Here is a 72089-nt window from a genome sequence, read left to right as displayed (position 1 = left end):
CGCATTTATCTGCCATGCTTCTGAACAAAATACTGCACCAATGCCACAGCAATGTGCACCTGCTAATACAGCAGAAAATGCACCACACTGATGTCTGTCAGACTCTATTAGGGTGACAATATACTTCAGGTAATTCATCCATTCTCTTGTCAGTGGTATAAAGCAAGATTTGAAGCAAGAAGCATTAAAACATAGACACCGCTACTGCAAAGCATAGATACTGTAATGTATATTCATCTAGCAATGCTAAATGAAGTCTCCATGGGGAATCAATGACAATATTTGTTCATTTATGTGGATATTTTCATAGCTCAGAGATGCTGTCAAAGGCCACGGGAATGACATGATCAGCAGTCACGGCATGTTTGTTTATTCTTGGTGTCCTGCCTTTGCCAAGAGCAACAAAGTGAGGCACATCACTAACATTAAGTGACCAAAGTGAACAAGAGTGGAATTTAACCAGCTCCAAATTAAAATTAATTCAGACCCTTGAATGGTGCTTTTCAGATAATTTAGTGACTCCATACATAGTATCTGATTAATTTACTGGCAGTGGAAACAATGTGGCTGGCAGAAAGGATATACACATTCACATTGACTAGACCTTGTGTACTGTTTAATGAAATGTAATAAAGCTGTCATATTCTGATTCAGGTTCAATAATAAATGCTTTATTATTAATTAATCAAGCATTATTAAAGAAACTCAAGGGTTCTCAACCCTGCTCCTGGTGAGCCAGCCGGAGTGTCCACTGGTTTTTGTTTTCATCTTAAAATCATGAACCAATGCAGACTCAAGGAACCAGGTCAGGTGAATTCATTGTGTACGCTGCTTTAATTTAACCAATGCAATGCAATGACAGCACATCCCTTCCTTTGATAGACACACTTATTGCAAGTATAACTTTTTTCGAAGCTAAAAAGTAGCATAACATTGCATTGAATCTACTTTCCTCATTCCAGCTTCCCCGGAGCAGTGTTGATTAACATTCACACACAATAAAAGCCCCTCTCCCTGAGAGTAGACGAGGGTCAGACCAAACAGATGCTGTGCATCATTATTTGCGGAGAGAATGCCTGTGGCTGCGGCCTCCTGACGGTGATGAGAACGGGAAGGAGCTGACACGGCTCTGACCTTGATTGGCTCCCCCGCGGGGGTCCTGACCCTGTCGGAGTGCTCCATCATCTTCAGGGCCATCAGAGCGATCTGCGTGGCGTGAGTCTGGCTCTCCTTGTGCAGCCCGCCGGCCACGCAGTAAGCGTCCCCGATCGTCTCCACCTGGAACACGGACGTCACGTCACCCGCCGGCCGCCACGGCCCCTGTTTATTTCTCTGTGTTTGTTTTCCCTTCTCTCTCTTCCACAAGGACAAGAGGCCTGAGGGGTCTTACATCTGAAGCGAGCGCGTCATTTACAGGCAGTTTGAGATGGAGGTAAGGTTGGCAACAGTCCCGTAATAACCAGGACTTCCCGTACCCTAGATCTAAATGGTTTGTACTGCAGTTCCTGTATATAGTGCTATGCAGCCCCAAATTAAATTCAATTGATAAATCATCAGCATTAGTGTGAAATAAACGGCCTTATAACACCTGACCTCAATAAACAGTATTGAAGCTGGTCTTCTCGGTCCTCACATTGTGTTACTTATTCAACCAAGGGAATGCTGGTAACCACCACAGGTGGAGGGGGACATTTCTCTTATAATTCGGAGGAGGGCTTCAGCATATAATAATACATAGACAAGACTGCAGCTGCAAGTCATCTGGCTGAAGTATAAGAGCCTATTTTTAGACCCAGCTGCGAATGTTCAGCCAGGGTCCTAATCTGACCCCTTGCATGCTCTGAATTCATCAGCACTGGCTGAAAGGCTGATCATACAGGATGGGTAAGATCCTAATCTGTAGGGACATGCTGATTATGTTTGTGAGGCTCCAATCAGATTGGCACAGCGCGCTGTGATAATGCCAGTTTAGTCAGGGCCTGTGATGCAGGTACCATCTGCACATTTCTAAGATAAACTGAAATCAAAAATGACATTTTTCACAAATCACCAAACGCCAGGCCAGGAATGTTCTCTTCATCTTCAAACAACAAATCCCTCCAAATAAAACAAAACGCAACAGCTTATACTGTAACAGAACTCCCCCTTAAACACACAAACATACCACACACACACTAACACACGCATGCACTGGCACACACTTACACACAGCTACGCACGCGCACACACACATACACACATTTTTAGCATTGTTTTCACACTTAAAATAACACTGGTTGTAATGCAGACAATAGGGCAGATGGTTGGTTCTATTTATAATGGGCAAACTTAATAATAATTACTCATATTAATCCTACAAAGCAATCAAAAACATTAATGTCAGTAATGTTTATATTATCTCTATACAACATGCATTGTGTCTTGATCTATGTAGTACTTACAGTGATACATACGTACTGTATATGAAACAATGTTAAATGAGTCCAGTGCCTGATTGAGCAAACAAAGGATGCTAAACTAGTTTGAGAACTATATAAGTCAACAACCTGTGCATTTTTAGGATGCTCCAGAATTATCAGCACCCTTGATAAATCTGTGCAGAAAGTGCTATACACTAAAAAATAATAGTTATTGACATAAGCTTTATTTTCCAGCATGTGTAAAGTAGCGCACTTTATTAATCCAAAGTCCTAAATATTTCAAATAAAAAATTTCCCCCAAAAAACAGCTTCCAAAATTATTGGCACCTACTGTACGGTTTAAAACTTTCTGGAAACACACATGGCAAAGATGACACCCATGAGTCTTTTCCTATAATTGGTGATATGGTTAGAGAACACATTTGGAGGGCATTTTGACCATTGACCAACTTTTCAGAATCATTGATAGCCTTGGGATACTCCCCTCTTCAGTTCAGACCACAGGTTTTTCAGGTTGAGATGGCAATTTCAGAACAGGGTTGTTAATCATTTCTATGTGGATTTTGACAATCTACCTGAAACCGAGCAGAGGCAACCAAGATTTGCCGGTACTTTGTTGAATTCATTGTGCCATTGATCTTAGTTGTTCAACTGGCAGCAAAACATCTTGAAAACATCAATCACCCATCGCCATATTTGACAGTAGGTATGAGATGCTTCTCCTTGTATGCATTCCATTTTGTCGCCAAACATGTTATGTATGTGGTGTGTATGGCCAAAACGTTAAATTTTCATCTGACCATTTTCTTCCAGTCATAATTCCAATAAGGTTTGGCAAACTCAAGATGCTTGCTTTTGTTTATTGTGTGTCACGTTTCAGGTCTGTCTCGCCATGTTTTATGTTGATTTATGTTTATTTATGTTGTCTAGGTTCGTCATGTTGTTTAGTTATGTTTCGTTACGATTTATTTTCTTGTCATGTTTAGTTATGTCTCGTTACGATTTATTTTCTTGTCATATCTAGTTATGTTTTCGTACGATTTTATTACCTGGTTATGTTGAGTGATTATCGTCTTAGTTTCGCTTTGTGTTATGTTTTGATGCATGTTTATTGTTACGTTAACTGGTCGTTGTTATGCAGACACTTTTACATGTTTTTCCGCAAACCTTGCGTTCCGCCTTTTCTCTCTCTCTCTCTCTCTCTCGTTCTGTCATTCACTCCCCTAAGTGTTTCCATTTGTCTATTTACTAAAACTACTAACGCTAGATCAGGATTGGGTAGAGACTAACAAACTAATCATGTGTTCATGTTACCTTACGTTTCTCGTGCATGTCATTTACTAATTTTCTAATGCTAGGGCAGGATAGGTTTATTACTAACGATTACTAATCTCCTTGTTAAACTTGTCATCCATCGCACCTGTTTTCCATTTCCTTGCTACGCTCTAACTAATTGTCTACACCTGTCTACACCTGCATTTATAGCCCAGTCGCGCAACTGTTCACTGCGAAATTGTCTGCCTCTGTTTACCACGCAACTCTTGAGCATTTACCACTATTGATTACACGTTACGATCCAAGCCTGTTACCGACCATTGTTTATTGATTTCTGTTTTGTGACCATCGTTTGTTTTTTGACTCCGTCCTCGCCTACCGTTTTTGTACTTTTGCTTCGCTGATTGTTTCATGGTTTCGACTCCCGCTTCGTCCACGACTACGCCTCTGCCTGCCATCCGTCTGTTCATCTGCCCCGCTGACAGCTCTCCTGCTACCGGACCTCCCTGCACGTCTACCGACTACGAGTTTGCCTCTTCCCTCGGCACCGTGCTTTTTGTTTGTTTACTTTTTGTTTGGCTGGATCTACGTGTATGGACTTTGCTTGTGTTGACTACTCTCCTGGGATTCGTCCCGAATAAAGCCCTGAGGGGTCTTTATATTACTATTGTTTCTGAGTCGTGCATTTTGGGTCCAACCCCCACGCACCCGTCTCATTGTGCTCATTAAGGGCTGTCTTCATGCTGCCCTTCTAAAGAGTTTGCTGGCATGGAAGTGCCATTTTATGCTTTCCTTTTAGACTTGGTAACCCAAAGACACAACCAATCTCGTTACGATTTATGATTTATGCACTTATGATGACGACTATATGTTTAGAACAGCAGTCCAGGTGTATTTTCCTAGTTCTGGATGTGATGCTTTGACTTGTGGTAGAACCTATGCACTTGTAAGTCGCTTTGGATTAATAGCGTCTGCCAAATGACTAAAATGTAAATGTAAAATGTAAAATCTCTACAATTCTTAATCTATGATCCTTAGGTTACTTATCAGAAGTGATGGACTGACACAATATAGTTAATTTATACTGAGATTAACTAACTTAAAGTAAAGTTGTATTGCCAATTTAAATGTGCTGATTTTATTCACAATAATTGTTACGGGTGCCAATAATTTGACTAAATAAAAAACATTGAACCATGAGAGTAAATGTATTGAAATAAAAGTATATTTTGCTTTCCCGTACGTTTGAAAAGAAAATATACATCATTCTCAATGTTGTTTATAATATGCAGCCCTTTTTCTCCATTTTTATTAAGGGTGCCAATAATTCTGGAGCCCACTGTAAATGCAGATAATGTTAAACATTATGGGAGGGGGAAACACTGCACCTTGTATATGTCCAGCTCTCCACAGTGGTGGTCAAACCTGGTGTAGAGCTCACTCAGCATGGTGACCACCTGCATGGGGGTGCACAGGGAGCAGACGGCCGTGAAGCCCACGATGTCTGAGAACAGCATGGTCACGTTCTCAAACTTCTTCGCCCGGACGTGCTGCCCCTGCCAGAGCTGCCGGGCGACAGCCCCAGGGAAGATGGTGAAGAGCAGGTCCACGGTCTTCTGCTTCTCCTCCTCCAGGGCCTGGTGGGCCTGCTCCAGGGCGGCTTTAGCCTTTCCCAGCCTCTTCTTCAGCCCGTCCTGGGCCTTGGCCTGCTCGCCCACCAGGACCACGTCGCGCAGAGCGTTGTGGATGGGGATGTCGGAGAGGTACAGCCCCCGGCCGGTCAGCTCCTCCAGCTTGTCCACGCACGGCGAGCCCAGGAACAGGATGCTGTTTGACTCAGAAATGAAGATCATCTGGCCTTTCAGGTCCATGAGCTTGAGAGGGAAGGGAACCACACAACGATGGGAGGCAGCTAAGTTCATGGAGAAACTTCACATTTGTAGTTGTTTCCTTTATAGAAATTGAATATACTACAATATACTATAAATATATGGATTTTGTAAAAACATATTTCACAGCAACATAATGTATTGCAAAATATCTCTAAGATGCAGGAATAAGTCATAAGTGGTGAAGTTTATTATATATAATTAGAAATAAAATTTGGTAATAAGTATTTATGTTTATTCCCAAACCTCTGTTGTGCCCTATTCACCACTACTCCTAATGAGGAAGTGACTAGGGTGAGATGTAAATAAACTAAATAGCTGCATGTAACTGGCACACAGAATGTGCAGCTTGCACTCAATTCTATCTCAACAAAGCAATCTTTTGAGAATGCGGTTTCAACATTGTTTTAAAGCAGAAGAAAGATGAAATAAATTCATCCTTAGCACATATTCAATTCAACTGCAAAGTGATTGCAGCCTTATCTATCAGTAATAAAATGTTATGTTTTCATTTTTTACACAGTGATACAGTTAATTAAATTGTTGCTGAGAATATTGTATGGGAATAATACAATGTGTTGCTGGCATCGTCACAGGCTTCCAGGAAGAAATGTATGAAAGCATATTGTGAATTAGTTTATGTACCAAGGCCAAATTGAATCTATGTGTCATGCTACAATTACCCATAACACAACATACTAATGTCATACTGTGTACATTTCTATACATTTTGAAGATCATACAAATAACAAGTTAGGAGATTTAAAAAAAAATGCTTCGCTATATTAGCACAGAAAAGAAACACACTTGTCATAATGTAAAACTGGCAAAGTGAGTGGCAGACCATGAATGACAGCTGTATCATCACATATTTGTGAGAAGCAAAATGTTTTCCAAACCATGTGACACATATGGCAGCAAAAAAAAGACTTTGACCAATACGTGTGCCAAATAATCTATGAGCTACTCATATCTGTGTTATCTGTGCCTTACAACGTAAGCACACCCAATGTGGTAGTCAAATAGTGTATGTACTCCAGAATAAGAAGTTATAGTAAATAAACTAAATATCATAAATCTCTGGATGGTTACAAATATTCATTGTATATCATATCAAACAAATTAAGGATGGTTGTGGAAAACTGTAATTGGAAAGTAATGAAAAAGAAAAACCTTGGAAGAGCAACTGATTCTGCTTGAAAACCTAATACCCCTTTATGGTTACAGCTGGCCTTCAAAAGGCCTTACGGAAGCACACATGGCACTTTCATAAGTATGTCATTACCAACGATCATAAACAACTGTAGTGCTACATAATCTGCCATGTAAAAATTAAATCATAAACATGAAAATGAGTGGTTTTTGACTCTCATAAAGTTAGTGTGTATGATCAAGCCAGCTTAACTACACAGTAAAATGTTCAACGTTGAACTCTAGCTTCAGCACAGTTTATAATGAGCTGACAAAATTGATAAAAATGCACTCAATCCAAATAAAATCGAAAATAGATTTGATCTATTTTAACACAAATCATTTTGCATGTTATATGTTGTATGTTACTGAATATTGAGGACCTGTTCTGTTCTTTTAAATTTATATTTTTATATTTGTTAGTAAAAATGGAAGCAAATAAAGTGTGAGAGCAGTTCTCCTCCAACAGCTGCACTGTCTAAAGGTCTTCATTCCAAGTCCTGGACCACTTTATTCAACTAATCATTGGTCTGGTTTCGGTCAAAGCGCCACCAGAACTTTGAATATGAAATGCAATTTTTCTCTTTTTTTCTTCATAGCCACAGATAGACAAGTTCATTTTGGTGATTGCTGAACTTGGCAAACCATGAGGAAAGGGGAAAAAAACTCTTGCATGCATTTGTAAGCTGAAGTAAAGGACAAATTGTGATTGAATCCAGGCCAGTTGTCTTGATTGCACCAATGCAATTTCCCACCCTAGATCAGACAGTGAATTCTGGAAGCCCCGCTGTGCTACAGCGTTCCAGGACAGGAGTTGAGTGGCCCCATGTGAGCACTTTATGGGTGAACCTTTCTCATTGTTTTGACATTCGGATCTCCTCTCATCCGGGATAATGCCGCCTTCTTCCTGCAGAAGAGCACACTTCCAAGTGTTGGAAGTGGTGATTGATAGTGTGGTATGCAACTGTTTTAATTCAAGCTCTATTTTTAGTCAGACCATGAGACAATTATATACACACATTTTTCCTGTATTAGTCAGTGATCTGAATGAAAGAAAATTTCGGAAAATAAACAAAATGCTTTACCTTAGCAGTTCCATCGCCAGAATTAACCGCCTGCTTTATTCGTAAGATGAACTGAGTGTTCAGCATGGTTAAGATCCCTTGAAAGGTGCTGGCGATTTGTGGGGACAGGATCAGGAAGTGCTCCTCGAAGAGCGGTCGCCTCTGGACGTCCTTGCGGTTCAAGCGCCTCCGCAGGCCGTCGCCGATCTGCAGCAGGCTCATGTCCTGGTCCAGGAGCAGGTGGAAGGGGAAGGTGGTGTAAAAGAGGGACATGGGTATGTCCACCGCAGACTGGCTCTTCATGGGGCTGGGGGTCAGCCTCCGGGGATCCGCCACCTCCACCGAGTACAGCAGGTGGGGCTGGCCCCGGGCCTGCAGACCGCTGTCCTTGCTGCAAGATGGCTCCATCACCACCTCCACGTGCGTCTTGTACAGCACCAGGGCGGCCGCTTTGATTATTCCCGGGAAGAAGAGCTCGGTTGCCGGGTGAGGGTTGAAGTAGTAAACCGTCAGGAGGCCCGGGTCTTTGTCCAGGCACAGAACCGAAGCTTTGTTTACGTAACCGGCGCTGCTGCCCGGGCTCTGCGGCGCGCTCTGCTTCAGCAGCACGTTGAAGCTGTTGAGGAAGTCGTGCAGCGCTCCCCCCACTACGCCCAAAATATGTCCGTCCTCCTCGTAGCATGTTCCGAATACCTCAACCCCGAGTGACACTTTCAGGGCGTCCATCTGTATGCCTGGAATCGTTGAAAAGATCATTTTGTAAAAATTATCACATTATTTATGAAATAAACCATGTTTGAGACTAAACATGTCTTTACCTGATTTTTCTGAATAATTCTTCATGATCTCCATTAAGTCTTCTGCATTTCCAGAGCTCCAGTCTTGACAAAAGTCTGAATAAACTATTTCAGGACTGCAGACAAAAAGAACCAAATATACAAAACAAATGAATAATATACATGCAGCTACTGTACATATATTGTATATTGTATAATGATATATTGACATTTAATAATTACAATGCAAGTGCTCATTCAACAGAAAACTTTCTAAAAGGCACAATTAATTTGGCTTCTGTTGGGTAGTATAATAGGTACTGTAAGTGCCATGGCCACAGAGTTTAGCATCCAAGTTGCTCTTCACTGTAGATAAAGCCCTAGTTAGAGTATATTCAAAAAGTGCACATTTCCCTATGGGTGTTTCTGCTGCCTGTGGTCTAATACGACTGCTTGTGAAGTGCAGTTAAAAACTCACTGCAGTCCTTTGTAGTGAATACATCAGAGATTTTGCCAAGCTATTTCAAAAAGATAGCTTTTGTGAATAAGTTTTTAACATGGCATGCCATGCTTGTGTTTGAAAATACTGTGATCTTAAAATGCACAATGGGAAAAAATTATGAATGAATGGAATTTTACTTTTATTTACCTTGCTACTACTGTATTTTGATTGATGCAGTGTATTTTTTTTAAATGGAGACAACAGACAAAATAGGGTTTAAATGGGTCCAACTTCAAATGGAGCTAATTTAAATTCAGCTAATTTACATTTGATTTTTTAACTCATTTTTATTTGGTGGCCCTAAGCAAACCTAATTTTCTCAGAAAAAAATGCATAATGAAACAGAGGAGAGTAACACATTCTGAAAAGGTCGTATAACGCTGCATAATACCTTCATAATTACCTCACCAAACATTATATAACACTCTTTCTAACTGACATAGACTGTAACAGCTTGTGCTACCCCACCATTCACACTGTATAAATGGTATCATCCCAGTATCCATATATAAGAAATAATGATAATGTCATTGACATGTATAGTGCTATAGTACACAGTCTATGACAGTCTTACTTTGCATGATTGTACAATATATGAATCTTACAGTGCTTATGGAGGGTTAACATGGTTTCTACTGCATGCAGGGCTCTGCATATTAAATATAGCTAAAAAGCCAGACTAGATTCCTGTTATGGGTACAACTTTTGTTTATTTCTTACTTTGTCTGGCTTCACTCACCTTTTAATGGTTCACCACTCCCTTTTCAGATTTGTTTTGCTTCAAGGTTCTCTGACCATGTCATGTGTACATGAGCTACAGCAATGCATGCAATGTCAAAGGCAATTTAGAGTGGGTACCGAAAGTCAATATAAATAACTTTTCTTTTTTTACAATTTATCTTTGGGTAGGATTTACAAAAGGCTATTTACAATTAATTGACAAACAATCAATTTCCATAAATAGCTGAATTATGCTTTTTATTTAATGTTTAACATGGAATGAGTCAAATGTCATTCTTACTCATACATTTACTAAATATTTGAATTTTTCATGTAACCCTGAATACTGTGTGTGCTAAATTACATAAGAAAGTGCTTAAATGACATATATTAATAAACCGGATATGGCTCTTCAGTATATAAGTGTCTAATTAGCACAGTGAAAATGCTCTATGCAATCATAACTCATATTCTAAGTTTCTGAAATCACCTATTTTGTTGGTTAAAATTAATTATCAGTCATTCTCCAAAACACATGATATTAATGAATCTAACAAAATAATTATAATATCAAAACAACAACAAAACAGCAATATTCTGTCTAGTGGCCACACATGATGAACACATCTCTCTGTCCCTGGCACATGCCCTTGCTGCATGGGAGGGGGGGTGGGGGGTGATTTGAATATAATTTTAAGCTCCCAGCTGTAATATTCAGTACTGTATGATGAACCGTAAAACATAACAACCTGGTCATCTGATTTGTATTAATGCTTGAGATCATTGCAATAAGTAACTGCATTATCACTGCAAACAATAGTAGATATATATTTTTAAATGGTGTAAAGAGTTTTACAATATTCTTACCATATCATGTCTAATTTATGTTGTTTCATCATTCTTAGGAAAGCAGTGTGCAGCCGCTGAAACTGCAAATACCAAAGTATGCAAGTTAATTATAAATACTTAATTCAGTTGTTCATAGCAATTCTGGTCAAATAGGAAACTTGGTGAAAACCCGGTTTATTCTGTTTACGTCGCCATATGTCCATATAGCGTATCCAAAGGCAGAGACAGGACAGACAAAACACAGACATGGTGTATTTTAAATTCAGACAGCGCTTTACTCTCTTCATTCAAAATCCCGATGATTGACACAAGCCTTATAATACATTACCCCAAAAGTGTGGTCTATGTCCATAAAAACAATAACGTTCATTTACCTCCGGACATACTAATTTGCAGACGCTTTCTCCTAATGTATGTAGATTAACTTTGCTTCTGCTTGTCTTTCGCTGAGGTATGATCTCCGGTAGAGAACCACACACCTCATTTGATATTGGCAGTGTGTCCCGGGGTTTTGCACATTCCTCAGACTGTCTCGGTTCTTCATTTTGCAGCACCACAGAAAATGGACAGTCCCCGCTAATTTTTAGTTCCTTCAGTTTTGCGCAAAACATTGTGAGCGACCGACTTTTCTCCCTCTCAAACACAAATGTCTATTTTGTCCACCACGAACTCCAGAGTCCTGTCCCACTCCTGACAGACAGTATTCCCACACACGGAGATGTCCATTGAAAGTGCAAAACACTTGCATGAATCCAGTGTGCGCAATAATTGCTTACTTGCTCTTTCTAATATTACAATATATTTCAGGAGATCATAACCCCCATGCAAGCAACAAAATGCGGGGTTCATAGTAAATTCAAGGGCAAATGATGAGTGAAACGATGGTGCCACTGTCCAATGGTAGTCCACAGGAGATACTCGACGTGGCCAATAGATGTTGAAGGAGGTTGGGCTCTCTTAAATACATACAAAATGCCATGTATTCCACGAGCACTGAACCAAATAATTGCTGGAAGATAATATGTGCGGAGAGCAGTTACGCACGAAGGGTTTAGAGTAGGCTACACAGTACATGTTCTGGAAAACATCGCCTTTTTAGTATGTATTTGACAGTTTTATTTAATATACGCATACAGTGTATGTTTATTAGAGTGCTGCAATCGTTGATTAATACTAATCGATTTCTGATTGTCCTGGTCACGCTTTTCTACATAGATTTCCAAATATGGTAGCTGTTCGGACAATCAACGACTGTGAATTGGTTTGTTTTGGTGGTTAATGGTTCACAAAGTCAGACTTGGTATCGCTGCTCGGAGTCTTTTTTAACCTCCTGCGCGCTCACCCGCTAGATGAAACTCTTTTTAATTAGCTCATTGCACGATTTATGTCACGCTCCAATGAGTTGTGTCTAATATTGTCCATTCTCAAATTGATGTAAAGGCTAAGCTTCTGAAATATAGGCTATAATTAATATTCAGTCTTCCCCAAAATCAATATTACTGTTCTCTTCACAGATGCTCACAGTTATCCGCACATAAATATGGCAACACTGGCCGTAAATCACATAGGCTACTCACCTATTCATGTCACCTATAACTAGCGAAATCTTGTGCTTATGATAGCAATAAATCACGTCAGTGTATCACATTCGGATATGATCAATCAACTGCATGAATGCTAAAAACATGTAAGCAATATCCAAAATCTACACACAATTATAAGCAGCATTGATTTACAGCTTCTGAAAATATTATGTTTGTTATGATGATACTGACAGTAATATTTTGTTCCTACTTGTTTGCACCTTCAGCAAAGCTAAGATATTAACCCCTTAAGTATCACCCCCTTTCTTGATGAAAGCTTAAAGATTACATACCCAGAATAAAATTGTTACTATTCTTGAACCCTTTTGACTAAAGGTATAATCCTGGTCTCTTCTGAAAGGTAACCCTTTGGGGTTTGACCAAGAGTCAAAATTACTTCAAATATTACTGAGACAAGTTACAGGGGAAAGTGGAAGTTGTTTTTGACTGGATATAGATTAATATAGCTCTGGCTTGTGTGCTTGTATGGAGCTAAGTCACAGCACTGGACAAATCCAATTTCAAATTTGAGGACAATATCACCACAAATGGTGAAACGGGCTCTGCATTCCCCTGTTTAGCGTTTCCATTTTCCCTGTGTTGTCTTTGTTCCTCTTGCCCCGTCTCGCTTTCCATAGTCTTCATTTATTCTTTCACTCAGTGCACCTGTGGCTCGTTACTTGTTTCCCCCAATCACACCTGTTTGTCATTTCTTTCCATTCACTCTGTTCCTTTACCCTCCTTGTTTCCCTCAGTCTTTGATTGTAAATCCAGATTGTAATATGTGTTAACCGTTCTCCACTTTTAGGATTATCCTTCTGGTCCTGATTTTACTTTCTGTTACCGGCTTTTGATTGGACTTGCTATTTACGATTCTCAGATCACGTTTTGTACTGTTACCTTTACGGATTGTTCCTGCTACCTCACATAATCTGACATAGACATAGGCGGCTTTCCAAAAAGGACATTTGGAGACTCCAAAAAGACACATGGCCACAATTTCTCTTGCCATTTATAATTTAAAAGCAGACTGGCTCCTTATTTATAAGCATACTGAAAATATGTTTAGATGCTCACCAATATTAAATTGGCCCATGCTACTGAAAATACCCTCTATTGTGTTGTCAACGGTGTTTTCACTGTCTTCCTCAGAAATATTCACTGAGATGAGAGATTCCTTGGAACTCCTCAAAAGGAAGTCCTATTTAGTCGTAGGAATTATAAAATATTTTTTTTGTTGTAAAATGTCAACCTTTTTTGGCATAAAATCTCAAGAACTGTTTTTGTGCAACAGACTCCGCTTGCGTATTGCTACAGTTTCATTATGCAGGTGAAAAAAATGCTGTGTTGTTTAATGCAAGCCTAACAAATTATACGCCATTGGAAACGTAATGTCTTTAGCTAAAATTATTTTTAGTCATCACTTCAATAACATACCCGTAGTCAGTTCTTTGATGAGCTGAAGTTATACAGAATTTTTTTTACACACGGATGGGGGTAATGCATTTTGCAACTAAATTACAAATACTGTTCAGAGATGGTTGTACTTGGGCTCATCATGTTCGAAAGCCGATACAAAGTATAGATAATAGCATTTCTATGTACAATTACTTTTTAAGTATGCTACGGCAACAATGATAATTCCTCCAGAGAAATTCGAAATAAACAATGGACATTCTTTCAATGTTTCTCCGAGTTAACACATTTTTATTATGAGAAAGCATTTGGTCCACTGTACACTTGCTGTGAAAAAGACATTGACATTACGTTATTTCTTGTAGTATGTGGATTTCCAAAATGCAGAGAGGATGAGGTCCCCCCATACTTGTTTTACCACCCACATGTTACAAAATAAGAATCTGTTGTCGCTAAAGCAATTACATGTTAAAATAGGTCGCACAGATAGAACCATGAGTTTTATTGCTTTCAAACGATATGTCCTGTTACCATAGTAATTGAAAATTGCAGGCTGAATGCATAGAAACCCTCACTGGGCCAGGCCTGGGCCGGTGAGACTTAAGGGGTTAAAGCTATGTAATTTATTTGACCCATTTTCCTGTCATGCTGCCATTGTCCCAGATGAATCCAACCTCATAAGTACATAAATATGAAATTGGAAGCGAATCATTATTTATATTTAATCTAAAATACATCGAAAAATGTATAAACCTAGATGATTGAGTACTCGTGCCCAGTTCGGTTAAATATTTAAGATTTCTGACTGCAAGATTTCTGACATGCATGAATATAAGCAGATTATCCCAAATTAATACCCTTCTCGTCATCAAGGGAACAGAAGGTTTGAAAGAATTGTGTTCTCGTGGCAACAACAGAAATCTGGATTTTATCAAAGGGAATGAGAGTCTCAAAAGCAGAATGTCAGGAGGAGCTGCATGCCACTCCATTGATATTCATCATTCTGTGTTCCCTGAGCAGGTTGTTAAAGACTCCATTCCAGCCTGTCTCCATGTCACATTCACATGCTAAGCCAGGCTATATCCAATGAGTGCACATATCAGGCAGGCGGACTGGACTGAGACTTTAGAAGGATTTACCATGTGGTCTATCTTTCATCTTAGCTTGGCTGATTCCTGTAAAAATAGCCTGCATTTCAGATACATTCCAGGCTGTGTTCAAAAACAGTTTTCCCTCGATTGGTTTGGTTTCCATAAGAAACCACATCACTCACTGTTAAGCTGGGCTCCCAGCCATTCATTTGTCTGGTATATCAGATTGCCTCTGGAGTCTACCCTTTATTACTGCACAATTAACGAGGCCCATGTGTCACTTGGGGTTCATGGAGCTATGTTTATCAAAATGAAGGAAGCATCGTTTGCCTGTATCTTTCACAGAGCAAATTCCCACTGCCATCAAGCAGAATTTGAACAACAAGATAATATTTAACCCATGTTTACCAGTGTCAATTAAGTCTGCAATCATATAGCTAATTTTCCATTTGGTATTTTTACAGCATTGTTGGAGCAATGAATTGGAGCTGAATTCATGACGTTTTCTCAGAAATGTTGGTGTCCCCTTAAAAGGTGCATATTTTAATAATTTTGCAATCTTTTAGTCATGTTCTTGATCATTTGCTAACAGCTGTGCTTTTTGAACGAGGTCGTGACCAGAGTACAGTTATCACGGCTGTGGTTATGGTCTGTGTCATTAGCCCACCATGCAGCCTGTGATGAGACTCACCACCAGGATAATGATATCTGAGTGCATTTCCCTTTGGACGTCACTCCTCCCGCCCAATCCCGAAACAATTTCGCAGTTCTGATTATTGTGGCAGGAAGCGTGGGAAGAATAATGAGTAGGAAGGGAGGAGCCTTCTACACTACGTTATTATTTGAACTGCGTTTCATGCTGGGATGAGTGTCTGGGATTACCCACCAACACAGTTCATTAGCATGACTGCACAAGCCTACCCCTCCATTGTGCAATAGCATCCTGGCATTTCAGATCTTAATGACAGTATTTATGATTTATGTTTTACCTCATTTTGCTTTTGGACTGATTTTATCTATCTAGATCTCTACAGAGAAAAGCTCTGTGGGCAAGAGATGGTTTTCAAATAGTCCATCGGATTAAAGGAACGTTATTATGAAGTAATTCAATTAAAAATTTTATTGAACCAGGAAATGCACCTGCAATTGTTTTCATTAAATTTGAGCCATTTTTCATCTAATAGATGATCTGCCAAGTTTGCTCAGTAAAATGTTTCATGTTCACGCTGTCTATATCTGTGTCATATAATTAGCTGTTCCTTGATGTGTGAGCAACTACTGAGAATGTACAGGTATGACACCAACAAAAGTCTATCTGACACCAGTATAATCTTTTGTATTAAGTAGTTTTTTGATTGTATTGAATATGACCAAAGTGTGCTAATTCTGAGGTGAAATGTATTTTTCAAGATCTTACATAACATGTTTTCTTAGTTCTGATGATGACCAATTTATTGTGTTGCATAAGTGTCTAAAAAAGCAAAGGATACTTGTTTCAAGTTATCTTTAAAAAGATATTAGTTATACTGAATCAGAACCACATCCACATACAACATAAAATTAACAAAGCAGCTTGTAAGGGGGGGACTAAACATTTGGCAGAATTCACCGTTACATAATTTTTTGCACTTTGTTTATTATTGAGAAAACTTGAAGCTGAAATTGAGAACTCCCACCCCCCGTGTGGGAAAGGGATGTGTTGGATGTCTGCGGGTGGGGGGTGGGGGGTATGGGAGGTGTGGGGAGTCAGAAGATGTCCACGGCCCAGCTGGCTCGCCACAGTGAATACTGTGAGTGTTCGCACCACATAATGGGAAGTGAAGTGGCTTGTTCACGGGAACAGGTTTTCCTCCGATTTTAATAACATTCTCACCTAAAACGAGTTATTTTCCTGAACTATGACATTCTCTCTTTCTATGAACTGAATTACTCTTTTTATTCACTTAGAGTCCATAACCCAGTTACCAATATGTACTTGGTTTAAAGATCACCAGATTATTGCAGTGGGATAAGTTACAGTAAGGTATGTTCTTAGAACATACAATATCTTCTCCAGGATGTTCTTGTTCAATGAATTTCTGAAAGAAAATGTCTGAAATGTGCAGAATCGAATATTCTGCTTTGTTTTTGTAATAATATAGTATCTTAATTTGAAATTAAATTTGGAATATTCCCCATCACATGGTCATCAGGCTTCACCGCATGCTCAGGTTTACATCCTGTCCGACGTATCAAAAACCAAAAGGAAACACGTGTGTGTGTGCTGTGTTTGTGCATGCACGGTTGGAGGATTACCATGTTTTTTTCCAGGTCTATTTTTGGGTATGCTCAATGTCACAGCACTAGTGATGCAGTATAGGAAGAGTATGTGATTGGAATTGCTCATCATGAAATGCCATAGCAACAGACCTGAAAACAAGCGTTCCCCGGGGAAAAGCTCTCCCATTTCCTCTGTCCTGAAGACTGCAGCCCTGCTTATGAATGTTGATTAAAATGCTTCATCTCATCTACCCCCATAATTCTCAAACAGTTGTTTGTAAATTTTCACATACCTGCTGCTTATTTGGAATGGCTTCTCTGCAACAAGAAAGCTAATACGTTGAATTCAGAACATTGTGTCCAGATATATGCATGAAATATTTATAGCGTTCTCAAAACAGCTTTATGGGTGTACTTGTTTGATGGATATATAGATAGACAGACATACAAACAGACATAGACACAGACAGACAGATAGATTACAACATTGTTGTTTTTCACCTCATCCAACAAATTAAAAAGATAAAAAGGTTTTTGCTGCCTGTAAAAGATTTTGCTTTTACAGGCAGTAAAAACAGTACACTTGGAAGGGAGAATAGAAATATAAACAAAGACAATAAATTATATAAGAATGATATCCTACATTATACCCTTTTAAGACCTACTGTACACCATATTTTACCTTTCCTCCAAATTACGAATGCACAGCACTGTTCTGTGGGCCTGGTCCATTGTCGCAATATCCTTCAAGCTGGAAATAGTGTGCGTGCACTTTCTCAGGTCCTGCTTATTTTCACTCTGCAGCCTGCCACTGCAGTAATCCCATCAGTGGACCAAGCTACACATTTGGTCCTTAAATAATACCATTTCAACTTTCCAACAGCCTTTAAATAAATCAATTAATAAACATGTCTAACCTCCAGAGATCAAGTGAGGAACACACACACCATCATTATAAAACTCTATTTAAATGGGTCATTTAGGAAATATGCCCCTACTTACGGTAAATAGTAATGTGATCTTAAAAAATGTGAATTAAATGAGGCATGAATGCTGTGTTTGAGAACCTTTGTGTAACCTGGATAAGATCCATGGGGGGACTGATACATCTGAAAAGAAGCAGTTCAGTCTGCTGAAGACTTAGTGCCAAATGTTCAGTCTGAGACATCCATTCCTTTCTGTCAACCTCCAACCTGAACTAGCAGTTAACACACAGATTACACACTTTACTTTGAAGGTATTTACATATGTACATATTGGGCCTTTTTATACATAGTATCCCCATTTCATGGCAAAACATGCATTTTGACATTTGAACACCTTAAATAAAATCATCTTGACTTACAGTATGTGGACTGCAATCCTTAGTCAGTCGACTTGAATATATTTTCTGTACTTACAAAACATCTGTCACTTTATGGCAGAGAAAATGTTATCTGTGTCATCAACTTACCTGACCATCCTTTCATCATGATCTATGTGCTGTAGGGGCATATCCCTACAAATAAATGTAGGGATTTTATACTCTATGGTGCCTAACCACATAATCTGTACTTTCAGACAATTACAGTCATCCTGCATGATTTGCACTCCAAACTCCATCTCCAAAGTCATCATACCTGACCTCCCCATAGTCAGTCTGTCTGGTCAATGACTCCACACACTCATGAGAAGCTATTGTCGTTCCGTGACATTGTTTTGACTCACTCCATTAACAAAATGAATACGGTAAGTCACATTGAGTTACAGAACATGACCCTGCAAATAGAAAACTTAAAAAGCTTTAAATTACGGCCGTGTTTATTTCTCTCTTATCTTTCCTCTCCCAGTCCAAACAGGCTTCTTTTTTCTGATATTTTACGTGAGGCCTAAAAGCATTGTGCAGGGGACAGTAATCACTCTGTAACTTTGAGAAATCGAGGGGCATCTGGTTCTTCTTTGCCTGGAAACTTTTCTTGGTATTGAAACGAGATCTGAAATGATAATGAAAATAAGATAGATCATTCTGCTTAATGAGGTTTTAAAAAGGACAATGTTTCAGGCCAATGGCAGTTTGGATAAAAAATGCATCCTTATTTGTTCTGTGAACAGAACAAACGATCTTTACTCAGCATTCCTAATATGTACCACAATTATTCTCTGAATCCTGTGAGTGACCTATATAAGAACCAAACAATGTTTCCTTTATCAGTTTATACTTCTCAAACATGTAGCACTGAAACTATCCAACCATCCATTATCTTAACCTACTTATCCTGAAAAGGGTTGCAGGGGGGTTGGAGCCTATCCTAGCATACATTGGGCAAAAGGCATACACCCTGGACAGGTCACCAGTCCATCGCAGGGCACAAGCACAATTCCCTCACACACTCATACCCACAGGCAATTTAGACTCTCCAATCAGCCTAACCTGCATGTCTTTGGACTATGGGAGGAAACCAGAGTACCCGGAGGAAACCCACACAAACACGGGGAGAACATGCATACTCCACACAGAGAGGCCCCGGCCGACTGGGATTTGAACCCAGGACCTCCTTGCTGTGAGGTGGCAGTGCTACCCACTGCACCATCCGTGCCACCCCACACTGAAAATAATATTAAATTAAAATCATTTATACTGATATTACATTGATATGACTGTTGTGCTTGAAAATTACAGGAGGTCAGCCGTTTCTGAGATACTCAAACTGCCCTATCTGGCACCAACAATCATTTCATGGTCAAAGTCACTTGAATCACATTTCTTACCCATTCCGACAGCTGAACTTCTTGACCACGTCTGCATGCTTTTATGCATTTAGTTGCTGCCACATGATTGGCTGATAAAATATTTGCATTAACAAGCTTGTGTACAGGTCTACCTAATACATTGCTACATTGCATTATGGAAGGATAAGATACCTGTGATGAAAAAGAGGAGCTCCACCAATCATGGAGCACCTTTATAAATCCAGATGGTGATTGGTAGATGCTTCATGGTAATACTCCCGGTTCTCTGAGGGAAGTATAAAGTTGTAGCCACATAGTGTCCACAAATAACTGTCAGCGTTGCTACCAATTTACAGTGATTAATGGAGTCCTCTTAGTTTTCTCTGCAAGTAGAATGACATCATCAGCATATTTTTCAGGTTGTATTTTCCTGCTAGGAGCTAGGATCACAACCTGCAGGTAGAGAATATAACATACTGTAAGGTCCTGATTGAGAATTTCACCGCTATTACTTCTTATATGCAAATAGTTACAATATACACACATTGAGCCAATACGTTTTAAGTATTACATTAGAAGCACTGTTACATGAAGATATGTCCTCCATATTCTAAAGCAAAACCAAAATGTTACTTGTATCGACTGTACCAAAACTGAGAATATTGTTAAAAGGGTATCTGGAGTAAACACTGAAATTCTCTGAGGCCAGGAAGATTTTAATGGGGCACAATATAGTTTGTTAAAACAGAATGTCATGGTGGCTCTTAGAAACACGGAATGCCTAATACTCAAATAGCAGCCTGGGTTCTTAACTGTAAAATACAAAAAACTGTTGGTTCATCTAGGACTGTGTGTGCACAGCTGCCTTTGGATTCACATTCAAAGAATGTTTGTCAAGTACTTTGTACACTGCTACATGGTAAATGCCAACACCAGAGAGATTTTTCTGGGGGAACATCCTGTCCTAGCACAAAAGGGGCATCTCCGGAACACTGCAATGGAATGAAGGAAAATTAATCTGTCTGGGTCCTTTAGACTTTAGGATGTTGGGGTTGTTACGTGTGCCATTGACAACTCTGCCCCAGCTCGTGTCAACCCTCAATGGCAACGTAAACATATGAAAATAGGGACATCAAGACAATTGTTTGAAACCAAAAGAAAAAGTGTTTAATAAATAATTACCATCCCCTCGGGAGAGTGAGGTCCAACAGAGATACAAAAACAAGGCATTTCACCCTCCCAAAGGGGTGACACAAAGAATAACACAAAACTAACAAAAGACTGCGCAGACAAACTACAACATAATGTGTGAAAAATGGTAGCCACAATGGTGTAGCCAACTCCTCCTTATATAGGCCGGGATTCAGGTGCAAACCAGCACCTGAAAAGGAGAAGCAGCTGTTGTCAATTACACAATTAAACATGCCCTCAACCCCACACCACACAAACAGTGACTAGCTCATGTTGTGTGTGTGAAATGAATGCATGTGTATGAGTGTATATGTGTGTGCGTGTCCAAGTGCTTGAGAGTGTGTGTGTGTCTAACTAGGTGACTACATACCATGCGCCCACATATATACATATGACACCCAACAGACAACCACCACACTCGTCACAGGGTAATTTTGATGTTGTGGTATGGGTGTGACTGTCATGTTTCACAATTTTCTATATGATATTATATAATCATATACTTTACTAAATTATATAATATAATATAAATAATTGCATGGCTTTCTCTCCATTATTATCAAGACTGCAGCCAGACTAATGGGTTGAGTTGATTGAAACAAATTTTAACTTTACCTTACAAAAGAATCGCATGTTCAAAAACCACATGGAACACCTAACATGTGAAGAGTACATATGTGAAAATAAATAATGCTTATAAAATTAGACCAGAAAAAGATGATCTATTTCAAGTCACATGTTTTGTTTTCACAGAGGGATATGTATGTAGCAACTATTAGGTAGCTAATTTAATAAACCAGCGGGGGTCGCTGAACAACAATGAAACATGGGCGAGACAATCACCAATTGCACATCGCACTATGGACCTGCCAGGCACAAGCAGCAACAGCACAGCCCAGATTCCAGATGGTGCTGTAACCAAACAAGCCATCCAGCAGCACTTTAATATTTATTCTGTGGAATGCTATAGTATTCCCATAAAATGGATATACTATAAAATTGGCTTCTAATTAAACTGCTTTACATGAAGGTGCATGAAAAGAATCTCAAAGCTTCAGATGAATATTGATTATGTATCACAATAGTGTATTATTTATGTAATATTAAGTGCGAAACTCTGTGGGAAACTATTTTCAACATCATCAGCACAGTAAGAGCCCTGTCACAGTCTGTCAGGTACTGCAGGGGGACATACTCATTTTTTTAGATGAGATTGCCATGATAATTCAAAAGGAAAATGCATTGGGTCTGGCAGGATTGCAAATGGTTTGATATTAGGATTCAAACCAGCTTTTTATACAGTATGTTTTTTTTTTTTCATTTCCTGCTCTGTTTTCAGACGTTGCAATTCACTTCGTGCTGATTCATGACATGCAGTGCTGATTTATTTAGTCTGTGTCTGGATGTTCACATCATAAGACCCCATCAGTAGTAATGACTCATCAGTGAAATGTACAGTATGAGGGAGCTGGATTTCAAGCAAATAATACTTTACTATGGTAGAAATAACCACGTTTTTCAAAAATACAAATAACATTGCTAACATTTCTTTATGAATTTTTAAAGGCTGCACGATAAAAAGTGTGGCAAATATTTTATTTAGTGATTTCTGGGTGGGCTATTTGTGGATTTAGCAAAAATAGGCACTGGGAACATCACCTTCTACACATGGAATGACGCAGAACTCATTGAGGACATTCACATAGCTGACATCTGCCACAATGGCCTTGCATACACAGACATTAGATGCAGTGGTCAGTGCCACAAGCACATGGCCACTGAAGTGACACCCACTATGAAGGAACCAGAACAGGTGTGTGTGTGCGTGTGTGCATGCATGCATGTGCTAGATCAGAGGTCACCAACCCTGGTCCTGGAGAGCTACGGGGTCTGCTGGTTTTTGTTTTCACCTTAAAATCAGCACCCTGTTGAGACCCAGGTAACCAGGTGAGGTGAATTAACTGTGTAATCATCTGCTCTAATTGATTAATGAAGTGCAGAGTAACTGTGAAAACCAGCAGACCCAGTAGCTCTCCAGGACCAGGGTTGGTGACCTCTGTGCTAGATTATGTGGAAGACCTCATATACACAGGTGTGTGCCTTTCTAAGCTATGTCCAATCAATTCAATTTGCCACAGGTGGATTCCAATCAAAGTCTAGATATATTTCAAGGATAATTAAAACTGGATCCACCTGAACCCAATTTTAAGTTCCACAGCAAAGGGTCAGAATACTTATGTATGTAAATGCATGATTTGAATATGCAAAAAATCACATTGTCATTATTGGTTATTGAGTGTAGATTGATGGGCAAAAAATGCACCTTTATCAATTTAAAGTTAAATCTATAACACAATAAAGTGTGCAAAAAGTGAAGGGGACTAAATACTTGTATGACTGTATGTCTGTGAATGTGCTAGTGTGATTACACAAGCGTGTGTGGGTCAGGGAACCAAGAAGTGGTGCCGTAGGATAGGACTTGTTGCACATTGCTGCATCAGTTCAGATGTTTTAATGCTGGGCTACATTTAAAGTTCCTGTGTTTTACTTGTTCTTCATGCCATGAGAAAATCAGGGTTGTTCTGGGAAATTTTTGTCACTGACATCTGTGCCACTATGGGGGATATTGATATTTTGGTTGATCCTTTTCAATCCCCTTACACCTGCCTCATTCCATAGGGAATTACTGTGTGTAAATATCAAGTCCAATATAAAAGGAATATTTGGACATATGAAAACCCTACATGACATTACCCTTGAGTGTTTTTATTGGTTTAATTTTCAGCCAGTTAAATAGACCTGCGGTGCATTCACAACACGGAAATAAAATATTTTAAGAGGGGTTGCAAGGTGGCTTCTGGTTAATGCACTGTTCTTGTTTGAGTACAGGGATGGACCCCACCATACTTTACCAGTGCCAATTGTGGTTATCAAGATGATATTGACTTGGTTGGACGTCAAGTTCCATAGATTTAATTTATTATCCATTCTTTTTCAAATAAAATTATTTATTTTATTCATACCACTAAATCTGATATTGTGACAAGTCACATTACAAAATGATAAATGCTCTCATGAAATTAGCAAATGAGAGAAAAAAGCTACTTGGAAATGCGCTATTTGGGGAAAGTACCATTATGAAATAAAAGTAGTCTTTTAAAAAGAAAAAACAATTTATTGGCACCCTTAATAATAAAAAAAATTCTTTCAATATTGTACATTTCCTATCATGTTTCAATGTTTTGTATTTATTAATCTACATTTTTTCTGAAAACCACAGGTGCCAAAATTATTGGCTCCCCTAACAATTATTGTAAAGTGAACTTGCCAATATGATTTTACTTTCATTTAGATAATCTTAGTCTAAAGCAAGTATATTGTGTCATTCCATGACGTCCTGTTTCACTTGAGTATAAAAAGAAGCATGCAAAATCCCTCAGCCATCAGCATGGAAAAAGCCAAAGAACTGTCAATTCAGAAGACATAGATGGCAATTGACGAGTAATGGGTACAAAAACCTACAAAAATGGTTAAATATAGAACTTGTCAGAAAGCGGATGCAAGTGCATATTACTCCCACAGACAATAAGGAAAATGGTGAGGTAGGCCATAAGTAACCCTAGAATTGCAGTTTAAAAATGGCAGAGATTGGGGTCACCAAGTCTAAAAGAAAACATGGCACCTCCATACCAGCAAACTCTTTGGAAGGGCAACATGAAGACAGCCCTTAATGAGCACAATAAACAAAAGTTTTCCAAACCACATTGGAATTATGACTGGAAGAGAGTGCCGTGGTCAGATGCGACAAAAATTGTATGTTTTGGTCATACACACCATGAACAAATTTGACAGCAAAATTGAATACATACAAGCACCGCATACCAGTGGTCGAGGAGCATCATTTAAGACCAATGGCACAATGAATTCAACAAAGTACCAGGAAATCTGGGCAGAAAATCTGGTTGTCCCTGCTAGGAAGCTGAGTCTTGCCCGTAGGTAGATTGTCCAGCAGGACAATGACTCCAAGCTAAGCAGAAGACTTAATAAGTCTAAAAAATAAGTTCAATAAATCAGTCACAATGGAAATACATTCCCCTGCAGTAGTCAGCAGCTAATGGCAAATCAATGCTTCTTTATATTGTGGATGCATTGCTCTAATTACACAGAGCTTTTGCATGCTGTATGTTGTTACATCTTTATTTGCCTAACGCAAATCATGGAGTTCTTGTGTAGTATACATCCATAAAAAACAAAACAATAGTCATGGACGTGTGCAGTGAGCAGATGTGCGGTGTAATGGAGATGACTCATAATACCAGATTTAGCCATTCTGACATTAACTGGGAATGAACAAACAAGGATCCTGTGCCAGACTCTGTGTTTTCGAGCTGACTGCCAGAAAGCGAGATTCATGCCATATAAAGAATTCATGTTTAAAAATCTGTCTTATGTATTGTCAGGAAAGGCAAAATTAAATATAGTGTGCTTAACACAAATAAGATGTCAAATTGGTTGAAAAGAAAAGAAGCAAGAAAAAAGAGGAGGAGAGTCTAAAGGGGTCATGGATGAAGCCCTGACTACATTAGGCAGGAGAATGTAAAGCGATACTGTGCAAACACACTCCTCTTGGCAGAACACCTTGTTGGTGACATAACACAGTGGAATTATCTATGCTTGACTCAAGCTGCATGAAGGCTGGCCTGGGAAGTTTGCAAAACCGAGAAACCTCCATGACTCGTCCTGTTATTATGAGTAATTGAAGCAGATTGCCCCTAGGCAGGCCGCATGGGCAATGTATTAGTGAGGAATTTGTGAACAGCTCACCATATATAACAATCATCAGTCCCTTCGAGATGCAATATAAAAAAACTAACTAATAATCTCCTAAAAGGCTTCTCTGCACCTGCCCACCGTCTGTGTTTTAAAAGCAAACCGAGAATGTGGGGCGATGAGGGGGCTTAACTGAAGAACCACTCCGTCGCGATTGCGTAACCTCAGCACTACATCGGGAGACAGAATGTGCACTGATGCTAAAATAATTAGATAGGGTTTGTCTCCATCCATCAGCATTACTTTCAGAGCCCTTGGCTACTACCGCACAGGATTAGCAGTCAGCAGTCAGCATCTAGCAAAAAAAGCATCAATCCCAGGAACTGGTGATAACATAAAGCCGCTTCTAAGATCACATACTGACCTAAAGAGTGCTCATCCTATGTACACAGTCATTCAGAAAAACACAGGAGCATTTCAGAGAATCAATCTGATATTGATGAATCTCACAGAAATTAAGGGAGCAGCTAGTAGGCCAGCTGTGCATTTTTCATATACGAAACTGTCTGATTTGCAGATAAGACATGTGCAAATAACCTATAGCTTACGTTACTGCACAAAGTAGTTCTCACAAACACTGTGGCATGAAACAGGAATATTGAGATGTAAACAGTGTTAATGCTTTCTATAATGTAAACCCACCACCGGAAAATTCTAAGATTTTAATTAATGAACAAGCTTTATCCATTGCAAAACACCACTGCTATTTCAGCAGTGATCCTATTGTTTTACTGCATGAGGGCAACATTGGAAAATGAGAACACTCCTTGAACACATCTCCTTGTCCACGTAATTTAAAATGAAAATCAGGAGAACGTTTAAGCTGAAAAGCTAAATATGACTGTAAACAACATCAATTGAACATTGAAATAGCCCAATGTACGTTGTACGCTGCCCAAAATTGGGTGGGGGAATCTTTAAAAACTTTAAACGGAGAATATTTAAGTCCGCTTTACTATAAATAACCTATTCCACAACCGGACATACCGTGTAATGTTATAACGATTAAACCAATCAGAATCGAACAGCTTTTGGACATTACTCCTGACCTTGATGTAACGTCTCAGCGTCTCTATCTCATCCCAACTTACACATTTTACGGACCTGAACATGTTAGGCTAATGAATAACATTCAAACTGTATGCCATTTGCTAATGTCGTGGGTGTAGCTTGGACAGCTTATTTATTGATTTCGATTTTTGGAATAAGTAAGATCAGCGCCCGCTTCACAGATAACGTCTACAAATCGAACGTTATCTAATTATTTCTCAAGATGTTCGATATTGAATTTCAAAGGATGAAGAAATAGGCTACCTAACAAAATAACGTTACGTGCTTTGTCAGATCTTTTTAAAGAAGATCTTTTCCTCCCTCTTATGATTCATTCTGGAACTGCTATGCTGGCTACATCGGCTTTTTGAATAACACGCCAGCAAATTATGCATAGAAACCTCTCGAACAACCACAAACAGTTTTTTTTGTTTGTTTTTTTTGGATCCCGAATTAGGCTAAATAAGAAATTAACCTTGTGCACTGAACTATCATGCTTATCACGTTATTCACATGTAACGTATTACCCTTAATTAGACGCATGGTATCCTTGGCATATCATATTGGGATATAACAACAACAAATGAGAACATTAATATCCCGGAAATAGGTAGCTGGAAAGAAGGTCACTTCCGTTGTGTTCCGTCTCCTTAGAAACAGCCATGGCTTCTGCTCCGATTAGTGGCAAGGGCAGTCGATGCTAGCTTGCATTTCAAGTTTTCCTCCCAGTCCAGCCGTGCATTTCGTCTAAATTAATTAGCATATATGAATTAATTGCAACAATAGTACGCATTTATATACATGTTTTTGGAAAGACAAATACTATTCAAGGTTTATTGAAAATATAGCTATACATTTAGCTAATTCATTTCAGGTAGGTTGCTAGCAAACAAACGAGGCATTTCTAGCTAGCTATTGATACACAAACTAACTACACTAATTGTGTTGCTAACGGTTAATACGGTGTTGGCTATATTAGCTATAGAGTGTCTTCGTCTGCATTGTATTGCTAGCTGACTACGTAAAATGTATATGCTTTCAGTAATTATGAACTAGCTACTTCTCTAGTCAATATAATGGCACTGCCAGCTAGCTACTTCATAACGCAGAAACTCAACTGAGATAGCCTAGATCATTTAACTAATCTGAATTGGATGAAATGGAATGTTACCTGGGTAATTTAGCTGGCTGCCGAGGTTGCTTACGAGCTATCCAGGTATTGACTGTACGAGTTACTTGATTTTTACAGAGATGGAAGAAGACATTTTGAGCACAACACTTGCATATAAAAAAAGCCCCAAGACATCAAAGAGAACATCCTTCCAGGTACACAAGAAGAAGCCAGTTAATTGTAGCCATTTGGTTTTTGAATACCACATGTCTGATATTCCAACTATTTTTGAATTATTATTTTTTAGCTAAAATAGCTCATTAAAGACAACAGCAGAAATGTTTTACTGTTTGAATTAAATAACCCCGACGCTGTTGTGACTTTCTGTAATTTCTGCAGGATATTCACATTCACATATTATTATTATAAGAATAAGACAATAGACAAAAGGCAAATACTTGTGTGTATGTGTATATACTTGTGTATTACCTGTACATATGCGTATATGTTTCTTAGGATGAACTTCAAGCTGCTATTGCAGCCAGAGCATATAAGACTGAGGCTGAAGAGAGCTACTCATACGCGGATGACTTTGATGATGATGGCAAGTAATTTGATGAAATCATGTGTGAATAAATTTGAAAGCTGTTTCTCTTAATCAACCTATTTCTGTTTGCGAGTTGATAACTGCAAACTTGTATTCATACCTTTTTCATACTTTGTCCAGATTTTTAAAATATGCTTCAAAATTAACATGACATTCCTCGCATCATTTTTCACCCCACAGATTCATTGGAACAGCTTCTCAGTCTGCGGAAAAAGAAGATGGACATGTTTAAAGCCGGAAAAAAGAAAGCGGTAGAATTTAATATGTCCGACAAGGATGAGAAAACCACGAAAGCGAAACGGGTGTCCTTCCTGAAGAGTGCGAGGAAGAGCTCCCCCACACCTAGCGGCTACTCAGGCCTGGGGAACGTGGAGAGGGACGAAATGGAGACCGGGGAGAATGGCAGCAGGAGTGGCTCCTCCCACTCCTCTCGCTCCGACAGGTCGGGGCCGAAGTCAGTGCAGTTTCGCCTGGAGCAGGACACCCCAAACAGCAGCCGGTCTGCGTCTCCCCAGCCTGGGTCCTCCGAGAGGCAGGAGGTACTGACCAGCACAGAGCAGAACTGGGGAGAGATGGGTAGAGAGAGGCTGGGATCGGAGACCGGCGGCACGGTGAAGGAAACAGCGATTGACAGACGCAAGCAGGAGGAAATGCCCGTTGTGGAGGACGAGAAGGGACAGATGGACACGCCTGTCCCTAAACCCCGGGAACGAAATGTCAGGAAGTCCCCGCGCTCAGGTTATAGCTCATGATGGCTTCTCGTTTTTACTGTCACTGTGCTCATCTGAGATCTTATTATTCATATCTAGGGGAGACTCATTGTGGTTGAGTCTTCGTTGGCTTGACTTTTTTTATAATGGAAATAAGTTAGTTGCAGTCTTGCCAATCAAAGTAATGGTCTTGGGCATAGTAATGCCAGGGTGCATTATGTGGTACACAGCGACCTCTTGTGGTGAACATATAACAAATCTCCCTGTCTTAGATTAAAGAGGAGAGGACTAAACTCAGTTTCAGTCTTTCACTCGTGTTGCAGTTTATTCTGGTTGAAGGACAATTTACATTACTCTTCATAATGCATAAATCCCTTTATAGTCAGATGCATAGCAATTCAAATTAAGTTAATGGGCTGAACTGAAAGGCTCAGCTCATTCTGCTCTGCACAGCAGCGGGAAAAGCGGCCTCCTCTCCCTCGTCCCACACAGGCAGTCCCTTCAGGGAGGAGCGGCCCAAGCCGAGGCCCCGGCAGCGGGCCCCCAAGGAGGGGAGCAACACCGAGGAGGAGAGCAGACCCCCCACCTCCTCCGTTTCCATCCCCCTGTCCTCGGCCGACAGGGCAAGCAGCGCCTCCTCGGCTGGGGAAGTGGAGGCCTTCAGAGGCCACAGCCCTCAGGTTAGCCTCTTTAGCCACAGAACGCAAGGGACGGAAGCACAGGAACTGTCGACGAGAAGTGTAACGTTCTCTCAGTAAATGTTGCTTTTACTTTACTGCTTTGTGTCTTAGTTGACATAAATTATCATGAAGAAAACTATTTATTTGTCTGGTTGAATATGGGACTTTCATGTTTTCTCGCAGAAAGAGCCCGCGCTCTTTCGGTTTCCTGAATTGATAGCAGCGGTTGTAGCAGTTAGCACAGCTGGTGAATATGACTGGGCTTTCAATATTCGGAGGCTAGTGGGGCAGTACTTAAGATGCTACTGGCCCTCTTCACTGTTTGTCTGTGTTCCAGAGGACAGAGGAGTCAGTATCCCGGTTCAGTCAGTATTCCTCATCAGCAGGACAGCTGTCAGACTCTTTCAGCAGATCTGCAGACGCATTGGATGGTGAGGGATAAATATAAAATGTAAAATCTTAAGGCTTTGAACATAAGTACATTTATCTAGGTTCTTTTTAGAATTCAGCCTAAAGTTAAGCCGGTATTTTCTGGTTCTTTTCAGGTTTGCCAGAGCATGACAAGCAAGTCAGCAAGGATGAATATGGTGCCATATCCTTTGAGGCTTACCAGGTTAGAAAAACAGACATTTGCCATTGTCAGATATTGCCAGTGCACAGCACTTGAATGTACAGTTGCTATCACAATCTTGGACAATTGGTATTGCTAAAATGTGTTTTGGGAGTTGAGCAATTTTATCAGCTAAATTAAAGAGTTCCATCTAGTGCAATAAATGGCAGTGATTCTCTGATTGTTCTGTTCAGACAATGATCAGAAACGTCAGCATCTTGATACCATTGAATATCTTTGTTTGCTGTATTTAAAAGGTATTCCCATTGCAGAAGTGTCTCCAAAGGATCTGGCATTTCAAACAATTGAAATTAATTAACACAAGTTGAGCATCAAGGATTCAGGAACATTCATTAGTGCTCTGGGGTACACTGCAGTCAGTATAAAACATTGGACTGGATATAGGGTCTGATAACATGGGTGTTTGTGGTTCTCCCAGGAGGACAATGAAAATGACTTGAACAGTGGTAACAGCGGACATGTGACAGAAAAATTACACGATAGCAGGTGAGTGCCTCCTTTTTAGGCGCTTTCAGCGTGTGTGTATATATATATATATATATATATATGTGTGTGTGTTTTTCTTCCTCAGCTGGTAAGTAAACAGGTTGCACCACAAGGATACCATATTGTCATATCAATGTCAGAACATTGAGCCTCATTCACAACCCTTTCTTAAATTCTTCTTACTTTTGTTCTTAATAAAAGCTCCTACGGAAAGCCAACGTGGGATTCATGAGACATGCACAGATGTTCGATTTTCTGTGTATCAGAGGACAATTGGCTGTTGTGTTGATTTGGATGTGCGTACCCGTTCATGGTGTTTGCATCAAAACCCCAGCAATCCCATAAAAGGCATGCTGACTTCAGGGTTGTGATCAAACCTCCATCTCCGCAAACCTAAATATGCGCTTTCTCCCCTCTCCCCATGGCTTGGCCAAGTAATCCAAGAGTAGCAAATCCACCAAATCCAGTCTTAGTACCTGTTTAGGTTATTAACGTAAAACAAAAACTAGGTATGAAAAAGCATTGTTGTTAACAGAAATAAAAATCTTGTTTTTGATTAAACAAAAACTAAACTAAAACTAGCAAAACCACGCTTAAAGGTACAATAGGTAATTTCGGACTCCTAACAGTCAAGAGAGGAATTGTAGCAACAAACACGCTCAAACCACAACACTGTCTATCCAACCCCTTCTCTGTGAACGCACTGACGTTGAAACGCCATTGGCTATGGCTATTAGAACCAATTTTCCTCCAATGAGCTTGAATTATTGTACAGCTATACAATGTTTTGGTACAGAGTGCCGGCCCGTCAACTGCATATTTTGAAACCTGAATTTAAGGACTATAAACAAAATATATATAAAAATAATTCAAAATTTAAATCTAAATAACAAAATAAATACTACTGAAACATTTGACTTTACTTAGAGAGGTCCGTTAATGTTGTTAAAACCAATAAGTGTAATCTATTACACTTTATTACTACAAACTATTTATAGAATAGTTGTAGTAATAACTTTTTTTAACATGACCTCTGTAAATATGTAAATTGACTTAATAATAAACGCTTTATTAGAAACATCTTCTTTGTATGCCTTCACTCCTGTTTCCAAAACAGATTTTTGATTATACCAAAGAAAAAAAGATCAAATTAATGCCAACATTTCCATGGAAACGTAGTAAGCATAATTAACGCTCCAATTGGATTGCACACATGATTTGTGAATCAACATGACACTGTGGTTGTGTTTTCTAATCCTTTACCAATAATGATCTGCCCAACAGAGCAGCATCATTTTTCTATGGACTTTTCATGGTGTGTCAGTTAAGTGTGTAACATTTCCCAAATGAATAAGACATTGTCTGATTGTGCATTGAGTGATACTGGGTGTCCACCCTGTGGTGTTTAAGCTCTCCAGGCCAGAGTAAGAAGAGGCCTAAAAGTGCCCAGGAACCGGCCGCCCAATCTCGATACCTGGGGTCTCTGAAGGTTTTGGACACCTTTGCATCCCAGATGAAATCTGAGCCTGATATGGCAGACTCTGTCCGGGCCACTGTCTACCAGGTATGAGTATACGTCTCACACACTTTGCTTTATTATCAAGTATTAGTCTGCTGCATACATTTTAGCATTCCTTATTATTTTATGTTTGGATTTGGCAGATGCTCTTATTCAGAGCAACAAACGTAAAAACACTTTTTACACTTTTTTGCTTATTAATCGTAATGCTTGGTGAAACATACTACCTGTCATCAGTGTATCTGTGTCATAATGAAAAATGTATTTCTCGTTCACTTTGATTTTATGCTTCAAAACAATTCACAGGAATGGTGTAAAGGCAAAGGGAAAGTAATAAAGGAAACGATTAAAGTCAAAAAGCTGGAGGAACAGTTAAAAGAAGAGAAGAAGCAACAGGTGGGGAAATCCTTACAGATTTCAGTCGGTCTGGAAACCTGTAAACCTTTTATTACATAGCAGGTACATGACAAATTTTGAGAGTGACATCTAACACTGTTTCAAGTCCAGTTGTGAACCAATATCTTTCCATTTTACAACTTCCATTTCCCTATGTCTCTATTTCTCTGGGGTTATAAAGGACTCCAGTAGAGGGAGCAGTCTCTCCATTCTTGCCTACAGTGCTGCAGTCGCTCTGCTGTGGAAAAGGCGTGTGAAAGTGTATGAAATCTTCATTTCTTTTTTCAGGGATGTGTGGGATTGCATGACTGCACTGCAGTTAATGTTTCACAGGGCCTCTCTTTAACTCTCAGGCATTAATGACTGTGTAGAATATTGACAGTGAGTAACGGTGGGCACGGTGTCACATATGCAGAGGTCCAGGACAGATCACCGATGGGGGTTGGAGGCGGTGGCTTAGCGTGTTGAATTGCTATGGTTTCCCGGGGGGGAATGGCAGGTTCATCTTGTGTGCTGGATATATGGGGATGTGGAAGTACTATGCTTCTGCAGCTGCAGTCATTTGGACAATGACAGTTGTGCTGAGGATTTTAATGCTGCCAACTTTTTGCTCTAGAATATAATAAGGTCGATTTGCTATCTGACATATGCCGTTATTTTAATCATTTATTATCTGTCGTAAGGCTCCATTTGTGCTGTAGTTAATATGGAGCCAGTTTATCAAAGAGTGGATTCGTGGGTCATGAAAGATCAGCCAAGTTGGTAATCATTTAAACTAAGTCTGAGGATCCACAGATTGCGACCATATGATTGAATCCATCTATTATAGTTTCATTATAAGAAAGTCTGATCCTTCTTAATGAAAACCTTATTAATATCCCCAAATGACCAGCTTCGCTGAAATGTATTGATATTATTTGAGAACCACGTGCATGCTAATTTTAGCCTGCCATCAATAAAAAATATTAAAGGTAGGCAGCCTGCTCTGCTTCCGTACCTTTCAATCTGGGTAATACTGGGTAAAGCAAGAGACTCCGTCTCTTAATGAAATCTTCTTTTGGCTTGAATCAGCACTCCAGTACATCTTCAGGTACGTGCTTTGTCTTCGGTGTTTTCTGTTCTCCATTTGAAGCCAGATCCTGCCCTTCCTTACAGGAGGAAGCTTCCAGAAAGGTGGACGCCAAAGCGTCCTTCGCCGCTTGGAATGAGAAGAAAGCAGAAGTGATAAAAGCAAAGCAAAAAGAGAAGCAGGAAATGTTGAAAAAACAACAACAGGAAATGGATGAAAAGGTGGAGAAGAAAGAAATGGCCAAGAAGGCAGGTTTTGAATATTTACTTCACTGTGTGTGGACTCCTGTTTGACTTGGTAAAAAAAAGAAAAAAAGAAAGTGCTTTTCATAAGTGCTGAACTTGCCTTATTGGAGCCCATTTTTATTTCAAATTTGAGAAGGCTTGGTTGTGTCAGAGAAGAATTGTGGGTGTTTGTGGGCTACTGTCTCGTTTCACGCCGACCACCCGCAACATGCAACTTTTCTCAGTTTTTCGACAATATTTATTCTTTTTCCTGTATTTGCCCATATTTTGTAGGCAGGGGAATGATAACAATTGGGGCAGTCATAACAAATACAGAATTATGCAATTAGCATTTATGAAAATAAATAATAATAAATAAATCTATTAGTGGGTAACTATAAAGCTGATTTCAATTCTGAGCAGTTTTAGAAGCAGCCTACAGAATCAGAATCTTATTTTTTTCTGTATGAATCAAGTATTTGAATACAATAATATACATCACTCATTCTCCAACAGTGTCCACCCAGTTCATACGTACACTGCATTACCCAGAATTCTGCTCTCATCTCTGGCTCCAGCCTCCATCAGATTACATATTTCCCACATCCTCAGCCCTTGGTTTTGGTGCCCACTGGATCCTAGTCCCACTGAATTGTATATATTTCGACCTTGTTGAAGTAGCAGGTAGAGTGTACTTGATTGATGCGCTGATGTCTGCTTGTGCTCTTCAGGTCTTTGAGAAATGGAAATCAGGGCAGGATGAGTATTTGAAAGTGAAATACAGAAAAGAGAAACGGGCAGAACAGCAGATGAAGCACAAGAAGGAGGAGGAGGAAGAGGAACGAAAGAAAGACTGCATGACCACCATGTCAAAATGGTACGTATGCCCCTGATAATATCTGGAGCCTCATCATGATGGTGCAGAAAGACCATGAAATAACTGAAATATACTGAAATTGATGAGATTATATTATTGATAATGCAATGGTTTAAGTCTGGAAAGTCTGTTACAGACAACAGGAAGCTTTCAGTTGTTGGCTGTCAGTGATGCGTTACTGCTTTAATGTTTGTAACGCTCATTTAGTTTTGTTTTCTTACTTGGTAATTACCCTTGCCAGTCATTTAATACTCTACATGTTGTCTTCACACAGAAAATGTCCAGTGTTAATTCAACTCTAACAGAGTACATTCTGTTAATGGTCTCATAAACTCTGTAAAAGCATATTTTATCCTGCATAACAAAAGACTATAAACTGTTAGTAGGTGCAATGGACATAGTTCCTAAAGGATGTACTGTAGAGTATATTTACACAGAGTGTACATCATTTATGAGAGACTGTTTTAAAATGATTCAGGAGTCAAGAAAAGAAGAAGGATATCCTTGCAGAAGAAAGGAGGAAACGCAGGGAAGAAAAGATAAAAGAAGAGGAGGATAAATATATGAAGGAAGAAAAGGGTAAAATGGCATTAGAGATGTATGAAAAATGGCTGGTAAGTACACAGCGGGTGATTCCATCCTCCCATTCTGTGGTTTGTCCGAAAGGGAAAGACAACACATGGTGAACATGAGTTCCTATTAAAATAATGTTTCCTCTGCCATTGCACTAACCAATTTAGCAGTGAATGAGTGCTTGTTTTGCCCAGTTACACTGTAGGGAAGTATGACAGATGGCCTCAATGACTGCAACCTGTGGCAGCACCTCTTGTCTTTGCAGACACAAAACTGAACCACAAAACTAAGAATGTTTTTGTTGTAGGCCATCTAGCTACCTTGAATTGCCTATATGTAGGGGAGAACGGGGCATATTGTCACACTTTTCACTCTTTCTATACATTTCTTTGGTGCACTACATCAGAACGGATTAAATTACATACCAAATGAAAGTGTCGCAGGCACATATTTTGTTGTCATTAAATCCTCATATCTTATTTCAGTGCAGAGTTCTAGACAGTTAAGTAGATGGTGTGCACTTGTGACAGCTTGCCCCATCAGTGAGGGTAGAACACAACCAAGTCATTGAGAATGTTAATTTGACTAATCTTACTCAAAGTCAGAGTCACAGTCACAGTTCTGGCACACATTGGCTTCGCCAACACAAATCCGGCTAAAAGCCTGTCTTTTGTAGTCCAGGGATGTCTGCTCCTCTAAACTAACTAATCCCAACAGTTTTGGTCATTTTTGAAAAAACTTTTGAGTAAATGATCTGTTTGACTTAATTGTCCTTCTGGCTATTCTTAACCAAAATATTTGTTGGTCTGGAAGACATACACCAAGTGGTGTGTTGTAGTAATATTGTGTTTTTAAACCCCAATTTCCACTTGTAAGTGGCTTTTGGCTGCCTGCCCTTTTTTTAAGAGCCAATATCTCTTGAATGACCAACAAGGCTAACGTTCTCTTTTGAATATATAAAGAACATTTACATCAAGTGGTCACCCCACACATCTCTGGTTGATCCGTACACGGATTTCACATGGGCATGTGCATTCAAAAATTTAATTAACTTAAATAACTTGGTAATCATTTTTATGCAGTAGCCAATCTCAAAATAGCTTCTTTATTTGTAGTTGACCTAAACCTTAAACCAGCTTATTGTTAAAAAACAATAGACCATTTGACATTAGTACTGCCTTTTATCAATCTGTTGTCCTTGTTAGTCTGTTGTTAGTTGTTAGCTGTTGTTAGTTTGTGCTTTAAAACGTTTGCTTGCGGTCCTGAAAACGAATGGGAGAGATCTGGGAGCCGGACAACATTTACATTTACATTTTAGTCATTTGGCAGACGCTTTTAATCCAAAGCGACTTACAAGTGCATAGGTTCTACCATAAGTCAGAGCATCACATCCAGAAACTAGCAAAATACACAGGAAATGCTGTACTTGTCATCAGAAGTGCATTTTTTTTTTTTTTTTTTTTTTTTTTGGGGGGGGGGGGGGGGGGTTAGACAAGGATAGGGATATCAGAAAGGAGGGGCAGGGGAAATCAGAAGGGAGGACTAAGGTAGAGTTTGAAAAGGTGGGTTTTGAGTCTGCGTCGAAATAGGGGGAGGGATTCTGCTGTTCTGACAGTGGTAGGCAAGTCATTCCACCACTGAGGAACCAGAACGGAAAACAGGCGTGAACGTGCAGCTCGACCGCCAGGTGCACGTAGAGAGGGAACCGTAAGGCGACCAGAGCTGGCAGACCGGAGTGGTCTAGCTGGGGAGTAGGGAGTGATCAGGGATTGTATGTAAGGTGGGGCAGTCCCCTTAGCAGCCTGAAATGCCAACACTAGGGCATTGAAACGGATGCGTGCGGCAATAGGAAGCCAGTGGAGGCCAATGAGAAGCGGAGTGACATGAGCCGACCTGGGCTGACTGGTGATCAGGCGGGCTGCAGCATTCTGGACCAGCTGGAGGGGCTTGATGGCACATGCTGGGAGGCTAGGAGGGAGTTGCAGTAATCCAGGCGGGAAATGACGAGCGCCTGGACTAGGAGCTGGGTGGCTTTCTCAGTCAGGAGATGACGGATACGGCGTATATTATACAGAAAGAACCTGCAGGTTCTGGCAGTGGAGGATACTTGTGGAGCCAGGGTGAGGCAGTTATCAAGAGTCACCCCAAGATTCTTTGCCGTACGGGAGGAGGAAACTACAAAGTCCAAAGTCAACGAGAGGTCGATTGACGGAGAGGACTTAGCAGGGATGTAGAGAAGCTCAGTTTTGGCAAGGTTGAGCTTCAGGTGATGGGAAGTCATCCACGCAGAGATATCAGCCAAGCAGGCAGAGATCCGTGTGGTGATTTGGGTGTCGGGGGGGAAGGAAATGAAGAGTTGGGTGTCATCAGCGTAGGAATGATAAGAAAAGCCGTGGGAAGAGATAACGGAACCAAGAGACATGGTGTATAGCGAGAAGAGGAGAGGCCCAAGAACCCGAGCCCTGCGGGACTCCAGTTCGTAGGGGGTGAGGGTTCAGAGACTGCGCCCCTCCAAGTCACCTGGTAGGAGCGACCAGAGAGGTAGGAGGAAAACCAAGCGAGTGCAGAACCTGTGACACCCATCCCAGACAGCGATGAGAGCAGAATCTCATGGTTGACTGTATCGAAGGCGGCTGACAGGTCGAGGAAGATGAGGACAGAGGAGAGGGATTTTGCTTTAGCAGAGTGGAGTGCCTCAGTGACCGCGAGCAGGGCGGTTTCAGTGGAGTGGCCACTCTTGAAGCCAGACTGGTTGGGGTCATGGAGATTGTTCTGGAGAAGATAAGTGGACAGTTGGGAGCAGACCGCCCGTTCCAGAGTTTTAGCGAGAAAGGGAAGAAGAGAGACAGGCCGGTAGTTGTTCAGGGCAGAGGGGTCAAGAGTAGGTTTTTTGAGCAGGGGAGTGACTCTGGCCCTCTTCAGGGAAGAGGGCATGGTGCCGGAAGAGAGGGAGGTGTTGATTAGAGAGGAGAGAAAAGGGAGAATGTCATCAGATATAGATTGTAGGAGGGAAGAGGGGAAGGGGTCAAGAGGACAGGTGGTTGGGCGGTGGGAAGTAAGGAGTGGGAGGAATGCCAATGCTGTTAACAGTCAGACACTCAGTCAGGCTGATGTTGGTAGTATTCATTCACCCTATGCAAATATAATGCGGCAAGCTCCACAAAAGTAAAATATCCCTACAAGGTGAATCTTTGAAAAATCATTTCCATCACCACCTGTGCTTTAAATTAATTTGTACGGGATTAGGCAGGAAAAGCTGGCTGTGCAGGTGAGTTGCTTGGAAGGCAGTATGATTGGGAACCAGCTGTGGCTGTAGATGAAATTGTCCCCTGGAGGGAGTGGAATTTGAGACCATTTCAGCCTGCATTCACTGCTGCACCCCACAGATATAATGGTACAGGTATCCTGGTAATGAATATTGTGCACCACTGTACGGTTTGAAATGTTCCAAATATAGGCTGGCCTGCTAACTTCCCAACTGGATTGAACTAGTATTATTTTGAAAACAAGAAGTTATTTTATAGTAATGCTCATTCACCATGTGTTAACTTTTCTTTAAAGATGCAATACGGATTTAATTTGACAGCATCGGCCACGCAATTTGAGCATTGCCCAAATATTTCCATTGGTACCTGACAATTTTCACGAGATTAAATGTACAGAACAGACCATATACTTTTCATATGTGTTTTTTCATATTTGGTGATTGTCGCACGCAAACAAATAAAACGCTTTGGCATTATTCTATGCAGACAACTGTATTGCATCCTTAATTTTCAATAGCAAATTTAATTGTTTTTTCCATTCTGCACTCATTTTGTTAAGCCATTTTAAATAATTACCAAACTCAGCCTTATGTTTCTTAAATTTGTGAGACAAACCACAAAGAGGGTTGATTGAATAAGCCAATGGCCGGTCCTCTTCACACGGCTAGAATACTGCTAGCAGAGTCTTCCTAGATGTGTCACCTGCCTGATCAGAATGGTCTATATGTTGCTGTTGAAACCTGATAAAAATTCATTTCAGTTGTATTTGAGGAGCTCAAAGGTCTGTTCTGGTTTATGCGATGTGAGATTAGTTCCAGGTCAGAAGTCATCCTCCTTTTTTCCACAGAAAAGGAAGGAGCGGCAAGAGAGGAGAGATCGGGGTCAAAGAAAGATACGCGCTATTCTCCAAGACGAACCCCCTCCTCCATGGAGCCCCCCGAACAAAACCGTACCGTTTGGAAGATAATCATAACTGCTTATTTTCTCTACTCAATCGCGTCTGTATTTTTATATGTTTTCTCCCTCACAAGAAGAACTTAATTTTACACTGGATCACACAAATTAGACTCAAATGTATTGTTTTTTTAAATCTGGAGTGCTGTAAATGGCTGTTTTGCAAAAATATAAATTTTTAATTGTTTACTTTTCATCATTGTTGTTTTTTTTCTACAATGCATACTCTCTGTAAAATATCAGCACATCCCACTCCACAGCCAGACATTTAAGCCACTGACACCTTTAATTATGCTCTTAATTTGTGTCAAAAGACATAATTTGTTAGCCTACATTGGCTCAGGTGGTAAGAGCAGTTGTCTGGCAAGTCGGAGGGTTGCCGGGTCGATCCCCTGCCCGGGCTGTGTCGATGTGTCCCTGAGCAAGACATCTAACTTTTAATTGCTCCTGACGAGCTGGTTGGTGCTTTGCATGGCAGCCAGTCGTCATTGGCGTGTGAATGGGTGAATGAGAGGCATCAATTGTACAGTGCTATGGATAAAGGCGCTATATAAATGCCACCCATTTACCATATTAGGAGCTGTTGTGCCTGATTGTACAATGAAGTCCATTGAAGGTCTTTTAATTAGCCTGTGCCTTTTAACAATTTATTTTTAAGCAAAATTACCTAGAGGCAACCAATCTAGACCTTGATCATTTCACAAAATAACATTTTATACAAATTTGTGTGGCTGTCCCCCCTGCAATTTCCGTTGTTTCCCTGCTTCTGGGCAAATTAGCATGGTTGAAGTTCTAATAGCGTCCGTCAGCCATATTCCGTTCTGCGGCAACTTCTCATCCACGATGGCATGCTTTTACTGATATTTACATTGATATTTAAGACCCTGTTTACACTGTTGCACAGGGTTGGGTGAGTTCACATTGGTAAATGGTTAAGGTAGTCGAGTCTTCACCCCGACATGTGCATGCACACATAAATCATCATAAAATCCATGAAAAATGTTGTGAATGCAATCTAATGTTGATTAATAAGGCTCAAGCTGAAGAGAGTGTTGTAATGGCACATCTGGTCAGCCTTGCAACAGGTGGCAGGCAGCAAAGCTGCAGCCAAGGGGAAGTCAGATGTGCGTATAAGATATTTTCTTGGTCCATTTGGATGAGGCAAATCACAATTTTAAGTAACCATTTGGCTCGACCACCCTGACTGTGCGGTGACCTCATTTAAGGTCCATTGCACAAAAATACACTCAATGACCACTTTATTAGGTAGACCATGCAGATATCTCATTGACCAATCGTATCAACGTGAGTCGGGTTATTTACTTTACCTTTGTTTATTTATGTTGTTAGCCTGGATCTCATGAAGATTATTTTTCCGTTTGGGGCGTGTGCTCTCTCTCTCTCACTTCAGCTCCTGTAAATAAAACACTGGTGCAGTCCGGACTTTCCATATCACCCTGTGTTCAGCTCATCTGTCCTCCAGGGGTATGCCACAGCATGTGACAAACAGGTTCCGTAATTATTGGCACCCCTGGTTTAATACTTTGTGCAAACACCCCTGGCAAAGAGGACAGCCCATGAGTATTTTCCTGTAATTTATGATAAGGTTAGAGGTTTATTATTTTTTACCATACCTCTGTGTAGAACTTTCCAGAATCACTGATATCCTTGGGATACCCCACTTCAGTTCAGGAAAAAAAGAATCAAAACTCATCATACTGAATAGCATAACTTCCCATAAATACCAGAAATGTCATGACATACAGTTTTTGTTGAGACTGGCTGATACTTTTGTGGTGATTTTTGAGGGTATCAAGCAACTATCCTGTTAAGTGTTTGTCTGTTGTTATGACCCAGTGTAGGGTCAGCCTGTAATAGGACAGGGAAATATGGGGAGTGGGAACAAAAACTGCACACCGACGAGTAAACCGGGTGCAAAATTAACTCAGGCGGTATGACCGATCAGGAGGTTGAAGTGTCCCGGAGCAACCTAATCCCCAATTGACCCCGATGAGCTGATTGGTACCTTGCATGGCAGCCTATCACCATTGGTATGTGAGTGTTAGTCTGGGTGTGAATGGGTGAATTAATTACACAAATTTAAAGTGCTTTGGATAAAAGTGCCATATAAATGCAGTCCATTAACCATTTACCAAATGGTGTGTAGCCAACCCCCCTATGGAGATGAGATCTCCACCCAGGATCACCTTCAAAAATAATAAAGGAAAAATAAAAAAGCAAAATAACAAATTGTGTCCCTATAGAAGGATGCAATCCAGCTGGAAACACTACAGGCATCGCTACACGGCGAGTAGAGCGAACAGGGTTGAGCACAAGTGATGCAATGGTCAGAATCCAATCAGCAAACAAATCAAAATGGGCTAGGTGTGAATCAGAGTCAAATAGGATAAGGCAATGGCCATACACAAAATCCAGTCTATAAACAAATCAAAAGGGCTAGGCTAGTCAAGTAAAACAAAAATATGGTTATACACAAAGTCAAAGTAATCAATGATCCACAAGCCATATGGAAAAGTTTGCAGAGCTAGTCTACCCAGATCAATGCAAATGGCGGCCTTTTTAAATAAAAGTAATTGCCTATCTAGTGCAACTCAGAAGTGAAGATATGCAGCAAAGATGCGCAACTGTAAAAAAAAAGAAGAAAAATGCTTATGACAGAGGTCGTAACACTGTGCATGCTGGTGATCTTTGGATTGCAACCAATGTGGCTGTAATTCAGTCACAGACCTGATCTCTTTGGATCTCTGGCTTTGGTACATACTGCGAATTCTCATTCAACTTAATCCAAAGGGGAGAATCTGCATTTATTGCACATTCATTAGCAGCGAATTTGGAGAGAGCCCAATTTGACTTCCAGTGCAGCCATTGTGCATTCTAATGTACTCAGGGGAGATCACAAAAACTACAACACTGATTTAACTTCAGAACTAGCAACTGCGCATTGTGGAACTGTTCCTACATCCTAAAATATTCCAAATTAGAAATATGTACACGTATTATTAATTATCTTCCAGCACAACCTGTCACCGGTCACTATTTTACAGTATTTTTTATCTTACAAAAAAAGTGAGACATTTACAGTTTTTTATGTGCAAGTTTTTTACAGGCCTTTTGCCAGTGACACATCATAAGAGTTATTCCAACATAATCTCAATTCTCAAGGATGTTTTCAGCTTTCAGAGATCTTTCTGTTGCAAAAATGGTCAGAAAAAACCTCAACAGCACAGGGGAGTGTTAAATATGTAATGTGTAAATGAAATTCTTGGGATGATACAATCAAACACACATCTTCAAGGCCTGGAATTAATTAATACATTTAATTTAAAATGTTTGCATGTGGGAAACCTACAGTAGTGGTGACACATTGGTATAGTTTAAAGGGCATTCATACACAGTGCAATATATTTACAGCTAAATGCCGAAGTAAAGGCAACACCAGCTGGGTCATTCTCGCCAGAAAGCTTTTGATTCAACTGCCAGCTCAAACCTTAGATTGACCTTAGATTTCCACCTAAGTACTTCCACCTAACCAATGCACATCACGGTTGAGGGATATAAGCTTTTAAGTACAGCTGATGATGTTTTTCCTTCAGACGTCCATGCTAACATCACCTTAAACACAGTTCCTCATGAAACATTAGCTTGTTTTAGCAGTTTTCATCACTGAAGCACCTGCTAAACATGCTTCAACAACAACCTCTCTTTCAAAATAACTGAAATGTATTAATCCAACAATGGTATATTTTTGATCCCTCATTTATTCAATTGTTTCCTTTATTTTGGCAGTTACATCTATACATTGCTTTTGAATGGTAATGCTTGTTCTATAATATAATTAATATAATTCAGTCTTTAATACAAATCATACAGTTTTATTTCAAAGAAGGGCATTGCCCCTTTTTCAAACACCTTAGCTATATATTTATTTAATACTTATACAATCCAAGCCAACACATAACAATTATAAAAGCAGTTGCATTATTTTTATTTCAAGCATGTTGAATAGCTGCCCTGCAATAGATTGGTGTCCAGGGTGTATCCCTGCCTTTCACCCAATGCATGCTGGGATGACCAGTTAAAAATTGCTTAGATAATGGAAGGATGGATGGATGTTGAATAACAGTGATATGTGTTATATTTAGGTTATAATTGGATTTTATTTTTTCAATCACCACAGAGTGCACAATTCTTCACTGTGCTATAATATAGATAGATAAATGATTACATCCATACAGCGAAACTGGCCTCAACCACCATCAAACTGTAGCACCCTCCTGCCATTTTGTGCCAGAACGTTCAACACACCAGCTGAGCAACAAAGTTTTTGCCAATTGAATCAGGGGACGATTAGGTGGCAGCTTCAAAGAGCCAAGGTTGGGAATTTAGCCTGGACACCAGGGCACCCCCAACTCTTTGCAAATATGTTTTTACGTCAACAATGATATGGTACATTTTACTCTGATACATCTGAGCGAAGAGCAATTGATCTGTATTACATATGATTCCTACATACAAACTGTCAGAGGCGAATTAACATTGTACATTCTATTGTGTGCCAGCAGAGAATTCTGATTTATTTGCACTTTCCCTGCAGGCGATAAAAATGTGCACTACACCATTAACATCCGCTGTGTCTTTAGACACTGCTGGCCTTCAAATCCAGAGACTCCTCAGTCTCCAGGGACTTCTTGTTTCGATCTCTCCCGTGAGCGGGAGGGTGGACATAGTCGTGTCTCCGCTCGCACTTGAACGCGGCCATGAACGCGTCCCTGTAGTTCTTGTTCATCCATCCGTACAGGATGGGGTTGGCGAAAGTGCAGCACATGGCTACGACGTGAAACACCGTGTAGAGCAGCTTGTAGGCCTTCATGTCCAACACGCTGCTGTCGATGTCGATGGCCAGCTGGAAGGCGTGAAATGGCAGCCAGCTCACGGCGAACACCACCACCATGGTGACCAGCATCTTGGTGGTGTTGCGCCGTCGCCGGTGGCGATCCTTCCCGCCGGCGGGCGTGCCGCGGCTCCTCAGCTTGCTCCAGATGCTGACGTAGGCGAAGGAGCTGATGGACAGGGGGAGGACGTACTGCAGGACGAGCGCGAAGATGCCGTAGACGGTGCCGTCTCTGTGGTTCCCGGGCCATTTCTCCATGCACACCTGCATGGACTGCGTGGCAGACAGATCGAGTCTCGCGTATTCTCTGAAGATGGCCAGCGGGCTGGCTAAGATGGCGCTGATGACCCAGGTGATGCCGATGATGACGAAGCACATGTCTTTGGACATTTTGGTCTGCATGGGATAGACGATGCACCTGTGCCTGTCCAGTGCGATGACGTTCAGTGTCACTGTGGAAACGTGCACCGCCAGGCCCTGAGCGTACGGAAGCATGAAGCACATGACCTGGCCAAATTTCCACTCGCCCTGGAGGGTGTATAGCAACGTGAACGGCAGGCACAAGGCGTTCACCAGCAGATCTGCCATCGCCAGATTTGTAATGAAGAAGTTAGTAACTGTGCGCAGGGTTTTAAATTTGTATACGACGTAGATGACCAGGGAGTTTCCAATTAGTCCAAGCAAAATAATTGTGCAATACGCAATGATTAGTATGGCCTGCACTCCAATGAGCTTGGTGCTGTCTTCCAGACCGAGGAACGTGTTGTCATAAAGCACAGCAGACGTAGAGCAGCAGTTGGAGGATTCAGCGCCCAGCTCAGGGACCATCTCTTGCGTAACATTCTCTTCCTTTCCTGAATCCATTCGTAGCATTTCCTCCCCAGACACCAAGATGCTGGAAACAGATTAGAAACATAATGTATTGTTAACCTCCCATAATTACATCCGAACGCATCTTTCAATCTCCAATGTGGATGTTACGTTAAATATCCTAATCCTATAAATATCGTCGTTATCTAATTGTCCACTCTGTTTCCATAGAAAACCCCCCCATCGAGTTTATGGGTTCTCTGTCAGGCGAAATAATTGTTTGTCTGATAGCTTTCGCACTTCACACCAATGATAGAGGGTCACATAAATAAAGTACCTTTTTTACTGAGTGTACCTATCCCACCTACATAAAACTATACTGATTGCGAATACATAGTTAGGATTTATTCTGCTGTGGGTAGGAACAGCCTACCAATTACAGATAATGAGAAGTTACAGTGGCGTCAGAAAGTATTCAGACCTTTGATTTAGATGTAGATTTACAACCCATAATGACAAAGTGAAAACCTGTTTTTAGATTTTTTTGCAAATGTATTAAAAATGAGATATTTACAACTGCAAGATTAGGCTAGTGCTTCTGGGGAGCCGTTTTTCAACGCAACGAAATTACACAAGAGGCACTGCAAAGCAGCGTGTAGGGGAACGTTATGCGCCTAGAGGTAATTTCAAATGAAAGTTTTGTATTATTTCCACCGCTGCGTTAAAGGAAAGTAGTGGTCTATCCGTAGGCCTACTATATAAGTGTGTTTATTGTGAATAAACCACGATATGAATCTGTTAATTTGCACAGCCCCATGGGACATGACGTAGTTGTAAAAGCGGCATTAGAATTACCTCCAAATATCTAAAATATAATAGAAAACATACACTAAAACTGAAAGATTCAAAAATAAAATTTATTAAATAAACTACCCATCTAGTTTAATAAAACTTTATGATCGCTAGTGTAGACTGCCATAGCACGCTAGCCCGCAATGTGAAGTGACTGTGTATATGCATAAAGCTGTGCCACTTTAAGTTATAAATTATTTATTATGATAGAGCACAGTGAGGTAATTAGTATAGGCTACTGAGGCTACTGATGGGATACTGAGGCCTCGTGAATCTCACCTGGTGTCAGTGGCTTTTGAGTCAATTACTTCTATAAATTAAATTAAATGCGCGATTCAGTCTGCTATTCAATCTTTGGCACAACAATTTTCTTGTAGCTTAAAGGTATTCGCGTAAAAGGTCCTCTCCATTACTTTGCGTAATTAGAAAGGCTCTTGTCAGCAGCGCGCACACCCAGTATTGACCGGGCAAATGCACATATACTGTATAATTCTCTGTAGCATACCACAAAGACTTGGTTATCTGAAGGAATGTTAATGAACGTTGATTCAGAGTTTACCTACACGTCTCTGTTCCATAGAAGGAATACATATTTCTGATAAATTTGTGGAAAAGGATTTTCACGAGAAAAACTTGTCAGTCACAGTGCCGTGACAGTATTGTCATGCTGGTCACGTTTTAAAGCTTTGCTTTTCTCCCTTAATTTCACGAGAAATCAACGTGTGTTATGAGTTCATATTTGGTGACTATGATGTATAGTAGACATGGAAAACCTGAATACAGCAACTGACCCATCATTTCTGAAGAGACATTTAGACCAAATATTTCAGGTAATATGAATTCCTTTTCAGAGGAAATGTAATGATATCCACATTCAGACTGTAATCTCTTTAAGTCCAATTCGATTTAAGATGCTTATTCATAACAACCAATTCTCAATGCGCCTGTTCCTGTAGTCTATATTCATGTAACTATAACATAGCCTTCTTCTACTTTTCAACTATTCCATTATTATTATTATTATTATTATTATTATTATTATTATTATTATTAGTAGTAGTAGTAGTAGTAGTAGTAGTATTAGTAGTAGTAGTAGTAGTAGTATGATTATGATTATTATTGTTGTTATTATTATTGTTATCATTCGCTTATTTTTTTGTTTCATGTAATATAAAATAAATAACCAACTTTTATTCCTCGGGAGAGAGTATATTTTCATTTTTCTAAAGCTAAATCATTTCTAATGAAAATCTCACTTGTTACTGGTACAACAAAACATTATTTTAATGCGCACTGACACAGTCAGTCAGAAACCTATAGGCTACAATTAGCAACAGAAACATTTAAACTCTCACGGTGTCACCTTCAGTGAAATTAGTAACGAACTAGATTACATGCATATCATTCAGTAACACAGTCGTAATCTGAAAATGCTAAAGACAGAGAAGTAGCCACTCACCTGTTCAGTTATGCATTCTGTAAAGGATCATTTCACATGAAAATACCCACGCTCGACGTCCATAAAATATATGGCAACGCCACTGATATAGTCATAATCTTTCTTTTTCTGTTTAAGGAATATCTCTGAAATGCATGACCAATTTCACATCGCAATTATATTCACCGGTCTGAAGTGAGCTGTTCAACATGTGTCCAACTGAAGAAAGAGCGTAACTTGTTCTTACACATTCGGGCTATTGTGAATAGTAATGCTGTCCAATCCTGGTTCTATCAAAAGTACTCAAAAATCTCAATTCACACGTCGATTTCTAGTTCTATTCATATGAAGTTAGCCCCACGCGGAGCGCACACGATTTTCGTTGCCCTTTCAAGTCAGACGAGATTGAAAGAGGATTCCTGCAAATCTAGTGCTGTGCCAGATCCACGCATGTATTGACAGAAAGAGGGCGCTACCTCAGGTTTTTATTGATTTATTTTGTACAACAGTAAGATATATACATATATGGAAGACCCTATATATATATATATATATATATATATATATATATATATATATATATATATATATATCATTTTTAATTAATCCATGCAAAATAAAAAAAATGTGAAAATAGTTTTAATGTTTGCACCAAAGGTTAGCATGTGCATGTTTTCCCAAACTTAAGTGGACCAAATATGTAGCCTACAATGTTTTGTTACTTTGAGAGTGGCAGTTATTGCTCACTCAGACAAAAAAGTGATTTAAGTTCAATAAAACTTATTACAGACCTAGTTTTTTCATTTTTCCATTTCCGGATTATGTCAGCATTAGTTGAAATCTTTCTTTCACTAAGCATTCTGATTGGGTAAAGGCTAACAGCCTTAGGGAAAGGCCTTTCTCGATTAACTGTCCTTTTTTCTTTACTTATCTAGGGAAATATTTTTCCAGTTTTATTATTATGACCCTTCCCTCCAAAGTAATGCAATTCCAGCTTATATTTCCGTCTTTAATTTGTGTTTGTTTTATAGCCACTGTATATTAGTGTGGTTATTGTCCGTGTGTTGGTTGTAATGAACCGGGAGAATTAGTGCTCCAGTTAAAAGCTCTCTGATAAGGCACACAGTCAGGAAGAGCGCTAATAACCAAACTAATTAGACCTCCACTCTCCAAGGGGAGAAAGACGGCTTATCCATATCAGCCTGTAATCATGATAATTTGGATGCTAGCTCTCCTACCAGCAGAGCAGTGCATGCTCACTTATATGTACTTTTCTCCAATTATGCTGATGTTTACCCGCATCATAAAAAATGTTGATTGCATCTTAAATAGCCCGATCAATAGACGTATCAACCAATCAATTCACAAGCACACACAATTGCACGCCTTGGTGGAGATGTATGCTTTTAAAGCATTTGCAGAATGAAAGGAATCCACTCTGAACATATCCTGCGTTAATAGCCGTTATCCAGTTAACCTTTATATAGATGGATGTTAGTTTCAAGCACATATAGGTTCTCTCCACTTAATTTGTTCATTTGATCTAGCAGTTCAATATGGTCAACATTTGCAAGTAGAGAAATTTAATATTCTACCCACGTATAGTACATGCAAGAAGCCTTCATCTTATGGGTATGCATGTCTCTTTCCACAATAATGTAATTTTACTGAATTAAATATACCTCATTGTCCAGAGAAGCAAAGGCTGCAGTACCAACACAGTGAAGGAAGTTGTCATATTAACTTAAATTCATGATTTACAAACATGTGGTAATTTCTGAATGTCCGTAATTTGATATAGATGCATGTCATTCATTGTGGGGATATAAAGTTAACCCTTCATTGGTATAATTGCCTGCCGCAGTCTTCTGCAAAAGGTGCAACCACCATCAGAAAGTAGACTATACACCATCTGCAGTCCTAGATACGTACCTTCCCCAGAGACAGATTAGCGCAATAACCCTGAACTATGACATGCACATGCAAGGTGACAAAACCCCAGCCATAAATATATGAGGAAAACAGTCACATAAATGCTGAATGCCCCACATACTTCAGATCACCTCCTGTAAATAGCCTCTACACCAGACTACTCTCTGCAATTTGACATAGTACAGACAGTATGTGATGCATCATGCTGTTGTCATATGTCCTGTGCATTTCTCTACTCTTTTTCACAGGGCAGGTCATTAGTGACATGAAGGATGAACATATTATAACTGAAGCTCTCCGAAAAATTCAATAAATGTAATAAAAGGAAGAGTTATTTGGGGGAAGGGGGTGGGGTGGTAAATACTATCAGACTATAGAATGAGAGAGAGACAGAGGGAGAGTGTGCGTGTGTGTGCGTGTGTGTGTAGTATAGTCATTCAGTTCATCAGCACTATAACATGTAAGGAGGATATCACAGTTGCGACTGAGAGACCTCCAGGGTTAAATTCACAGTTGCAAAACTTTGTTCCAAAAGATTTGTATTTTATTTGCTATATTACTAAACTTTATATGTCAACCAGGAGAATACAAACAAAGTCTCTAAAAATGAGATATGGAGTTATTAATTGCATAATTCTATGTTGTGGAAAGGAAAATAATTATTAACAACAGCCACATCAAGGGTCACTCGAGGCTTTGTTTTCACATTGCCATCAGGAACAATATTACAGATGACAATATTTAGTTACGATTTTGGCATTTATACTTTTCAACAGAATAAGTTCACCTTCTGACAAATGCAAATCAGTTGCTGTAAATGCAAACAGAAGCTTAGTGAACTGTTGCTGTTTTTCATACCCTCCCTCTGTATTGCGCTTTAGTGCAAATGCTTGTATAACTGAAAAGAATCATCTGTTTTTTTATCTCTTTGGTAAGGTTGTCTCAAATGGCTGATGATGGTAAATGGCAGAATACAATGTACTGTCAGAATCGTAGGCCAGTGTCATTCATCAACTCTCAGTAAAGCCTTCGTACTACAGATAGATTACTGCAATTTCAATCCATTATTGATTCTTCCCCCTTGTGGATTTTAATGCAGTACCATCATACCAGCCTAGGCCTGCTGCACTGCCCACTTTCAGCTCTATTAGGCTTTGCGTATAAAAGCAGCCCTAAGAAAATCATTCTCTCCTTTATAATGCCTCCAAATGTCAGTAATTGAAACCATGTTTAATCATGTCAACAGTAGTCACTAATCATATGCTGATCAGTCACCGTAGAAATATATGCCTTGGTTACTTAGCTTTCATATTTGCACATTGCTTTATCCACCCATAATGTACTATGCTGATTATGAGCCAAATTAATGGCGATTTAATCACTCCAATCTGACCTGTGAAGGGTGCTGTGGCAGGCACTGTCTGGGGTTTCTATGTTGTACAGTTTTACAAAACATTTTTGATTGGCCCAGACAGTGTTTGTGTGTACGGAAGAATATATTTGTCCTCAGTCGAGATGGTCATGGTGTCAAATGACCTTTCACCTTTGGCTGTTAAGGCTACATACCAGTCTCACTTTAAAAACTGTGTTTGACAACTACCAGAAATATTGTAACCACACAATTATACCCAACTACCCAAGCACTTCAGTTCAGAGGCACGTAATGCCACATGTGACATGCCAGAATGAGCCTTCAGGAGAATGAATAACCCTGCAGGATAGGTCTAGGGCATCCAGACTGCATCAGGCCTGTAATCAGCATACTTTGCCAGCAGTGGGCCGACATTGCCAGATGCCGGCCCTAATCAGCCCAAACGGCCTGGTGTCTGGGTATGGTAATTCTCTGTTTTTATCTTTTCATTGGACCAGACACATTAAGCTAACAAGCTAACATCCAGGAAGATTAGTAAAATACACCACGTGGAACTGTAAAATACACCCCAATACATCTGCCGATAGTAACTGTGCATTCTCACTTGCTGGAAATATTTTAAAACCTAAAAAAGAAAAGAAAAACAAATGCATTATATTTGTGATAAATTATGTTGACTAAACTTGTCTTTATCCACACGGTAAAGGTATGCATTGCTGCGATCGTATTTTTAAGACAAACAAGGATGGCCATGTGCCTGTATCAGCCCTATTATGAACTGTAATGTGTAATGTGTACGGTATGCTCTCGAGGACATGGAGTCAAACTGGGTATCTCTCTCCAATAAAACTAAAGGTGAACCTTAGATGACCTTTGAGAGGGATTCAGGAAATCTTCAGGAGTAATGTATGTACGGATGTAGTCAAGTGCATAAATTATGCAGCTATTACTTAACCAGTCTCAGTGGAAATGTATGCTAACTCCAGAACTTCATCCCTTAATAATGTTTTTGAACATTATTTGAATTGTCTCAACTGAAAATAAAAACGGCCATATTTTATAATTTTGCCTACTGTTCCACAACTTGTTTCTATAGTTCTTTCCTTGCAGAATATGATATTCATCTATCTCTACTGTACAGCATATTTCCATAATGTTACAGCACCCAGTTTGAATGTTTATTAGTGTGATATCAATTGGACTCGCTTTTCCGAGCATCTTGTACTCTGTCTCCATAGTTATAATAATCCGTTTATTTCTGCATTAGTGCACACACGCTTTGTCATGTCCGCCAGTAATGAAACTTACTGTCTAACCACCATCTCCTCCTCACCACTATCCCAGTGCTTTAATTGAATCAGCTACCATTAGTGCAGTGCAGTGTGTACCTGCTCTTTTAACACAGCTACACAAAGAAACAGCTGTTTAGCTTCATGAATGAGTCGATTGGTAAAGGTATCCCAGCATGCAGCAGGACTTTTGAAAATGAATTTAGTTAAAGCGCTGTTCCCTTTTGTTGTTTGCCAGGATCTTTTTATGTATTCATGTATTCATGTCTCATTTCCGATCAAATGACTTGAAGTAAAGACAAATCATTCTCATGACTGTAACAGACATCAAATAAATGGCATATGCATATTTTCAAAAGTGGCCCTTTTGTGCCATTGTAAAGTAATACACACACTGTCTCCATCAATGCAACAGCCTAGAGTGGGGTGTAATGTTTTACTACATTAAAGTAATAGTTTTTTTAATCAAAATAGAGTGTACCTACAGGACAGTAAGCAACATTCTGGAATTTCCTAATTTCCTTCCCTCTGTTCTCACGTGAGCAGCATAACAGATGACATCACTCTTTCCAGACTTGCCATCTGTCGCCATGACAGTAACACCTGGGGGGAGGCAGATCTATAAGAATATCAATGTAAGAGGAAGAGGTTGAGGAAGCATTAAAGACAAGGAGGTAGGGCACACAAGGTGGAAAGAGCTGAAGGAATTGGCTTCAACCACACAGTAGCTGGAAAGCCTGGCTGGCACACAGCCACATCTGAGGCACACCCAGCAAGGCAGACACGGCCGGTAATCAAAAAGTGTAGGAGGACGACACCCATTGTGTTGACCTTCGCCCGTCTCCAGAATGCACCCTGTCTGCATTCAGAACAGCAGCATAACATCACTGATGCTGCTGGAAGCCAATATGAGCTAATAGCATTTATGCTAACAGACAAGAGAACAGGAGACTACATAATGATGAAACCCGGTCGTTCAGTCCATCAAGACTCGCCATTTAATTACAAGCTAGCAAATGCCCAGCACTGAGCCAAGCCTGGACTTGAATAACCCCAGGGATGTCTGCCTGTACTACACGCTTACAGATTTGCATCGACAACTCTGTAGGTAAAATCAATGGTGATATCAATTCAGTATTTACCATTAGCTCATTTCTACCCATGCCCTTTGGTTTTGGTTTTACCCTTGTTCTGATGACAGAGAATCTTTCATAGTCCCTTAAATCTCAATTAGCTAGGACCATGAGTCTATTTGTCACAATGCCATGGAAGAGAAAATGGTTTCAGTGGGTGATTGCTGCAGAACTACACGTAACACCAAATTTACATTGACTCTAACAGCGTTCACTCAACTCTGAGATTTTATGTGATTCAGATGAATGTCATCTGTAGCATTAACTGTGCTCTGTCTGAGTGTGATTTTACACCAAACGTTTCTCTGTTGTTTCTATTTCATTTGGGAAGAGTTCACTACAATCATAAAGTCCCTACCAATCACAGCTGTTTTTTAAAACATATTTTTACAGTACACAATCTTTCTTTTCTCCTAGTGCCATTTATTTTCCCACTCACCTTTGATGAAGCACATTTGTTATTAGCACCACAGATATTAAGTGGGCATTACATCTGAGCTTACTGCGAGGGCTTTTTGTTTTTTGTCAATTCAATATGTCCATATATCTGTAGGTTCAGTCCTGCCAACTAGACTCTCCCTCTGGGCAGCATTATGGCCACTTAAATGCCAGGCTTCCAGTCACATTCAGCGATGTCACTGTCAAGACCCTGAAACAGCATCCAAATACTGAAATACACTGTCAATGGCCATAAATCACATCCATAAATCAGATGTGTGCACATCCATTACTTCGCTCTTTCTGAAATGCACTTTTAACACTAGCTTTAATATATTCTGCTCTGTGTCTATTTGCTTTCAGCCCATTATTTATGGCAGAATATGTGCTATAGCTATCATATTGGTCAATAATCCTCTCTTTCTAGCCTCACTCCTCATGTTTTGACCTGAGTCTGCATTTCTTGATTACTTGAGGACCCTCAGTAATGCAGTCATAGACTCTGCCTTTTCATCAATGGACAGTCATGAATTATCTCCTCCGGACTAGCGGAGAAGTGAAGTTAGTCATTTTTCCCCCATATATTTGCATTCAGAGCACTGAGTCACTCAAGCAGACACACATTCAATTACTTGTCTTGTCAGCTCTTTTCCTCTGTCAGAGTCTTAGAGCTGACAGTAAAGGACTGAGCTGGTCTCCAAGCTCAAGAGAGAAGATTTACTCCATCTGTCAGATTTGTACCAAATTGTTTTACGAGGGTGACCTTTCAAACTCCACATTTATGGCACCCCTTGTTTCATGATATACTGGAATGTTAAAAGTGGAGAGCAAACACCAGTCTCTTTCTAAATAAAAGGGCTTTGTGGGATTGGTGGTGTATTTCAAAGAAAACTAGACTATAAAACAACAAATATGATGTACATTTTTCAGTGGACTTTTATTTTTACATCTCATAAAATTTGCAAGTGGAATTACCTTATATTATATAATTAACTTATGTTTTAGCAAACCAAGATAATGCATGCTTTTGTTACTGGAAGGAATTACTAGTCAAAAATGAGTCGATTGCCACACATCCACAATTGCTTTTAATTTGATACAATACAATATCCTGCCAGTGTAATCAATACATTGAACAAGGTCTATTTTGCTGTAACTACTGTAAGTGTACTATGTGCATATATGATCATAAGGTGTACTTTTTGTGCTGTTAAGTCATGTTAATTACTTTGGTCATGTGTTCAACAGTATGAACTATAATCCAATCCAGTGCAATCCAAGAGTCTGGAGCAGTATCTCACAATGCACATTTTTACAGAATTGGTATTTAGCATATTTATACAATCTGAGAACTGAAGAGAAAAAAACTGAATTTTCAATTGTTTTAATAAATGCAATGTTTGCATGTATCAAAAAAATACAAGACCATTGAAACCTGGCCAGCCTTCTTCATGAAATTATTGTACATCAGGCATCAGTGACAGGAACATTTATGTCAAGTCAATAGTAAAGCTAAACATACTACAGAACTGGAAAATAAATTAAACATGAGATATTTAGCACATTCAAACCATTAATTCACTTTACCAGATATAATTTGTGACTTGTATGCTCAAAATCCAATAACAAAAAAGTACCTTGAACTGGTTTTCATTAAAACACTGCATATTGTGTTCAGTGGGAATCCATTGCCTCAACCACCATCAGATACTGTAGAGCCAGGGGACAAACATATCACCAATTAATGGAGCGTGACAGATAGAATCGGTTATTAACTGGATGCAATTTACTCCCCAATTTACTCCCCAACGTGTATGTGGTGTGTTTCCAGCCTAGCTGAAAACTTTTAAAAAGATAAGAATAAAAAGAAAAAGACATCACACCGAGCATCCAGCATGCACAGGCACAAAAGTATTGGAAGAATAATAACAGCAGTCTTTTCGTACGTCTTCTTTTTCCAGAGGGGCGAGGTGGGCTTACGATGTCATCCAGAGGATGAAAGGGCAGAGCAGGGTGAGCAGCAGGGTGAGAGGGGTGAAAGACCCCAGGTAGAGCATGACGCTCACCCCCAGCAGAGCAGTGAGAAACGCACTCTTCTGACTGCACACGATCTTCCTCACAGTTTTACAGAACTGTGCAAGACAAGAGAGAGAACACAGCATGTTATTATTAATCCCAATCATTATTCAGATTACGTGCTGCAATGGGTAAATCATTTGCGGCCCTGGTATTTTCAGCCAGGCACAATACCCGCCAAGGAAAAGGTGCTCTATTCAGTGATCTTTAAACCTTGTGGCATTTGCTGAAATTAATTTAAATACTTTTTGATTTCTCAATAGCAACGCACTCAATCATACAAATGGAAGGCCACAAAATACCATTATTATAGCATGAATAGGAGTATGAGTATGAGTATGAGCTAGGAGTATAAAAAAAATATCTGTATAAAATGTTTTATTGATAAACTGCACTTTTATCACTTTTAGACATTTTGTAGAACAGTGATTCCCAGTCACAGCAGAGGTAGAACACATAAAATACAAGGATCTGGCAGGGGGTAGCCAGGACAGGTTTGGGAACCATTGTTGTAGAATATGGATCCTGGCTTGCTGAGGCGATTCACTATACACATTTGCTAGGTCTGTACCCAGTTCAAACGCTAGATGGGGCTGCTTACCTATGAAGGTATTTTGTGCTCAGCATTAGTGTCAGCTAATGTTGCATTCACTTTCCTCAATCATAATGTTATTTATTTTTTGGGAAATTGGGAATAGCACACTCATTTGTTCATTGATAGAGCTGGCTGGAAGTGACACATGAAGAATGTATTACATTATATTACATTACATTAATGCAAAACTATACACCTCCAGCTCACATGGGCCCTTGGGGCTTTTGTGTCTGCAAGCTGATGGGGAGGTTGTATGAAATACTGAAAATCCCTTTCCAATGTGCATGCCTTGGTGACTTTGTGGCTCCAGAATACAATCAGTTTAGCCTGTTTACACACATCCCACTATTTCGTATTCAAAATATTCTCAGAATGCTAGGAAAACACAACTAAGATAATGACTCAAATGTAATTCTATAGGAGCAGAGATGTGGCCTACCTGGTAGGTCTGAAAGCTTATGCATGTCCCGTATCTGCAGTACATGACATAGTGCTCACAGTTGTACCACAGGAGACTGTACGTGATGGAGCCCAGCAGCTTTTCAGCTCTCCTGGCCACCTCTTCGCCTTGGTAGGGCGGTCGACTGCAGGCCTTGTCCATGTGGTTGACCAGGATCTCCGCCCCATAGGCGAAGTCCTCCACAGTGTCCACTCTGACGCTCGCCACTTTGGCCAGCACGCCCATGATCAGCCGGCTATTGGTCACCATCTCCTTGATGATGTCTTGGTTCTTGGTGAAGACGGGGATGATGTCGGGGATGAGGTGTGCCACCTTGTTGTCTCCGAGATAGATGCCGAAGTGCGTGAAAAGAGTCCGGGGGACCTCCAGCAGGTCGCCCCGTTTGTAAAGGGAGAGGTCATACTTGCGTTTTGACTTGTCCTCCTTCACTTCCACCGCTTTTGTGGCGAAGAAGAAGAGGCTGAGAAACTGTAGAGGAAACATGGCCCAGACTGCAGTCTAAATAAGCTGGGCGTCCAACTTTTTATTCTCACATGGGGTGGGAGGAGCCAAGGGATTAGACATCGAGGGACTCATGGGAATTTGGAGTAATGTAAGGAGCTTTTCAATGTCACATGCTTATGCAAAAATCGGATTTTAGAAGGATATTATGCAGGCCTGTTCCTATATTCATAGAATTTAGTGAATGAATGTTGTTTGCAATAGCTGGACTAAAAATTATGAAGGATTTATGTAATGCTCTCTGGCAGTTAAATGCCTCTAGAGTTCAATTTTGTCTTCTGAGCTGTTACCAGGCACTATAATATTGCATCATATTCTACTGTAAAAACACTGTAAAAGAAGCCATTGATTTGGCTTTTTTAAACAGTCCAAGGTAAACAGTATACAGTAGTTTATCTTGGAGTGATATCATCGCTACATCCTAGACTTGTTTAAACAAGTCTAACATTTATTAAGTGTACTAATTCTAATAAATAAATTGATGATGGTTGCAATTTGTAAATACTCACAAGATCAGGGTTCCGCCTTCCAAAGAACATACATTTTCCCTAATGCAAATGTCACTGATACTGAAAACCAGGGACAGACTCTGAGGGCAAGGTTTGTGAATGCTGGGTACTTTGTCGAGTGTTGAACTGTAAGGAGTTCAGAGGAAATATTTGTGGAAAAATGCACACTTGGTTGAAAGTCAGAGTTAAGGACAAAATGAATGCTGGTTCAATCCAGTTCAATGTGTGTAGTTATAAAATTAACAAGTTCTCCAGGTAAAAAAATGCAATATATTCATTTACAAATTTAAAACATTTTCACAGTGAAAACAAATTCTTCAAACCAGGGATACCCATCAGTGTCATGAGACCCGCATGCTGAAGTCACAACTCAAACAAGTGTACACATTACCAATTAAGTTCCCATTCTTCTATACATGGTTCAAAGCAATCGGTCTGCTAAAACCATCAGTAAACTGAACACATTTTTACAGTGCATGGACAGTGTTTGATTGGATACGCCCCTTTCGTTGATAAAAGATGAATATGTCCATCCAACCGCATTAACCAGATTTGATTTCTTATGAAAACCTCTGGTGCTCCAACCAAGTCAATCTGAAAATTCTAAACCCTTTTCCCACTCTTTATTAAACCGTGTTCCTTCCATATTAATTCTTGTTCACAAACATTCATTTGTACACACACAACAGCATTGATGGAAGCTTGGAGAAGGTAGAGCTGACTGCAATATCTAATATTTTCTCATATTTGCTAGAGAAATTATTGTGCCAGAGTGCATCCTCCTCCTGTTCCAGAAGCAATTATTATAATTGTAAAAAAAAAAATAGAATTGTAAAAATATTACATGTATAATGAGAGACAGGAAGTAGACACACAGTATAAACAGCAAACATAATATCAAAGTCAAACACATAAGTCAAACATGTAATATCGTTTAGACAAAATAATATGGTAACAGAACATATGGACTTAGTAAGTCAAGTGGTGCATTAAAAAAACAAACAATTTTCCCTTCCTCCAAGAGTGACAGATGTGATGCACCAGTGCAGTTCAGTGTCTGATCTCAGGTCAGTTAGCCAATCATCCAAAGAATGAATGGAATTAGAAGAGTGGGTAGCGCAGTGGAGGGCGCCATACCAAAGCAAACGATGGATGTCAGACCCAGGCCAGCGGTAAGGAGGACGCTCCTCTGGTCCCGAACCACAGACTTCAGGCACTGAAGAAACTGCAAGCCACACAGAAAAATATTAATTAATATTGTACACAATATCATTATCGACTCAGGATAATATATATCGATTCCGATAATTACTTCGAAGATATTTTTTTTAAGAATATGAAAAGTATTTCGGTTTTGTGATTAAGCTAGGCAAAAAAAAAAAAAAAAAAAAGGATTTTCAGTTCAAACCAGTCTTGTTATAAGGTGCATATACACACCGTTTTGCAGCCATGGAAACCCACATGCTATTATGTACCGGTTTTCAAACTCCGTTCAGAGGGACCCCTGCGTATCCTGTTTATGTTTTGTTGTTGTTGCTTCTGTTCCAACCACAGTTGCACATGTTAATTGTTTCTCAATTAGACTATTTTAGTACATATTTTAGTGCATATTGAATGATGCCATACATTCCACGAATAATAAGTCCCAGGACGTTTAATCGATCAGATACAATAATTGTTTTGAGTTTCTTAAATGTGGCATTCATGTGATTCATTTAAAATGACATACTGACACCCGGTCACTGAAAATAATTTGATGAGCCAAACCTACATTAAATTAAGTTATGTTTAGGGAAAACGGAACTTAAACACCTGTTTTCACCATCATCAGGTTTAGCCAATTTCCGGAGAAATTGCACGACCGAGTGGCAGTGGATTTAATTGAGCATTCATTTGTAGCCTATTTTAAGGAATTTGGGTAGGTTACGTTAATTTATCAGGGCACGTTGCTACAGAGAACATACAGTATAGCATTATTGCCTGGAAATAAACGCCACTGAACCCCACCGTGTAAACATGCACGCCAATGCGCTAGAAGAACGCTAAAATTATACTGAAACGCAACAAAACAAGATTTGCATTAAACTAAAGCAATAGTCTACTATTGGTTCTGAAAAATGTAAAAACCAACCACCTGGCCACTGGGGAGAACACAAAACATAGTTTACCTGATCTGTTTGCATGCTCACAGCGGAGCCGTATCTGCAGTAGGTGACAAAATGTTCACAATTATTCCACAACAAGCTGTAAGGTATGACCCCAATCAATTCTTCGGCTCTTTTTGCGACGTCCTCGTTGGGCAGTGGCGGATTTTTGCATGTGTGGTCCATACTGTTGACTATAATATTGGATCCGAATGCAAAGTCTTCAACTGCATCAACCCGAATACTAGCAGTTTTGGACAGAACGCCAAGAATCAATCTTTTATTTGTGACTACTTTACTAATTTGATTTTTGTCGCTTGTGAGGACGGGCAGGATGTCCGGAATAAGATGCGCCACTTTGTTTTCACCAAGGTAAATGCCAGAGTGTGTGAACAAGGTGCGAGGGACCTCAAATAGATCTCCCCTCTGGAAAGAAGGCGCTTGACTACGTTTCGTGCACTTGCCTTCGTCAGACCAAGTGAATGTAAAGAGTTTTAAACTGGAGAAGACAAAAAGTTTCTCAAGAAGAAACGCTAATGCGTCCAACATTTTGGTAGCTTCTGAATCATCACTTAATCATCACTTTCAGGACCTTTTATCCTGAAAGTGTATAAGGAGGGAACCGGATTACATCATGGGATACCGATGACGCTATTGGCCACAATGATATGGCCTCAGTTCAGTGCCACGTAGAGCGCACAGCAATAATATTTGTAAACATAACCTAGCATTTGTCTGCGCGATTATGTTCAGTTCGCTGCATCTGCAGTATTATGGTCTTTGCACCTAAAGTGTTAAGTATTCACCCAGATGGTCTTATAACCTAGTATATCTGGTTTAAAATTGATTATATTAAATATAAATATAAGAAAATGGCACATACATTCAAAGTTTTTGCAAAAAGCATTTACAAATGAAAATGACAACGTTTTCCATCTGTACATCAGTTCCATCCCCCAAGCCTCCCGAAAGGCTGTTGATTAGTGCAGTGGTTCCCAACCTCAATCCTGGTATAAATCCCTGTGTATACTGGTTTTCGTTCCAACTACCGTTGCAATCCCTGAATTTTAACAAGTTATTAATTCTGTCTAGAGGGATTATTTACCCTCTTAAGCCACATTATGAAATAGCTAAGCATTCTATAAAGAATAACAATCATGTTGTGCTTATTATGATATATTGCAAACAATTGTATAAAATAGGTTAAACTATTTAACAGATCAATTTAAAGACAGAGATTAATCAATAGGCTCCTAATTGGTGAAAGTGTGGGCACATGGCCACAAAAACAATTTTGTAGATCATGAAGACTTCAAAGACAAAGCAAATGATAAAGAGCCTAACCTGCATTGTAAACAAACTGAATCATGTGTTGAAATGCAATTAGCTTATTTATTCACCTAGTTTGATCAGTTTTGTTACCGTATTCATGGAATTGTTTGCAATATAGCACAGTATGAACATAGGGTTTTATTCTTCTTTATTCTTCTTGACATACATAGCTATACATAGCTATTTCTGACATAATATGGCTTAAGAGGTGAATAATTCCTCCTGAAAAGCACCTATTAACAACTTGTTGAAATTGCAATTGCAACTCTGGTTGGAGCGAAAACCAGCTTACACAGGGGGTCCTGAGGACCAGGATTGGGAACCACTGGATTTGCGCTCTTTAAAATGTGCATGTAAGACAACTCAAATGGCTCCACAAATTGCTGTGGCAAGATTATATCACCAGTATATGGTCCACAAATGTGTGCTTTTTCTGGGGGTCGGTGTCGATGGCAAACCAAAAAGTGAAATGCAGAAGGAGTGGTGCTTTAGTTACAAGAAGCAACATGTTGGCATATGGCATAAATGAACTTTCTGGAAGCAATGGAGCTACCCTTTCCTTGTAAATTAATTAATTCAAGGACTATGCAGTAATACTTTTCTTTTTGTTTCTTTTTGTGACCAAAAATAAATCATAGTCATAAGAAATCCACTTGTGCAAAGCTATGCAAATCTTTCTTTATGATAAATTCCCAACTCTCCCAGTTGGTGTTGGGTAGTAGATCGATACTGGGAAGGAGTGGCCTCTGCAGCTGTGATGCTTGGTCTGTAGACAGTGTGTCTGCCACTGACCTCAACCCACAGGATCCATTCAGGGAGAAACCAATGCTTAGGCATTTGTCTTTTTTTAAAAGAAACTCCCAGGGTGCAATTCTTCCTGCACATTATGCTGTACAAAGAACTGGCATAGAAATCTCCATGACAACAGCATTTGAATAAATTAACCCTCTGTGGCTTACACTGTGGATCCAGATAATGAGACATCCGTCTTTCCCACCAAATGTCAGTGGTGATTTATTGTGAAACTGTGACTCTGACAGTACAAATTGATGAGCCCCTGACAACCTAGCTTCAGAGAATGCCAAACGGCTTTTTAACAAGTTCTTAGTTCTTAAAAGAAGGGCAATAAGCCAAATGGCTGTTTGTACAATGATAAATTGATTCATCTTTTGAGTGTGTTGAATACGATGCACTCACTACACTTTTATCTCCTATTTCCCTATTTTTCTTGATTTAGTATTCAGATTTTTATAGCATTTGCATCCTTGTTAAAATAGGTACATTCAACTGCTCAGCTCAATCTAAAAAAAGAAAATACATAGCAGCTAACTTCTATGGCTCATTGTGTTTGTTTGGTGAATGTGAACCTGAAATGTAACTTACGTTTAAATTACATGCTTAAGTGCTAGCCCAGTTGGAGTATTTCACAACAACCCCATGAGTGGAGCAAATAGACTGTATTGTGCATTTTAGGATGCAATGACATATTACATACAGGCAGAACAAGTGGCAGTGGAGATATTTAACAACAGGACCATTTCAGGTTTTAACAGGAATTACCTTGGTAGCCATTCTTCAAAATGAGTGAATGAGTTAATTGGCTAATGCTGGCTAATTGGGGACATGGTTTAAATTGAAATAGTTTGTTGCTAAGCAATATGTAGGGAGCACTGCAAAAACCAACAACAATCTGAACAAGTATTTTAGGCTCATATTGAGATAAAAAATCTTATTTATATGAATTTGTTAATATTTTATTGTATAAGACAATTTGGCTCATTTCAAGATTTGTCAAGCAATCTCTATCTCTCTCTTCATCCCTCTACATGTTTGTGTATCCGTGCGCGTGTTTATGAGTGTGTGTGTGTGTGTGTGTGTGTGTGTGTGTGTGTGTGTGTGTGTGTGTGTGTGTGTGAGAAAGAGAGAGAGACTACTCATTCCATTCAACTTGCAGAACTGTATCAAAATGCTCCTTGAACACAAACAAACTCAGTCTTTTGATTGAGGAGAAATCCAGTACCCCACAGCCCCACCTCACCCCAGGGACAGGGACAGCCCCCCACCTCAGGACTTCTCAAGCAAGACCAAATTCAGGCTCTAAATCTGTTTTTTAAACAGTGGCTAGTTGCAAAATGTCAATATATAATATACACTAAGTGACAACTTTATTTGGTATTCATTAGACTTTTTATTTTATTTTTTAATTATTGGTCTTCTGCATTTGTATCCCATCCACTTCAAAGTTTGACCTGTGTTCAGATATTCTCTTCGGCATACACAGTTTTTTAAGTTACTGTCGCATTCCTGTCAGCTTAAACTAGTCTCCTCTGACTCTCATTAACAAGATGTTTTTGCTCACAGAACATCCGTTCTGGAAGTTTTCTGTCTCAGTCAACTCTAGAGAGTGTTGTTTGTGAAAATCCCAGGAGATCAGCAGTTTCTGAGACACTCAACCACCCCATCTGGCACCAACATTCATTCAATGCATGTCAAAGCATTTATGATGCTGATTTAATATTCGTATTAATAAGCTAGTGTATAATAAAGAGTGTATGTCTAAATTATATAAGCATGCATGATTGCTGATGTGGGTGGAATGCAGTTGGTTAAAATAATCAACTAAAAAATCCCCCTCTGAACTCATATGACATCATTGTTAAACCAGAGCTTCTGACAGCCCATGAGAAATAGATTTCAAACCTTTACATTTCAGCTAAACAAAGCTGATTTTCAAGCCAAACTTTATTGGTTCCAGCAAATTTCCCATCCAGATCACCAAACCATCCACAAAATGCTGTGGTTATAGATTGTCAGTTTCTACTTTGTATGAGTCAGTGCATTGCAGGCACACGTTTATATGTTGTCCAACTTGAACTGAGATGTAGCACGAGTGAATGATAATGTTGTATGAGGATACAGCTGGGTAAAAGGGCTGTGTTAAGGTTGATGAAATAAACACTACTGCAAAGCCTGACAAATTACTAAAGCTGAATGTCTGTGTTAAAAGCTAAACAATTCTAAAGGTGCTGGGGCTTCTAAATATTAATGTGGACTAGTGAAAGCAAACCTTTAATGGCCTTCTCTGTTAAGCATTTATGTCATGAACCCCTATTGGAGGACAGAAGAAACATGGCTGTGGTTTTTCAGGGGAAATCGACGTGTCGCAGATTGGTGTTGTGACCTGAATATGACTGGAAAATGACCTGAGTTTGACTCCCAGCTCCCAGCTGCCGAGTGTCAGTCCTGTCACCAGCTACTGCATCTCCAAATATTTTCAATGAAATCGAAAGGTTGTAAGTTCATATTTGTTTGGCTCTGTGCTGTTCACTCTTATGTTTGTGCGGTTTGAAAAATCTGCATTGTGCTCATTGTGATTCTAAATGGCACATATGTATGTGTGAAAATGTGATTAAGATTAACCTTAAATTTGTAGTTTCCTTCATATGAATGTTTAAATTATTAACACGTTTCTGCCCACAGAACTGCTGCCCACTGGATGTTTTTTTGTTTTTGCACCATTCTCTGCATATGCTAGAGACTGTTGTGTGTGAAAATCCAAGGAGATCAGCACTTTCAGAGATACTCAAACCACCCTGAATGGCACCAGCAATCATTCCATGGTCAAAGTTCCTTAGGTCATATTTCCTCCCTCTTGACCAAGTGTGCATGCTTTTATGCATTTAGTTGCTGCCACATGTTTGGCAGAATAAATATTTACATTTACAAACTGGTGTATAGGACTACCTAATAATGTGATCACTGAGTCTAGATACTTCTTGGGAAAGAGGAGGCATGTTTTCTGGGTATAATACTTATTTTACCACACTGTAGTTGTACAGTTTTTCTATCTTCTATTTGTATTATTTGTATTCTTCCTTTGTTCATTTTATTGAATTTAATTTGTATTTTATTTTTTCTTTGTCTGTCTTGATTGTGTTCATTTATTTACCTTGCCCTGTATTAATAGAAAGGTTTTATACAAATACATATATAAACGTATAGATTTGTGTATTTATTTAAATATATTATTTAGTATTTGAATAATAATATTAATGCGGATATGAATACTAACACAATACAAAAAATACAATATTATTATTATTTTGATTTTTTACCAAAAAACAGCACCAATGATATTATGTGAACTGAGGGCTGCTTATCGCCAAGTAATTGTGAATTATTTTTGTGCACATTATGAAATAATGGCCTTAATTCTTGGGGAGGTTAGGCAATATCCCCTAGTCCTGGAGGTCAGTGACAGCTCAGCTGAAAGAGATTAAGCTCTGGTCAGTGCATGACCCTCATGAAAAGTATGGCAAAGAAACAAAACTCCAGAGAGGTCAAGTGCTTGAGAAAAGCTTACTGGGCTGTCATTGAACCTTGAGATTCTGGAAGTAGCATCCGTAAAACATACCACATGCATATAGGGAGTCATTTCAACTTGTGAAAATATCAATGCTCTTTATTGTCTAATTCAGGGATGCCTGTCTATGGCCAGGTGCACATGGTGTAGTACTGAAATGCCATTCAATTCTGGCCATCACTGAGATTAGGGTTTGACCCATTAAGCATACAATGTTGGGAATGCTGGATCAAACTGAAGTAAAATCTACGGCAATATACATCTCAGTCAAGCAGCAATCATGTCTCCAATTTAGATCAATTTAGAATGTCTAAGCATAATTTCAGGTCATCATCAAAAAGTTTTCCCTCAGTACTAAAAGCCGAGGGCTAGCATTATCCTCCAATGCGGCTGTAATTGCTTGAGATGTGTTCTTCCACTCTGCAAGCCTGGAGCTAAAACAGCTCAGCTATTAGACTAGGGAACTGCACAGCCATAGTGACATCACAGGTAGTTGCAGGTGTCTGATCACCATAGATGTAGATTGTATTCTGCCGGCATCATTAGGCAAGGCCTGCCCATGGCTGGCCAAGATTAGCACGGATTGCGGGACAAATCTTTTCTATAGGTAAACTGTGGTCCAACTGGCCAAAACAAAACAAAAAAGCCTCATGCAGTAACTCAAGAAAAAATAAGACCTTTTAATGCATCTTACGCATTGGCACAAATCCTAGAAAGCTGTCAAAGAATGTGGCCTTAGCTCTTTTATGAATAGTCTGAGAAAGTATTAAGCAGAGAAAAAGCTCATTGTACGATATCCTCTTTCAGGCAAACTCAGACTTTAGAACAGAGGCACAACCCAAAATTTCACAATCACCAAGAAGAATACTTCTCAACATCCAGAAAACATGCAAATAAAACCAGACCATACCCTTATATCAGACAAAAATCTAGGTTTGTTAGTAAATAATGTGCTTTAAATATTCTCCCTGTGAAGTATGTGGATGCAAACAATGCCACACAATTATCTGACTACAATTAAGTGGCAAGAAAAGAAAAATATTCTCTATAAACTGTCACTTCAAATAATATCAAAAATGGTATGCAACACCTTTGGGGTGGAAAAGTTGACAATCAAAAGGCAAAGGCAAAGCCACTACAGACAAGTATTAATTCAATGTCTGATTTAAGGTAAACTATGTGGGAATTGATGAAACTTGTAACTGTAGGTCTTTAGAATGTGTCACTGTTCTATACTTTATGGTTATAGGTTATATGGTTATATATGGTCACAGCACACACAGACAATATTGCAGTTATTTCATTTATTTTGCTGTGACAGGATATGCTGAACAAAACATACTGAACTTGCACTGAACATACAAGAATGCAGTGGCCACCTCAAACAAACCTCACACCCCCACCCTCCCCCATCACGATCCTGCAGTAGAACTGTTCTTTGTGTCTTCTTCAAACCGCACATTGTGATAAGCATTTTAAGGTCACACTGTATCCACTGAGATGCTAGGTTTATTGGACAGTGACAGTGCTTGGTATGCTGCAGCTCCAATCTACTTCACTTACCCAGACAACGGTTCACAGCGAGTTCAGTTCTGTTCAGGTTCATCACTTGGTCATGGTTCACCTTTAGGTCAGCTTTTTATCAGCTTCCTGGTCATGTGCTTTTACGCAGAAACTAAGTGACTGGCAGCTGGACTGGGACTTTATCAGTCACTTGGTTACAGAGGCCGAAAATAATAACAGCAAAAACAGTTTTTTTTATATAAATGTTGGAAAGACCAACAGACTTGGCGAATGTACTACATACACAGTGTACTGTTGTCCTGTAAGATAAGATGGGTTCAGAGGTTTGTTCTGTATGTGTAGTGTGTGTGTCTGTCTATTGATCAATGATTTAGTACAGCAGGTGAGGCCTGGTTTGGTCCTCGGAGCCTAGGTTGTAAATTGTGTGGCCGGAGGTGGAGGGCCGATGCAGGATCAGTCTCGGCCCTAACTGACTGGAAACCAAGGACAACGTATCGGGCAAGACTAATAGTGTGTAATGTTGATGAACAAAGCATATGGTGGCCTGTAGCATAGTGGTTAAGGTAAGGGATTGGGACACGCAAGATCGGTGAATCTGATCCCGGTGTAGCCACAATAAGATCCGCACAGCTGTTGGGCCCTTGAGCAAGGCCCTTAACCCTGCATTGCTCCAGGGGAGGATTGTCTCCTACTTAGTCTAATCAAATGTACGTCACTCTGGATAAGAGCGTCTGCCAAATGCCAATAATGTAATGTAATGTAATGTTATTCTACACTCAGTGACCACTCCATCAGGTATTTATAGGACTTGTTTTTAGTCTTCTGGTGCTGCAGCCCGTCCATTTCAAGGTTCGACATGCATTGTGTGTTCAGAGATGCTTTTCTGCATACAACTACAGTAACGTGGTTATCTGAGTATCCACTTCCTGTTTTCTTGAACCAACCTGTCCATTCTCCTCTGACCTTTCTCATGAACAAGGCGTTTCAGCCCACAGAACTGCCACTCACTGGGTGGTTTCATTTATCACACTATTCTCTGTAAACTCTAGATACTGTTGTATAAGAAGGAGATCAGCAGATACTCAAACCACCCTGTCTGGCATCAACAATCATTCCACGGCCAAAGACAATTTGATCACATTTGTTTGGTCTGAGCAACAACTGAACCTCTTGACCATGCAAAATGACATTTTTGTTTTTGTCTGGTCATGACAGAATGACCCACTTCCACAGTAGGAATGAAAGGTGACTTAGAAGAATGCTGTAGCCCTTGCAAAGTTCCATGAAGAGTCGCTGTGTTTGTAGTCTTTTATTTTCACTTCAATGGGGACACTTTTGTTTTCTGTTCCATGCTGCTTTTTTCTGGGGACTCTCATCTAAACATGGGAACCTGGCACAGATTCAAACTGCAACACTCTAAGCTCTGAATAACAGTTTCAAGGAGAGTTCAAGAATTCACAAAAGATGTTTACAATGATTTTGTTTCTCTCGCTGATGAGCAGACTAGTAAGAGTATCAGGAATTTCATCCCATGACATAAAACCCCACAGGAGTTCTATAGAAGCATAAAGTTAATTTACACCACTGAGAAAAATAAATAAATACCCAATGAGGAAACAACTATTTTGTTAACACACTGAACTTGTCTTTATGTTCACATTAAATATTCTGAATTGAAAAAATATATATTATTTGTTCAGGCTCTTCATACTTAGAAATAAAAAAATGTGAAACCTATGCAGGGGGCAGGTTCTTACTTTCAATGTTTGTCTACAAATCATTGAAACCTTGGCATGGGTACCTATCATCCTTGGACACATATCCATTCAGCAAACCAAATTAATATAAGTGTATAGTGTTATGCACTTTAGAAAAACACATGCAAATGTAGCATAATATGTTGCTTTTCATGGAATCACCACCGTGTTCATTCAAACTTCCATATCAGTTTGGCTTTTGCATTGGTTTAAAAAAGACTGCAGTACACCTTCACAGACATTTTTCTAATATTGATGAATTTTCATGGCTGTTCTCAAGAAACAAAACAGGTTGCAATTGTAGCCATGGTAATGTAAGCTAATTAGATCACAACAGCATGAAATCTCTAGAATGGTATCCTTCCGCATGGCAGGATACAATCTGAGGTAGAATTACGCGGCAGTCAGTGAAGGTAGTGCTTCGGCTGCAGCTCATCTCCTATAGCAGTCATGGCACTACTTCATCCTCCTGCCCTGGTCAAGGTATAATGGGTCACTGCAAGCTCATAGTTACATTTATAGCCTCTAATGTAACATCACACTGGATCTCACCAGCATGATCACAATATTAGATCACTGGATGAACTAGACTTGGCCAGATAGTGAGTGAAACTCACTAAACTCACAGAATGTAGGGCTCAGCCCAAGGTTGGCATAGTTGTAGCACTGCTAGTTGTAGGGGGGAGTGGGGCAAGTTGTCACATGGGCAAGTTGTCACAAAGTTAATTTCTCCAAAACAAGAAGCACTTCCTCAAAAATTGAATTGGCATTTTCTGAGGTCAATTTACTGTTTACATGTGTTCAAAATCACATCAATTTTCTTATTTTATACCTTCAAAAGTAAAAAAAATGTCACTTTACATTTTATGTAATAATTATTTTTTATGTACGAATGTTCAAATTATATTTAGTACTGAGTAGAGGAGAAAATAAAGTATCTTAGCTGCAGTTAAACGGTAAACTCAGGTTGTGATATTGCCCTAAATAGCACATATGTCAGTTTTGGGCAAGTTGTCACATCTGACAACCTTTCCCCGCTATAAATTGACACATAGAACTTGCTCAAAAATCATTGTGATATTGTATAATCAGCAAATTAGTTTCTTGTGATGTTATTCTAAATGTACTAATGTTATTGTAAATGGATTATTATATATAAATATAGTATAGTATAGAATAGACATATCCCTGGACTATACAAGACAGGCTGTGGAGAGTTAGATTAGTCATATCTAAAGTGGACTAGAACTGATGTGTTGTTTATTTCAGAGACTGTTGATGGGGGGAGGGGGCTTGTCATAGAGATTATTTCACGGGGAATGGGAAACAGAGACCGCGCTCCTCTCCGTCAGTGAGTCGCTCCATGCCGCACGAGCAGCCTCCCTCTCCTCTGTCCTCATTCTTCTAGATCTCTCTGCTGCCTTCGACACTGTGGATTACTCCATCCTCCTGTCCGCCCTGTCAGCAACGGGCATCTGTGGCACAGCCCTGGACTGGATTGAGTCCTACCTCTTTGGTCGCTCCTTCCAGGTTGCCTGGGCTGGTACGGTATCGAAACCTTGGCCCCTTGCCACAGGAGTTCCCCAGGGCTCAGTCCTAGGCCCGCTTCTTTTTTCTCTTTACACTCGTTCCCTTGGCCCTGTGATCACTGCACATGGGCTATCCTACCACTGCTATGCGGATGATACCCAACTCTTCATCTCATTCCCACCATCTGATACACAGGTTTCTGCCCGTATCTCTGCTTGCCTGAGTGACATCCAGAGCTGGATGGATAACCACTATCTAAAGCTCAACCCAGGCAAGACTGAAATGATATTCATCCCTGCTAATACCTCTCCCCACCTGGATCTCTCCATTTCCTCAGGGATACCACACTCACGCCATCACCCAGTGCAAGGAACCTCGGCGTGGTGATGGACAGCAGACTGTCCCTTTCCGAGAACATTGCGGCGGTGACCCGGTCAAGCAGGTTCTTCCTATACAACATACGGAGAATCCGCCCCTTTCTCACCCCCTACTCGACCCAGCTCCTGGTCCAAGCGATGGTTCTGTCCCGCCTGGACTACTGCAATTCCCTCTTGGCTGGCCTCCCAGCGTCCGCCATCAGACCCCTCCAACTTATCCAGAATGCAGCAGCTCGTCTGGTCTTCAACCTTCCCAAATACTCACACGTCACCCCCCTGCTTACTTCCCTCCACTGGCTGCCTGTCATGGCTCGCATCAAATTCAAAACATTGGTGCTAGCCTTCCAAGCAGTTAAGGGGTCTTCCCCAGCTTACCTACAAAAAATCATCAGACCCTACACCCCTGCCAGACCTCTTCGTTCAGCCTCCACAGGCCGCTTGGCACCTCCCCCTCTCCGAACCTCCACCTCACGCTCACGACTACTGTCTGTTCTGGCTCAACGGTGGTGGAACGAACTCCCCGTTGAGGTCAGAACTGTAGAATCTCTCCCCACCTTCAAGCGCAAACTGAAGACGCTCCTCTTCCAGCAGCACCTCTCCCCATCCCTCCCTACCTCCCTGTGAACCTTAATTGTTGCCTTTGTGATTTACGTAGTGTTTCAGTATTTTTAGTTGGCTAGGTAAGCAGTATTTGGATAGTTAAGTTTGGTCACTTTTGCTTTGTTGTTTGTTTATTTGTTGATAAAAAAAAAAAAAAAATAGGCCCTGGTCCTTATCTTTGTTGTATGGGTAGCAATTTAAATTGTACTTCCCTCTAGGGTCTTTCA

At 39.9% G+C, this 72089-nt stretch overlaps 5 protein-coding genes and 1 long non-coding RNA gene across 8 annotated transcripts in view; 1 reads left to right on the top strand and 5 right to left on the bottom strand.

Annotated features, from left to right (window-relative positions):
* Positions 1–12866, bottom strand: part of gucy1a1 (guanylate cyclase 1 soluble subunit alpha 1) — a 16666-nt gene extending 3800 nt beyond the window's left edge. Inside the window, exons 1-6 of one of the 2 annotated variants that reach the window (XM_061245353.1) lie at positions 12563–12866; positions 10705–10766; positions 8658–8752; positions 7861–8573; positions 5084–5569; positions 1135–1278 (exon numbers count right to left, since the gene is read on the bottom strand). In XM_061245353.1, the coding sequence (XP_061101337.1) occupies positions 1135–1278; positions 5084–5569; positions 7861–8573; positions 8658–8752; positions 10705–10736 (1470 nt within the window). In that variant the 5' untranslated portion in view covers positions 10737–10766; positions 12563–12866. Of the gene's footprint in view, positions 1–1134; positions 1279–5083; positions 5570–7860; positions 8574–8657; positions 8753–10704; positions 10767–11060; positions 11521–12562 lie in introns of those variants that run through there. The other variant, XM_061245352.1, reaches the window with a different exon arrangement.
* Positions 12867–18299: 5433 nt separating this feature from the next.
* Positions 18300–21055, bottom strand: LOC133130111 (uncharacterized). Its single transcript, XR_009708908.1, has 3 exons — positions 20927–21055; positions 19937–20197; positions 18300–19008 (listed from the first exon to the last, which is right to left on the bottom strand). It is a non-coding gene; the product is annotated as an uncharacterized LOC133130111 (long non-coding RNA).
* A 6437-nt stretch (positions 21056–27492) lies between these two features.
* Positions 27493–40112, top strand: map9 (microtubule-associated protein 9). Of its 2 annotated transcripts, XM_061246583.1 has the most exons (14): positions 27493–27689; positions 28065–28141; positions 28443–28530; positions 28714–29271; positions 29736–29923; positions 30261–30354; positions 30469–30536; positions 30973–31040; positions 32451–32604; positions 32866–32955; positions 34111–34272; positions 34980–35125; positions 35604–35739; positions 39812–40112. In XM_061246583.1, the coding sequence occupies exons 2-14, from the start codon at positions 28067–28069 to the stop codon at positions 39929–39931; spliced, it is 1947 nt and encodes a 648-aa protein (XP_061102567.1). In that variant the 5' UTR covers positions 27493–27689; positions 28065–28066; the 3' UTR covers positions 39932–40112. The 2 variants fall into 2 exon arrangements, with proteins under 2 accessions (XP_061102567.1, XP_061102566.1); XM_061246582.1 differs by lacking the exon at positions 27493–27689 and having other exon boundaries at positions 27719–28141.
* Positions 40113–44575: 4463 nt separating this feature from the next.
* npy2r (neuropeptide Y receptor Y2) lies at positions 44576–45694 on the bottom strand. Its single transcript, XM_061246911.1, has one exon. The coding sequence runs from the start codon at positions 45692–45694 to the stop codon at positions 44576–44578; it is 1119 nt and encodes a 372-aa protein (XP_061102895.1).
* A 9858-nt stretch (positions 45695–55552) lies between these two features.
* On the bottom strand, positions 55553–57935 carry si:dkey-30k22.5 (lecithin retinol acyltransferase family protein). The gene is made up of 3 exons (XM_061246780.1): positions 57205–57935; positions 56041–56226; positions 55553–55804 (listed from the first exon to the last, which is right to left on the bottom strand). Exons 1-2 carry the CDS (start codon positions 57706–57708, stop codon positions 56071–56073), a joined length of 660 nt encoding a protein of 219 aa, XP_061102764.1. The 5' UTR covers positions 57709–57935; the 3' UTR covers positions 55553–55804; positions 56041–56070.
* A 532-nt stretch (positions 57936–58467) lies between these two features.
* lrata (lecithin retinol acyltransferase a) lies at positions 58468–60970 on the bottom strand. Its single transcript, XM_061246607.1, has 2 exons — positions 60404–60970; positions 58468–59460 (listed from the first exon to the last, which is right to left on the bottom strand). The coding sequence occupies exons 1-2, from the start codon at positions 60926–60928 to the stop codon at positions 59308–59310; spliced, it is 678 nt and encodes a 225-aa protein (XP_061102591.1). The 5' UTR covers positions 60929–60970; the 3' UTR covers positions 58468–59307.
* Between the last annotated feature and the right edge of the window lie 11119 nt (positions 60971–72089).

Source organism: Conger conger, chromosome 6 (assembly GCF_963514075.1).
Source record: "Conger conger chromosome 6, fConCon1.1, whole genome shotgun sequence".
NCBI classification, from domain to species: Eukaryota; Metazoa; Chordata; class Actinopteri; order Anguilliformes; family Congridae; genus Conger; species Conger conger.
Note: the sequence above shows the minus strand (reverse complement) of the source record. Positions and strands in the feature narration are given on the sequence as shown.

Bases quoted from the DNA above. Each gene is read 5' to 3' on its own strand.
- map9 (XM_061246583.1), top strand. From the start codon at position 28,067: ATGGAAGAAGACATTTTGAGCACAACACTTGCATATAAAAAAAGCCCC. The intron at 31,041-32,450 runs GTGAGTGCCTCC...GTGGTGTTTAAG, and splicing joins GAAAAATTACACGATAGCAG to CTCTCCAGGCCAGAGTAAGA. The intron at 35,126-35,603 runs GTACGTATGCCC...AAAATGATTCAG, and splicing joins ATGACCACCATGTCAAAATG to GAGTCAAGAAAAGAAGAAGG.
- npy2r (XM_061246911.1), bottom strand. From the start codon at position 45,694: ATGGATTCAGGAAAGGAAGAGAATGTTACGCAAGAGATGGTCCCTGAG.
- si:dkey-30k22.5 (XM_061246780.1), bottom strand. From the start codon at position 57,708: ATGTTTCCTCTACAGTTTCTCAGCCTCTTCTTCTTCGCCACAAAAGCG. The intron at 56,227-57,204 runs GTAGGCCACATC...TGTCTTGCACAG, and splicing joins TAAGCTTTCAGACCTACCAG to TTCTGTAAAACTGTGAGGAA.
- lrata (XM_061246607.1), bottom strand. From the start codon at position 60,928: ATGTTGGACGCATTAGCGTTTCTTCTTGAGAAACTTTTTGTCTTCTCC. The intron at 59,461-60,403 runs GTAAACTATGTT...TGTGGCTTGCAG, and splicing joins TGAGCATGCAAACAGATCAG to TTTCTTCAGTGCCTGAAGTC.